This window comes from Lathyrus oleraceus, chromosome 1 (genome assembly GCF_024323335.1).
Source record: "Lathyrus oleraceus cultivar Zhongwan6 chromosome 1, CAAS_Psat_ZW6_1.0, whole genome shotgun sequence".
NCBI lineage: Eukaryota > Viridiplantae > Streptophyta > Magnoliopsida > Fabales > Fabaceae > Lathyrus > Lathyrus oleraceus.
This window is the reverse complement of record NC_066579.1, coordinates 454,300,521-454,372,609: the sequence shown is the minus strand read 5'-3', so window position 1 is coordinate 454,372,609 and position 72,089 is coordinate 454,300,521.

The window sequence follows — 72,089 nt, the reverse complement described above, 5'->3', positions numbered from 1 at the left end:
TCTCCCTCTTATGTATGGAGTCACATGTTCAACAAATGGCATCATAGACTAACTCTTGTAAAAGGACTAATAGTCTCATAAACAAGATCATTTCCAACACTATTTTTAACAAGAGGAATATCCTAAACACACCTTCATTGTTTAATGGTGATAGGTTTGAATTATGGAAAGTTAGATTTAAAATATTTATTCAAAGTTCTGATATTGAATTGTGGGGAAAATAATCAATTATTAGTTTGTCCCTACTCACCAATTTAGCGGTAAAGTAGTAGATAAACCAGATTCTCTTTGGACGTAGAAGAAAATAGAAAGTTTAAAACTGAATTTAAAACAGAAAATTTCTTAGTTAGGTCTCTAGAAGAAAATCAATTTTTCTATGTCTATACATGTAATTCTGCCAAGAAAATGTGAGATAGTCATGAATTGATATATTGAGTTTCTCCAAGTATCAAACAAGAGATAATGAACAAATGAGAAAAAGAAGATGAATATTTCCTTTATAAATGTTAATCTTGAATGCTTCCTTTATAAATGCTTCAGAAATTTCAGAAATAATGTTATAACCTTTGTCGCTAAAAAAATCTAAGAATCAAGAATTAGAACCAGAAACTTGATTCAATCCGAGAGATGGAAAATTTACGATTTTAAAAAAAATCCAAAAGGATGAATGTGTGAGTTCAAATCTAGAAGTATTTATAGCAACTTCATCAACAAACTCATGTGAAGACAAATCAACTCTAGTTATCTCGTTCGAAAGAACAATCTCGGTGGTTAAACGATCCTCATAGAATTCAACATCAAATGAAAATGTCTTGTCAAGTGGAATATTCTAGAGAAGAAATGAGAAGGAGGTCTCAATGAGAAATATAGTTAGCGACTCAACTTCAAGGATAAACCTCGAAGTGTCAACCTCTAGTATAACTTTCAAAGAATACTCTTCCACCAAAGAAGATGAAGTTTGTTTGAAAACATCTCACAAAGAAGATGGCTATTAGGTAACAAACTTTTCATACACACAGTTGTTTAAATTAAGCATTAAGTTAATATATGAAAATGATAAGATTAAGAATCATAATTTAGACCTTAAAGATTATCTTGAATTTCTAGAAAAGAGTAATGAAATACTTTAGTTTGAAATATCAAATATTAGAAACCTAGCTTGAACTTGTGTGACTTGTGTCTCGATGAAAAAAGAACTAAAATATTTGCATGAAACCCTTGGTAAATTAAATAAGGGTAAATAAAACCATTACTTGATTATATCAAGTCAAAGGCCTTCCTGAAATGAAATTGGATTAAGGTTAAATCTGGTAGAACACATAGTAAAAGGTTTAATTGGAAAAAGTGAATCGTCTTGTCTATAAATGCTCTCACTACAACATATTTGGCCATCTAGATCCATTTTGTAGTGATAAATTGATAAGGTCTAAAGGTAATAACCTTATACCTCTTATAACTACTAACCATCCAGGACCCAAAAAAATATGGGTACCAAATGGGAAAAACTAGTGCGTTTTGCAAGGATGCTTTGCAACTTTAATGAAGTTGTAATGCTTATTAAATGAAGTTGTGCAAAGAAAGGTGCATACCTTCAAGTATATAGTAGGGTTTGATTGTATTGATGTTGATGGTCCAAGGATGTTCGCTGATGGTTTATATCAATGACTGTAATTGATGGAACTCTGTCATTTCTTAATACTTACGAGTATTTTCGACCGAATTGGTGGAATTATGAGCAAAACCCAAGAAAATATGAAGAAGAATTAAGAAAAAATTAAAAAGTGGTAGAAATTTGGTACTCAGAAAATTTCAGAAGAAAAAAGAGCATTTCCCCTTAATTTCTCGCGACCGCGACGACTTCATCCTGGGTGCAATGATAAAGTATCACGCTCGAGATACTGAGCAGCGCAGTCGTGATGATGCTTTTCTATGACACGTTTTTTTCACTTTAAATAGAAAGCTTAAATACACTTTTGGTCCTCTTAGTTTGCGCGTTTTAAACAATTGATCCCCCTATTACAAAACTGTAACACCTCAAAATTTGCCCTCCTCTTCTTGAGACTGGTTTACACATTGCATTTCATGCTTAGAGCATTAGGCATTGCATTTTTTGCATATCATATGGGAATAAGAAGGTCATCCTCCAAAGTCTTTCAAAAGATGGAGAAGTTACATGATTCAAGCCTGAGGGTCTCTATGAATTGATGATTAACCATCTGAGGGTTTGCACTTCAATTAGGGTTTCTTGGTTCTTCAAAAGTTTTGAGAATTATCTTGTTTTCAAGGATATATTACCATCATCATGGTTCTATCATCATCAAGGGTTGCAGAGTTTATCCTCAAGTTCCTCTGAATTAGGGTTATGACCTCTAGTCAACCCTAATCAATGTCATTCTTCCAACTAGGGTTGCTCAAAGGGATGAGGTATTTTCTTGGGATGAGGATCACACGATTGTTATGAGGAGCTTACATGAGCTAGGGTTTCATTTTTGAGCAATTTCCCCAAGTGGTAGAGGCTCAAGCTGATCAGGCATTTCAAGGTCATCTAAGGACCAAAAAGTCAACTGTGCAGTCAACTGAGGGCTATGAGGTGGGGAAATGAGTTGAGACACCTCAATCATGTTCAAAAGAGGTCCATTCATCATTTTAAACATCCATCTTGAAGATGCAAAGGTCATGGCAAAAGTTACCAAAAGTGGAAAGTGACCTATAATTCAAGGTTTCCTAATTTGGCAAGTTTTTAGTCCACCTTCAACTTGACTTTTCAATATCAAATATGTTTCAAATGGATTTTTGGTGAACATTAAAGTTGTAGATCTTTGTCTCCCCTTTCCAAAAAGCCCTAATGCATGTCCATATGATGAATGGTTGAGGAGTTATGGTCATTTGATCACAAGGTGTGCATGGAAATTCAAAGTGGCATAACTTTTGATACAAAACTCCAATTTGGTCCATTCTTTTTGCAAAATACTCCTCATGACAAATACTTATCAAAACAAGCCTTTCCGTGCATAGGGAAAGTGTGTATGATCATCATTCCTCAAGTGATCATTTTGGAGGGAATTTCCATAATTCAAATTTGGCTTATGATACAAGCAAAACAACAATTCCATGTTGATCCTTGGCTGATTTTAAGTGAATTCCAAGCTTAACATGAGCATGTGCACGTGTGTTTTGGCCATGCAAGTTCAATGTGCAATTTTGCAAGACACTTCAATTTTCACTAATCATGATTAACCAAGGCCTAATTGGATTTTCAGTGTGATTAGCATGCCATATAAAAGCCAAACCCTAATCCATAACCACCATAACAGAATTTCAGATCTAGAATTTCAAGGTTCCCTCCAATTTTTCTGTCACTTCGAATTTCATTTTTCTCCACACAAACACCAAATATTTTTGTAGATTCTTAATCCTCATGCAATTCTGAGCAAGAATCAACCATTGTTTGTTGGAATTGAGCAAGAATTGGAGCAGTTCGTGTACAATCTCATGTTAATGGAAGTTTGAAATTGAGCTAGATCCAAGTGTGTTCAACCATTCATTTTTGCTCAAAGCTTCAAGGCAAGGAAAGTAGAGTAGATCTGGAGCATATGAGCACCTGAGGATCGAATTCAGAAGCTTCAAGTTCAAGGTGACTCAAAATTGATCCTCTCTTTTTGTTGTTTTATGTACATAAACGTGTAGATCTTGCTTTGTGGAGTGTGTACATATGCTTAGAATTGAAAATGGTTAGGTATTGAGCTTGTATGGTTGAATATAAGTTTTGATCCACAATATGTTTTGCTTCGATCCGTGCAACCTAGAAAGAATCAGTTGAAATTAATATGATATTTGGAATGTATGTGAGAAGAGGATTCGATCGATGTATGATTTGTGCATTTCTGCAAATTTCCACGGCGGCGCCACCGCCTGGTTGGTCGGAGAAGACGACCGGAGCCTGTAGCTCCGGCGTCTGGTTTTGCTAGGGTTTTGTCCTGCGTGGCTCCCATGTGGCGCTTGCTTGTATGAATGATTGGTTGACGTTGCCTTGACCAAGCCACGCGTTTTCCTTGAATGCTGATGTGTGATGATGAATCATTTAATGAAACGCCTCGTTTCATTTAATCCAAGTGTGTTCCATGTATGAGCTGATGTGTGCCTTGCGTGTACGAGCGATTGGCTCTATTTCCTTTGACCTTGGCCATGTGTATGTTGAATGCTGATGTGTGCATGCCAACTCATTTAATGAAGTGCTGCGTTTTGCCTGTTTAAACCTGGTCCGTTGATCATGATTTCGCGCTTCATCGTGTGGCTATGGATATTTCTAAATTGATTTAAATGTTTTCTTTTTCCCTCCATTTCTTTTATTGTTGCATTTATTTTGTTCATCTTTGAAAATTCATTAAAAATTGAAAAATAGTCCAAATTAACTCCAATTTTTTTTCATATTTCTGTTTTGATGTCTAGTTTTTTTATATATTATTTTCATGATTTGTTGTTTGCTGGATTTTTATTTGTGAATTTTTGATTGAACCTTGTGCTAAATTGATATGTTGCATTCATTGCTTTGTGAAATCTTCATCTTTGATCCAATTGATCCAATTTTTTGTGTGCATGATATTCACATGTGATATGATTTTTTGAGCAATGGTTTGGATTTTTTCTCATATGCTATCATTGTTTTTGACACATGAAGATGTATGTGACAATTTGTGTCATATTTTTGGCATCAATTTGTGCATTTTTGTTCATCTATCATTTGAACTCTTCTGGATTTTAGTTTTTGCAAATTGCTTATTCATGACATGAGAAACTTGCATAAAAAATTTCAAAGCCTTTGCATACATTTCTGATTTGATTTGGATTTTCTAATTTGGATGTCCATTTTGTACTCATTTGTTTGTCATTTCATAACACAAGCCATTTGATGCCTTTGCTTTTTGAATTGATGTTGGTCCTTTTGAGGACATTGAATGACATGTTTGAATGTGCATTATGTAAAAGATTGGGTTCTGTTTTGCTCATTTGGTTTGGTTTTGAACTTGGTCTTTGTACTAGTGTTTTGTACATGAACTAACCTTGACTTGTGTTTCAGGTTTGGACATTTAGCATTAATGGTTGAGTTGCTCACCTTTTGAGATGCAAATTGGATTGTGTTCTGACATCTTTGTGTTTTGTAGGAATTTAAGTTGATGTGTTGAGCTCATTGCTTCATTTGAATGCTTGAGCATTGCTCATTGAATTGTGTAACAGTTGGATGGTTTCACTGTTTGTTTTCTGATTGGTTGTCTGAGATACTAACTGGTTAGCTTTTGTATAGGTACCTTAGTTGCTTGCTTTTAGCTCTTGCTTGAGCTTTGGATTGTGGTTGATACACCACTTAGGTAGCTACCTTCTTACTTCATGTAGTCTGGAAGTCCTGTCACCGTTTTGGCAGGCATTTTGCTGGCAAGTCCTCCTTCAGAGGCTCTGTTTGTGCTTGTTTATAATTGTGCCAAAGACCTCCAGATGAGGCATGTGACACCTGATAAGACCTCCAAGTTGAGGCAATTAACGGATAAAAGGGATTAGTAGCCAATCCCCCGTTATTCAGTGAGTCGTTCTTTATGCTCGCATTACGTGCTGATGCTTTTGAACATGTACCCAAGATCTTTGTCCAGTGTCTGTCAAGTGGAATAGGATCCCACTTTCTGGATCCCCACGCTTTCTTCATCTTTAGGTCTTATCCTCATTACCATTTTGATCAGCTTCACCCTAACTCTCAATGTTAGTGGTTAAGAGCTACAGATTACCCATTTCAGTTTGGCTTGTTTGTCGAGGTTGATATGACTCCTCTTGACTAAAGCCTACCCATTGTTTGGGCCTCTTGTATGGATATAGTGTGTGATGCTTGTTCACTTGTGCCGGTGTGTTTATCTGCTTTCCTCTTCTCATCTCTATTTCTGTAGGAGTTGTATGTTTGATTTCTGAGGAAGTAGGATGCATGTTAGAGACCTCAACTTAGGGATTGTTGATTGCATGACAACTATTAGGCTCGAGTATTAGTCTCCCTAATATCTTGTTGTTTCCCTGGTCTCTGGTTAGGAGAGTGTTGTACCCTTGTTAAGGGGAACTACGTCGCCCTGATTCTCATACCAGATGAGATACATAGGCAGGAGGTTGTAAGCAATCTCTCCAGGCAACCTTTTCTTTTTTTTGTTTTGTGTGTGTATACCCTTTGTTTGTCTTCTTTGGTGTGAGTACCCGTTTGCTCAACGTGTGCATGTGTTGTATGTTCATTACCTTGAGGTTTTTCTTCTGTCATCACTTGGGGTTCAGATTGGGGTTCACCTATACTGATTTGGGGTTCACATTTGGGGGTTTAACTGTATCATTTGGGGTTCATTTATGACGATGGTCATTCACATTGGGGTTCATCTTTGGGGTTCATTTGTGGTGACTGGCTGGATAGTTAGTTACTTTGTTGGGGTTCATTCTGATAACCTTTTCCTTTGGTGTTCGCTGGTTAGTGATTGCTATTGTTTGGAGTTGGATGTAAGTCCATGTATTGGCATTCTGTTTCCTTTTGTTTGTTGTTGTTAGGAGTCGGATATAAGTCCATATATTGGCATTCTGTTTCCTGTTTGTTTGTTATTGTTAGGAGTCGGATATAAGTCCATGTATTGGCATTCTGTTTCCTTTTGAGTGTTTCTTTTGACGTCTCAGCGTCTCTTTTTGGTGTTTTGTTTCGGCGTGCGTTAGCCGAGCTACGAGTGCTCTGATTCTCCTCTGGATAGAGAAGATACGTAGGCATAGGATGTGATATCCTAGCGAGCATGTCTCCCTTTCCCCAAACTACGTTGACTCTGATGTTTGTTTCTGACAAACTACGTAGGCCCAGGATGCGACATCCTGCCGAGTCCTTTTCCTCCATCTTTTTCCCACCTGTTTTCTTATTCCAGTTTGTGCAATTTCTTTGAGCAGTTTTATTAGCAACCTTTTCCTATTCTTTGAGCTATCTTTTGAGCGTGGATCCCGTCGAGTACGACGGACGTGAGGGGTGCTAACACCTTCCCCTTGCGTAACCGACTCCCGTACCTTATAATCTCTGGTCGTAAGACCGTTCCTTTCCCTTTCTTAGGTTAGTCCTGCGCTCCCTTTCCGTCATATGATGAATAGCGTCGGTGGCGGCTCTGTAAACTGTATTTTTTCCGCCGGTTGTTTTTCGCGTTGCGACAAAAACCAACGATTCTAGTCCCTTAATTTTGATGACCTTTGGATTGTTGTGGTCCCCCTCCACTTTTGCATATGTGGCAATGATGATTAGGATAAAAAATATTTTTAATTACTTATAATTGATGACTAGGATATTTTAATATTTAATAATATTTTTAACAAATTTAATATTTTAAATATTTTTTAGAGAATTAATAATTTTTATTTTTATTTAATTAATTAAAATTTTGGAAAGACATTCAAAACCTAAAGCCGATTTTGTTGCAAGATTTGTTCAATTCTCAAAGGCCCACTTCTATTCCAACCCACTTATGCAAATTCTTATACTTGATAAAGATTTATAAATCCTTCCATAATATTAGGGGAAAACGATGTGGAACTCTACGAAAAGGCACGAGGAGTTCATTCACTATTATAAGCGCTTATGTTAATGGAAATTCAAATGCTGGAACTTTTGCTACAAAATTGATAACAAGTGCAACTACAATCACTGTTAATTGAAATTGAATTAATTTTTGGATGTTGTTGTAAACACATCTTCTCCATTTTAAAACTATTACTATAAATGCAAAATTGTCATCTAATATAACAATACTTGAACTCTCTTTTGTAACTTTTGTACCTTGAATTCCTATTGAAAGTCTAGTTCTTTTGGCTTTTAATTTTCCATTCTGACTCGAATTTCTAAAACATGTTAGGTTTTAATCATCACCTTTGCAGGATCTCAAGTCATCACTCAACAATGGGAGTCATTCAACTAACTGTTATTGTATGTCAATGATGGGATATTGATGCAATATTCAACACACATCCACGTATCTTGATTCCTATTAAAGGTAGATAAACCTAATTTATGTGTTTTAATTGTCAATTATATGGACAAATTTTTCCATTCTATTCACATATTTTTTTAACATGAATAAAGTCAAATTAAGGTATTGTGATAGAGATTTTTTCCTCATATATACAAATTTTCTTAACATGAATAGATTCTCTTGATGGATTTTTATATCTAGGATGATGGGTTCTGATTACTATCAAATAGCTGGCAAAAGGAAATGTCCTAGTTGAGGTTGGAGAAAATACTGAAATCAAGTACGATTATTGAAGGTAGAGAAAAACAAGAAAGGGGGGGGGGGGTTGATTTGTTTTCATAGGAATTAAATTTTTTTTGCAACAACACACACACAGACAGAATAAATAATAACAACACAAGCAATTTATCCTAGTTCACTTGAAATTCAAAGCTACTCCAGTCCACCCGGCCAAGGTGATTTCTCCTTCAATAAGGACTTAATCCACTAATCTCAACAAATTACAAAATTTCTAAACTATAATTTAATAATCAACATAGTAATACCAGGTACTGGGCCCACTTGTGTCTACTCATTCTTTCAATAGAAGTTATATCCATTGCTAGATGAGAGATAAGCCATTTATAGAGTAAGGGATCATATCGCAACATCATACCTCCCTTTTTTATGCCTTTGATGGAGAGTATGGTAGACAACTGCAAGGAGCAGGTACAAGATCTTCATCCCCAACTTTTACAGGTAAAAATAGATTAATTGCTGTACAGTCCATAAAGTCTTCTTCAGTAGGAAAGAGTACTAATCCAAAGATAAGGAGGATCATGATACTAACCAAAGCATCCCGCTTCAGGGAAGTTGCAAAGTTAGCAGCTTTTTCCTCTAGATATTCCCTTGGGAAGCCTTTGAAGTTCCCACAGACCCTTAGGTTGACTTGCAAATCAGTGTCATGGATGTTAAGGTGATAAGCCATTTCCTCCACTGAAGGATAACACCCTATCATTTTGAAGGAACCTTTTGTTGGTTTAAGGGACTCTAGGATTTTTTCAAATTCTTCAAGAGTTAGAACCAATTGGAAATATTGAAATTGAAAGCACCTTAGTTTAGGGTCAAAGAATTATGCTAGAGCAGCCAAGGCTTCCTTTTGGACAGGGAAACTCAAAAGGTCTAAGATTCCTCCATATTTGAAGTTCAGAGAGTTCATCATGTTTTTGCTTAACCCTAGAGCATAGGTCTTCAGGTTATCTATTTGGGATTCCCTTACCTTAATCTGGAAGGTTTTATTTTTATGGAAGTCCATCTTACTCACAGTACAATAGCAATAGATGATTAAGATTCCTACGATGATTGAATGCAAAAAAAATAATTTTAATGAGAATGATGATATCAATTTTTGGTCTTAAGGACATGTAAGGGTAATATACAACCATGACCTAGTCAAAGGAGTCTTCTTATGATAGGCTAACTCTAGGTTTAGACTACCCAATCTCCTTTCTTGTAGGATCTAGAATTTAGGATAATAGCCATAGATCCATGGACCATACCCTTGTTTTACCATGAGAATGAGCAAGCCTTCCTACGGTAATACTTCGAGATAAGTCTCATCTAGGTAGGACCTTAGTAACAACCATTGATGGTTGATAACATAAGGTCACCATGAGCAGAATGAGTTCTAGATAATGGTTCCCAGAGTCATTGACCATATCCAAATCATCAGCATAGTGAGGGGCTAGCTCTACTATGAAGATATCTTTGAGGGGTTTATTCTGAGTGTAGCTTTTATGCCCCTTTGAGATGTGGCATCTCACTGGTTAACACTAGTTCTATACCTTAGCTTATGTTTTTCCTCCAAGCTTGGGTTTTAGCTTCACACATATGAAAATCCTAACCAATGATATGCAAGCATATATATAAAATTAAAATAAAACAGGAAGAATAAAGTGGAAAAAGAAAAAGAAACAAGAATAAATAAAAGCAAACAAACAAATAAACATACAAAAAACCCTAAAACTAAGGGTTAGGATTGACTCTCTTTAGGGAAAGTTAGAGAATTTCCTGGCAGAGTCGCCAACTGTCGCAACTGGAAGAATCACATAGTCGCCGCCATCCTTTATTTGTTCCTATGGAACAGGAAAATAATGACAAAACTTAAGAGGTAAGGATAAGATGTTAGGGTTCAGGAGTCGATTAAGTGAGGGAGAGGTGTTAGGCACCCCTCACTTTCATTGTACTTAATGGGATCCTTCGTTAGTTCTAGGGTTACTATGTTTGTCTAATGGATGTTTGCTTAATTATTTGTTTTTCCTTAATGCTTTATTTTATATATTTATAAGGGAATATGTTATTATTAAGGGAAAATGCTTGATTAAAAAGAAGGACAAAGAAAAAGTTTTTTGTTATTGTACTCTTTAGAGTGTTACAACTCTATGCCTACATACCCTCAAGTTTATTGAAGGAACAGAGCACCGTAGTTCTTATAGAATAAGTTTATTTGTTTGTTGTTTTAGATTGTGAAACTTCTCAACGTATCGAGGGCGGAGAAACGTTTAATTTGAAAATGCTTCAATGCACAAGGGCATATGGCTTGATGTTTGAATGGGTTGATACTGGTTTTAAGTTGATTTGTTGCAAAAATGTTATAATTAGTTTGAATTAGAAAAACAATACATGTATGTGTAATTATTTAGTAAAAAAAATAGAAAATAGAACAATTTTATATTTTTGATATTTTTGTTTATTCAACCTTAATTATTAAATGTTTTAAATATTTAATTAACACTAATTACTATCCTAAAATTAGTCCTAATATTAATCATAAAAATGATCCTAACAAAAAAACCTTAATTAGATTATATATTTATTTCCTAATTCTCATTTTTTTTTGTTTATATTAAGGTAAAAAGCTTTAACTAATTTTTAATTTTTTTAATCAACTTAATTAAATCAATTACTAATATTAATCGTATATTAATTAACCTAATAGTAATTATCATGAAGAAACAAAAATAAATAAAATAAATAAAAACGCAGGGGGTATGAATTGAACTACACTAGTAAAGCGCTTCTAGCTGGGGTGTGCTAATAGTAAGGGAAAAAAGCTCAATTGAGTATGAAGCCCAATACGTAGAAGAGTCCACCGATGGAGAGAGTCGGTAGTTGAATCTGTCTAGACCTCTTCATCCAGATATGATGGATCTGATAGGATGAGATCGTGGCATTTGTTTTGAATTACTGGTCAAGGTATGTGGAATGTGTGCTTAGGATGCAAAGTCAACAGAAACTCATGGTGTAGAGGCGTGCATAATGGATAGGTTGAGTTATCCAATTGGTCGGTTGAAGGAGTGCCACTTCAGCGTGATGCGTTTGTGCCCTAGGGGGTACATAAGCGTGAGGGCCTCAGAAGCTATTCATTTCATACTCTTATTTCTCTCTCTTTACTCACTATTCTCTCTCTTACTCTCACTCTCACTGACCCCATGAACTCCGGCCACCCTTCTTCGTGATCACCAACACCCTAAACCACCATCCCTTTCCAGTTCCCATTTGAAGTTCAACCGGGAACTTCAAACATTCAACCTTAACTCCCAGTTTATCAATCTTACCCAGAAACCCTCCCAAGAACCATAACCCTTAGATGAACCATAGACATGGGTTCCTTATGAACCATAGCAATCCATAAACCCAGAAGTGATGAACCCTAGGGTTCTCTATATGAACCCTAGGAATCTTGACCCTAATCGCAATGAACCATAACCCTAAGACCACCAAGAAACCCCTAATGTTACTTAAATCAAAGCGTAAACTAACAATTAATTCTTCCTCAAACACATAAATCTATCCTAAACATAAATCAAACACAAACAACTTATAGATCCTCAAATAAAATTAGACAAATCAAAAATTAATGTCAAGCATGCAATCAAAGACAAACAAAAGGCGCATGTGACCAGCCTACGAAGATGAGAGATTCTCCGGTAAATACAAAGGTAATGACTTTCCTTTTTTCCTTAATGCTTTTCTGATTTTCTTTCCCTCTTCTTCCCTTCTTCTTCTAACTTCTGATCCTTCTTTACGTACGAGGTGTTATGACCTGTGATGCAGGACTTGAGCTCAAGTGTGTTAGGGGTTCAATGTAAAACCATAACCACTTTATATTGGAGCTTTGGATTGAGGGTTTTGGGAGTTGCATAAGCAATAGTGTGCTTAGGGTTCTAAGTTCTCCGTCTTTAATTTTGTTTTAGATTTAGGTATTTATAGAGTTAGGATTAGGCTTATAATTAAGTTAGAATGATTGTTTTAGGAAGTTTTTTGAATTTGATAGATTGTGAATTGATTTGATTAGGTTTAGAAATTTTTGGTATTGAGACCTGATTGTATCTGGTCTGAATTTCCTTGTAATTTGTATTATGTAATAAATCTTATGAATGAATTTGGAAGGTTTTGATTGAATTTTTAAAATTGCAAGCTTTGATCCGTTTGATTCCATTGATTCCGCGGGTTTATGGTTTCTGACGATTGGGGGAATAAGGGATATACTTGGGTCATGAATTTGGCCCAGTTTGGTGATGGGCATGGGTCATGCGTTTGACCCAGTTGGGTGATGGGTCGGGACAGACCTAATCTGGTCAACATCTTGACCCACAAAAAACATCATTACGGCTAAATAATCAATAACACCATTAAACTATGACTAATAAAACATTAATCTAATTAATTTAATTAATCTAATCTAATTATTTTAATAACGTAAATTAATAATATAAATTTATCAATATCCAATTAAGTTAATATAAATTAATTAATATCTAATTAATTTAATAATATAAATTAATAATATTAATATACCATTAGTGAAGACCTCTAAACTATAATCTCTTAATTACTTGAAAATATCACTATTTCTTAATAATTAAACTTTTAAGAACTAATAACCAAAGGTTTTCAGAAATAATATAAATTGCTATGTTAGGTTAAATCCTAAAATGTCCTAAAATAACAGTTAACCATGATGGGATCAAAGACTCTCAAAAAGTCAAAATGGTTTCCCTTTGACTTTTTTAGGTCATTTGGGTTGACCAGATAACTTATGTGGGCTATGCACATGTTAGTAATCTGAATCCTAAGTGTTGATTCTAAGTGTTGGCAACAATTTTGGTAAAACAAAGAGTGTTCACAAGATGTCATGTGTGATATCTTAACATAAGATATCCTGTGTACCTGCTGGAATTCAAGAACATGTGCAAGCAGGATTGTTTCAGAATGCCACATACAATGACAAGGCTTCTGATATTGGTTGTACCTGCTGGAGCTTAAATGGAAGACATGTTCATGCAGGATTGTTTCAGATGACATACACAATGTCATGGCATCTGATATGGCTGTACCTGCTAAAATCTATAAAAGGAATTACTGGATTATGCAGGATTTTTCCAGGATGTCAGACCCGATGTCATGACATCCTGTACACAGAACATTCAGTATGAATGTCTGGTGTTTTGTGATTGCACAATTAATGGCAATCTTTGGATGATTGAAGATATGGCTAGCTGGCGCATTCAATCATGGATTACAACCTGATTTACATATTTTCCAAAGAGATCTAACCAGCTGTTACAAAAAGATTTGATTGGAAAATAGATTTAGGGTTTTCAAGATGTCCAAGCCCAGCTGGATGCTTCTATAAAAAGGGACTTAGAAAACCTGTTTGAATACACAACCAAGACTGAGCGAAATATAGAGAGAGAGCTAGGGTTTGTGTCTGTTTAGTCGTAAGACTTGTAGGTCATTCAAGTCATCCATTGATGATTGAATTGGACTGATTTGTGGTTGTAACTTGTCACTCTAAAGCTGTTAAGCAAGAGTGTGTGTCTACTTGATCAAAGCTGTGAAGCAAGATCAAGTGTGTGTCTTCTTGATCAAAGCTTTGAAGTAAGATCAAGAGTGTGTCTTCTTGATTGAAACTGTGAAGTAAAATCAAGAGTGTGTAATTGAAAAGTATTTTCTTTTCACAAGGGATTGTTGTTTAAAATCACTGGTGTGTGATTGTAAGGGAAGTGAGTGGGTTCTCATATCTAAGAGTGCTTAGGTAGAAGTTACACGGGTAGAGATTAGGTGAGAAAGACTGTAACTTGTTGAAGTGTACGGATAGTCTTTGAACTAATTCTATTTTAGTGAATTTCCTTCCTGGCTTGGTAGCCCCCAGACGTAGGTGAGTTGCACCGAACTGGGTTAACAATTGCTTGTGTTATTTGCTTTACCATTCTGTTTATTTATCCATTGTGTGTTGACAGATATCAGTGTCGTAACATTACCTTCGACATCTTATATCTGATACTAGAATTTCAATTGGTATCAGAGCAGGCATCCTGCTCTGGTTCTGGGTGAGATCTAGGGGCAATACTTTCTGGTATAATGGAGAGAGATGGAGGATCTGTTCATAGGCCACCAATCTTGGATGGTTCTAACTATGACTATTGGAAACCTAAAATGGTAGCGTTTCTGAAATCCCTTGATAACAAGGCTTGGAAAGTTGTGCTAACAGGTTGGGTGCATCCTGTCATTACTAAAGAAGGAGAAGCCACCACTGAGAAGAAGCCTGGAGAACAATGGTCCAAGGAGGAGGATGATCTTGCTCTTGGAAACTCTAAGGCCTTGAATGCAATATTCAATGGGGTAGACAAGAATATTTTTGGGCTGGTAAATAACTGTGAAGTGGCCAAAGATGCTTGGAACATTCTCAAGATCACTCATGAAGGCACCACTAGGGTAAAAATGTCTAGACTTCAGCTGCTCACCTCCAAGTTTGAAAACTTAAGGATGAAAGAAGATGAAAACATTCATGAATTTCACATGAGTATCCTTGAGATTGCTAATGCTTCAGGATCCCTGGGAGAGAAGATGACATATGAAAAGTTGGTGAGAAAAATACTCAGGTCACTCCCTAAGAGATTTGCAATGAAGCTGACTGCCATAGAAGAGTCTCAAGACATCTCCAACATGAGGGTAGATGAGCTAATTGGTTCCCTCCAAACCTTTGAGTTAGGATTAAATGATGGTGTTGAAAGGAAAATAAAGAGCATTGCCTTCATGTCAAACACAGAAGAGGATAAGAGTCAGGAGGGTGATGAAGATCTGGTCAATGAAGTAGCAATGTTGGGAAGGCAGTTCAATAAACTGTTGAAAAAGATGGATGTAAGGTCAAAGGCAAATGTCAAGAACATCTCATCTGACATCAGTAAATCCAACAATGCAGGAAGAAAAGCAAGATCAGATGAGAATCTCAAAGAAGGAAAAGAGGTTCAGTGCTATGAATGTGATGGGTATGGACACATCAGGACTGAATGTGGAACCTTCCTCAAGAAACAGAAGATGAGTCTTGCTGCCACGTGGTCTGATGAGAGTGATACAGAAGAGGCTGCAAATCTTGTGACTTCTTTGACGGGAAGATGGGAGTCTGATGAAGACTCAAGTGATGGTGAAGTAACCTTTGAGGAATTGGCCGCTACCTACAGAGAGCTGTGTCAGAAAAGTGTAGAACTGAACAAGCAGGTTTTAAACCAGAGGAAAGAAATAACTCAACTTGAGAATGAGAAGGTAGAATACTTGGAGACCATCTCCAAATTGAAAACAGAAATTGTGGCTCTGAAGGTCAAGCTAGATGAAAGTCAACAAGTTGAGAGCCAGAAGATAGTAAAACTGGAGAATGAAAAGGCAGAACATGTGGAAACCATCTTCAAGCTAAAAACTGAAGTTATGCTCTTAAACTCAAAACTAGAAGAGACAACCAAATATGTAAGGATGCTAAACAATGGATCTAACTCCTTAGATAAGATTCTCCAAACTGGACTAATCATAGGAGCCAAATCTGGAATAGGGTACCATAAATCTAAGGCTGAAAGTAGTTACACTGGTTGCAAGCCTCAAGCTAAACCTAAATGCAGCAATAGTAAGAGCAGCCCTAAGATGTCACAGCATATGTCACATCATCAGAAGAGAAAACAACAGAAGAGCAGACACCAAAGATGGAGATGTCATTACTGTGGGAAATTTGGACACTCAAGGCCCTTCTGCTATAAGCTGTATGGTTACCCTGCCCCTGTTCATCAACAGAGTCACTATCAACCCAGACCCAAACAGCACAGGCCTATCAACAAGAAGCAATGGGTTCCTAAGACTAATGTTACAAGTCTAATAGCTCACCAAGAAGAGTGGTATTTTGATAGTGGATGCTTGTCATACCCCGATTTTGATCCTGAAATTTTTTCCATTTTTTCTTTTATTTTTGCATTTGCATACATTCATCAGTATAAAATGGATTTTAATATCTTGACTCTTTTTTATTTTTTAATTTGATTCTAATTTCAAATTAAGTTTAATTCCAATTGTCAATTTAATCTTAATTGTTTATTTTTACTAATGATTAAAACTCTAATCGATTTTTATTTCCAAATGAATGTTAGAGTTGATATCCAAGTAATTTTAAATGGATTATAGATTATTTTGTTTTTAATTTGGTTTTTTGCTGATTTGTTATTAGTAATTAAATTGATATTCAAACTAATATTGGATTATTCCTAAAAAAAAACCACATCCATTTTTATAATCAAAATTCAAAATCCAAAATCCAAAATCCATTTTGTATCCATAATGCATTTCAAATCAAATAATACATACACCAGATTTCATAACATTTAGTTTTCAAACATTTCCAAACTCATTTTCATACATACATTGCATATCCATTTCCGTTTCCGAACTCATTTCTAAAATCCATACCCATTTCCATAAACTAAAAAGTCCCGCTCCAAATTACACTTCACAACATTTTCTCACAAGTTCATCATGTTATATGAATCCTACAAGCACAATCCTAATGAACAATCAAAGCCATTAACAAGCCATGCGCTCAAAGCTTCATCAGGAATCTAAATCTAAACGTTCATTACATAATCCCAAGTCACAATTACATGTGGGATCCTATTACATAAACCATTTCAATCACACCATCCAAATTTTCATTTAACCCGATTACATCCATACACAAGGTTTCCAATCAAAAAATACATAAAGCCCACAAGTTACAATTTCTAGTCAACTCCAAAGAAAATTACGGTACATCATTGGAGCTTTTCAATCTTCTTCGGTAGAAAACCAACACCTTCTTCCATCCAACACTACAATGGAGGCGTCATCACCTTCAACTGTATGGTCGGACAAGCGGGACTAACAACTCTTGATTCTCTCAAAGTACTTCGATCTCTCAGACCCATTTCTCTACGGAGCCAGAAGGTTACGGCAAATCATGATGCGTTCGAGGTGTTCGATGAAATGCAGCATGGGGTGTACGCCCAGGTTTTCAGCAGCAACAAGGAATGCCAGGTGCTCGGCCAGTGGCATCAGCAGCTGGTTTGAAGCCACCTGTGCAAGGAATGCCAGATAATAGTAAGCAAAATGTCGATACTGCAGAGAAAAAGCCTGAAGAAATGCAGAATGTGATATGGGATTCAAAGAGAGGATGGAGTTGTACCGCAGCAAAACACAGGAATTGGCCCTGTACAAAAGCAGATGCGATAACCGCCTAAATGAGATTACAGAAAGGGCATCTGCAGATAAGCGTGAAGCAGAATCATTAGGCAAGAAATATGAAGAGAAATACACACATGTTGCCAACTCAGTGTTAGCATGACAGCCTAACCAAGTCCAACTTAACCTGTATCACGTGAGAAAAATTAAATCACAGTTGGAACTAGTTGTACACAACATATATTGATGTAACATGACCATCATAAGAACCAGCAGTTGACAAATCCCTTGACCCTGCAGCAATACCAGATTAATGCCACGGTTTAACCTTGCCAACAAAACCAATGCAAGGCATAACATAAACCAAGGCAATGCCTTCTGCAGCATCACTAGCAACCATGTCCTACAACATACAACAACATCCCAAGCGACAATACAGTCCAGACCTACCGCTCATGTGCATCCTAAGCCTTCCAATATTTCAAAACTCACAAAAAAGAGCAAGTTTGCAGCATATAATATAATTATTGTTCGCATACCTTTGTCGACTCAAAAATGCCGTCTTGCAACATTACCTTGTACAATTCTTCACAAGTTTGTGACCGGCATTAAGTGGCAAACAAAACCCAAAGAGATCTGGTATTGAAGACCCCTAAAGTGATTAAGCAAAATCAAATGGAAGATCAATGTCTAGAATTCCTCGGTCATAGTTTTGATGTTGTCATGGCATTTGCAGCAAGCAATCCATTAGCTGCCAATGCACCTGTTAACCACAAGAAGCTGCTTCTTTGAATCAAAATGCAAAAATTGAAACATCAACCTTGGGGGAAACCTTGAGAAGGGATGGAGTAAATCATGGGACAAATTCCAGAATTGAAGCCCATACAAATGCGGCAGCGTTCTCATGAATCACCAAACCGGTTCCTGTTGTCACGTCTGCTATATCATCATTTCCTGCAAGTATCAACAATAATCACGGATTAATACAATCCTGTTCCAACAATTCAGAAGCGCCACATTCCATTTGTTTCAGGTGTGTCAAGAAATTTATGAGTAGTGGCTTACCTGTTACTCACAGTAAAGAATGAAGAATCTTTGACAGGCTTGAGACCAACAAAGGGTAACATTGATTCACCCACCTCCAAAGAACTCAACACGTCGTATAACATTCTCCTGCAAAAAAAAACATGGTTTATCTCAAGTCAGCGAAAGTAACACAAGACACAAATCGTAAAAAGAAGTTCAAAGAGAAAAGGTAAGGAGAGCGTGGTAATGAGTCGTTCTCGTTTCAAATCCGTTACTGCAGTAAGAAAAAGCAAACCAATAAGGTCATATCCAAGCAAATTCTACAGTGGTGAGTCGCCCGCGAGTATGGTTGTGGACCTACAGAACAAATTACGCAATGGCAAGGAGTTACCAATGTAATTATTAAAAATGGTGAAAGAAAGGAACATAAACCAAGCGAGGATTTTCATGACTTCCAATCTGTATGGCTAAGACTCAGTATTCTTTCTCCGACAACGCAGCAGCTAAAGGAGCTCCAACAAGGTTGTGAGAAAAGCCAAACCGAATTCACTGCAGTAACAAAAAGATTAACAGCAGTAAGAATAAAAAGAAGAATTCCCAAATTGGAATTGAGACAAAAACGTAGAAGAAATCATATACCCAGTTTACCTGTTCCAATCCAAGCATCAATTTGGGTGACTGAAACCTGACCATCCAGAAGGAGGTTTTGGCAGAAACCTCTTTTGATCCCCGGGTACCAAATCAAAACCCTATCTGCGGAAGATAAATAGGGAGCAGAAATCAGTAAGAGGGGGGATTCGAAAACGAGAGGGAGGCGGATTCGAAAAAAAACGGAGAACAAAAAAACCCTAGTCATAGATAGAGAGCGGCGAGAACTTTGAAAGGAAGAAATCCAAAAATCGGTACATACCTGGAAGAGAGAGGCGAAATAGTGAAGCTTAGGATCCATCATCACCGTCGCCGCCACCGAAGGTGAGTTTCCTTTGGCTTGAATCTTTCTGGAGTAATTGTTAGAGAGCAAGAGGGCGAGGATGGGTGAAAGTGAGACGGAGAGAAGAAGGATTAGGCTAGTGTGAGCTTTTGAGTGAGAGAGTTTTAACGAGAGAGAGCGATGGAGGGACGCGCTCGTGAGAGGTTGAGGATGTAAGGGTTTTAGGTGTGAGATTGAGAAGAGCTTTGTGAGATTGAGAGAGATTGAGTTCGTGAACGCGAGAACCAGAGAGGAAGACGAATGAGTTCGTCTGCGTCCTCGTACCCTTTTTCTTTTCTTTTTTTCATTGCTTTATTCTTTTTTTTATATATAAAAAGAACAGACTGTTAAATCCCCTTAAATGAATGTTTAGAATTTTCTAAGTAGTCATTTAGTTGTGGTTTACTATGATTTATTGGTTTAGGTTTTAGATTAAATGTTTTTTTAATATTCCCAATTCCCAACCTCAAGAATCCAACAGCCAGGCGGCTGGATTGTTCTTTGGTAATCCAACAGACCTTTACTATTTATTATTTTAGTTTCTTCTTTCTTTTTTCAATCTAGTATGGTTTATATATTTATGTTGTTACTTAAATAATAATTAATTGTAAATAGCCTAGTGGAGAGAGGGTAGTTCCATAGTCTCAAGAGGAGTGGGCTCGATACTCGTATGTAGCACCTTTTTAGTATTTCATTTTCTTTCAGCATTTTATTTTTTAGTGTTTTATTGTCTTTTAGCATTTTGTTTCTTTTAATATTTCTTATGTCCATGTTTTTTTATTAAATCCATCATGCATTCGAAACCACTTGAAAACTAAAAAATCATAATTTTCTCGATTTAATATCGAGCCCTTTTTCACACCCTCGTAAGTCGATTGCTTTTTTAAGCATCGCCGTCAACCTCACATAGCTTACTCTTGGGCTTTCTTACAATGAGCCGGTTCTCTTGCACTTACACGCATACTTTTGCATTATCTGTTGTTTGGGCCCGATTTAATTATTTCATTATTTTGAATCCCCATTTGACAAAATGTACCCCACTCCCCCGATGTGTAATAATCTTGTACTGTTTTATTTCTTTATTGCTTGACTGTGTAGTTAGCTACTAACACAAGAATAAAATTAACAATTTCAAAAATGCAAAAAATATGACTCGATCCAACGTCGAGTATTTTCTCAATAAACAAATCAATTCATTTCTCTCTCCATTCTATCCCATGTCTTTCAAACTTTCACCAAACGCTTGATTCAACGTCAAGCCATTTTTTCTAATAAAAACTCAAAAAAAATATTAATTCATATCCAAGACTTTTTTCAATAAAGATGGAAATGGAACGTGGTGTATACCGCGCACTCCTGAGACTAGGATTCGAGATGTATATCTCGCCAATCCTAGCTCTCGCCATCATCCAGGTTTATCCACTTTGTTTTTCCTCAAACACTCATTCAAATTTCTCAAACGTCCATCAATACTTGATCTAGGTCAAGTCATTTTCACAACAAAACTCAAAACACCTAATTCTTACTTAACACTTTTCCAGTAAAGGTGGAAATGGAACATGGTGTATACCATGCACTCCTGAGGTTAAGATTCGAGATGTATGCCTCGCAAATCTTAACTCTCGCCATCGTCTAAAATTGTCAATGTGGTTTCGTCAAACCCTTTCTCAATCAAATCTAAGATACCTAAATCTTATTTAACACTTTTTCAATAAAGGTGGAAATGGAACATGGTGTATACCATGCACTCCTGAGACTAGGATTCGAGATGTATATCTCGCCAATCTTAGCCCTCGCCATCGCCTAAAATTGTCAATGCGGTTTCTTCAAACCCTTTCACAATCAAATTCCAAAATACTTAATTCCTATCTTAATCTCTTTCAATAAAGATGGAAATGGAACATGGTGTATACCATGCACTCCTGAGGCTAGGATTCGAGATGTATATCTCGCTCATCCAAGTTCTCGCCATCACTCAAAATACGTCAACCAATCAAACTCTTTTCTCGCCGCCGTGCGATTAATCAAAAACCTTTTTCATAAACGAAAGATATATTGTCTTAAGTGATACAAAACAATGTTTCGGCCACGATTGTTGAGTAGAGATAATGACGTTTTTCCGAATGTAGATTTATGAATCCGTTCGATGTGTGGTACGCGTCCACTCCTCATCTGTTTTGGGTAAAACGATGTTTTCGTCGATTAATACAATATAACTTTCGCTAAAATCGACCAACAAACAAACATTTTTCTACCCAGAACTACGTAAGCCTTGATTTCTCTGTTGAGATACGTAGGAGCAGGATTTGTAAATCTTGTCAGGCCCACTAATAAAAAACTTAGGTTTAGTCCTTCGTTAAAAAATCCAAAAACATTTCTTCTCTCTTTTATTCTTTCTTTCCCACCTAATAATTTGAAAAGCCTAACATTTCAAACTAACATTAATGCACACAACTGACCTAATGGTTCCCGTTGAGTACAACGGACGTGAGGGGTGCTAATACCTTCCCCTTGCGTAATCGACTCCCGAACCCTGATATTGGTTGCGATGACCATATCTTATCCTTTCTTTTGTCTTGGGTTTTATCGATATTTCCCCTTTCCTTTTTAGGAATAAATAAAGTTCGGTGGCGACTCTGTTCAGTCCATCATTGCGAGCGTGCGATCGCGCTTCGCTTTGAAGTCGTATCCCCATTTTTTTCGAGGTGCGACAGATGGCGACTCTGCTGGGGATTACCAATCCTTAAGCGAGTCAAGCCTAGTTAGGACGTCTGTGTGCCTTTGTTTGTTTAATTGTGTGGCTTTTTCTTATTTATTGCTTTCTATTATCTTTATTATTATATTGATATATTTGTTGTATATTGGTTCCAATGTGTTGGTATTTGGGTTTTTGATTGCAAACCATGTGGGAAAGACTCTACACCTGAGTCTAGAGTGAAAAAACATAAGATAGGACGATGGTTGAGTAGTACGGACTCCCGAGGTGTATACTTCGTAAGAGTCGGTACGAGAACCTCACTTAGAGTAGATTCTTTTGCAAATATTGTCGCCCGAGGTGTATACCTCGTAAGCGCCGATGTTTCAAAGGGGTCCATGACTCTAAGGACCTTTTAGAACATTAAACCTTTGGCCAACTAGAAATGATGGTTGCGTAGTATGGATTCCCGAGGTGTATACTTCGTAAGAATCGATACGAGAACCTCGCTCAGAATAGATTCCCTAGATGGAGCTGACGACCGGAAAGTATTTTCCGTAAGCGTCAAACAGTCTTTTGAATCCATGACTCTGAGTACCCTGTCTAGAACCCAGTCGATGGTTGCGTAGTACGGACTCCCGAGGTGAATACTTCGTAAGGGTCGGTACGAGAACCTCACCCAGAATAGATTCCCTTGATGGAGTTGACGATCGGAAAGTATTTCCCGTAAGCGTCAAACATTCTTGTGAATCAATGACTATGGGGATCCTTTGTAACAAAGCCCTAGATCATACCCGGTGAGAACCTATTCTTGGAGAACAATCAGATTCATCAGTACCTCAGACTTTTGAACCCGTGTATTGAAGAAAAAAAACAAATGTGCATGGCTTGCATTTCATTCATTTGCATTCCATTGCATTTGCATCGCATCATAATGCATGTCATTCTCCAAACAAAATACCAAAAAAAAACTCATCCATCTTTTGTCCGTGAAGCAAAGTGATTCTCAACACGCGAAGAGCAAAGAACCATGTCTCAGGGGATGATGGACGAGCTAAGGAAAAGCCAAGAAGCATTGAAGGGGGAACTTAATCTTTTGAAGAGCCAGATGAGATGGGGCTTGGAAACCCTGCAAGTCTTGTTGAGAAAAGAGGGTCACCCAATATACACTGCTGCAACAAAGGGAACTGCTACCCCACATTCATCTGATGTTACCCCAAGTCAAGGGAAATTCTATATGGCAACTCCTCGTCTACCGGCTTATGGCCCTCCCTCAAGACGTCATCATCAACATCCTCAGGCTATTCCTCCTCAAAATCACCGAAGTCAGGTTCAGAACAAAGATCAGAATCAGAACAAGAGGAACAAAAATCACAATGACCCAATTCCGGTGCCATATAGCAGGCTCTACCCACAGCTGATCCAGAATGCGTTGGTGATCCCTCGAGCTCTCACACATGTGTCACCATACCTGCCATGGTACAACCCAAATGCAACATGCGAATTCCATAAAGGGGAAGTGGGACATGACCTAGATTCTTGCTTAGCGCTGAAAGCCTTTGTACGAGAGTTGATTAACAAAAAGAGCTTAATCTTTGAAGAAGATCACCCGAAGGTCAAGTGCGAATACCATACTGGAACAATGGGGCACTCCATCGAGGAATGCAATAGTTTTAAGCTAAAGCTGCAAAGATTGATTGACATAAGGTCACCAACACTCAAGGAGGAAGGCTCAGGTACATATACCTTGATTTCTGGGCCAGGTAATGAGAAAGGGAAAGGACCCTTGAAACCCCTCAAGGTGTTGTTCCACAAGGAAGATGTCAGGGATATGGCTAATGAGCTATCATTGTTTCCTGGTAAGAGCATTGAGATACCGTCTTGGATTTCTAATGTCGCGACCCATACCAATGAAAGAAAAGGATAAGTGAGTAGTGGATCCAAGAGGGTTGCATTCAACGATGAGACTGAAGGAAAAGAATTTGAAGATCATCCTGCCAATGTCAAAAGGCTTGTTGATCCCAACCTTCAAGTGGCTGAAATGAGCAGTTAGCAATGCCCAAAGTGTTGTATCAGCAACCACCACCTTCAGGTCTTCATTGCCAACAATCCTGGTTTGCTCCTCATCCAAATCAACAAGCCCAAGGCCCGAGATATCAAAATCAGCATAGGTTTCAAAATGGATTGGAAAGAAGAAATGATCCTCGACATCCAGTCCTCATGACATATAGCCAACTCCCACAACCTCTGATTCAAAACTCGTTGGTGGTTCCCAAGTCTCTTAAGCCGGTTCCACAACCTTACCCACCCGGGTATAACCCAAATGAGAAATGTGGATATTATGCCGGATCAGAAGGGCACTCAACTGAAGACTGTGACACTTTCAAAGCCAAAGTACAGCAGCTGATTGACAACAGGTACATAGCCTTTCAAGAAGGAAGCTTGTTGGTAAATGTTAACCCATCGACCGGACCAGTGCGAAGATCTCAAGGGGTGTCCCCCTAAGTTAATGGATCAAGATTGAAGAAGTCATTCCCTAAAGCTGGCAATCATTTGGCTGTTTCAGCATTTCTTTTGTAGTTTCTTTGCATGTTGACTGTTATTTGCTTTTAAGCATTGTTGTTTTCTTTGAATTGGTAGGATTAATGAAATGTTTATGCATCTTTTGAATTAATCCATTCGTATTCACTCGTTTTTCATTTATGTTAAAAAACAAAAATACTCCTCTCATTCACTTTTGTTTATCAAACTGTTGTGTTAACAAAGATTGGAAGGAGGATGATGAAAATAAAACACCTGAAATTGTTGTGGTATGCTTTTGAGTAAAACCTTGTCGATGATGTAAGGCATTGTTTCAAATCCCTAAACACTGAAGAAATAAGGAGTTAATCCCTAGTCAACCACTTTGAGCCTAGAAGTTGGTGTTTATTTCAGATCTAAAACCCTTAATCTTAACCTGGGGCAGGGTAGTTATGTTCAGATAGTTTGATCGTGCATTCGATCTTTCAAAAAAATCGTCCATATGTACACCCTCCAATTAGGTCAACCACATGTTATCCTTCTCGCACATGTTGAAATGTCGAAGAAGTTGAGAAAAGCTAAAATTAGTGTTGATTGATCCTTATCCACCAATAATGTGGCAGTCAATACCTTTAAAAAATAAAATAAAAAAGCCCGCTAAGTCAAAAACCACAAAATGACTTAGGCAAAAGTTAGGGCATCCCGATGGACCGAAAGCTTCAAAAAAAACGGTCCAGGCAAAATTAGGGATAAAATAAATCAATCAAAAGAGGTCATTGAATCCTCGACAAAAACAAAATAAGGTGACTGTCATTTCAAGAAAATTCGTCTTGAATCCTCATCACACCTTCGAACCCTCTTGGAAGTCGAATGCGTGTATTGAATTAACTGAACATAGGAACTGGAGATCATCAAGAAGAAGGGGTGGGTAAAACTAAATTTTGAGCCTTATATCCTTTTGTTTCAAAAAAACCGTGAACCAGACCACGTTATAACCCTTAAAAGACCTAATTGAGACCGGGTTTATTTTGAAAGCATACTACAACAAGGTTGTGTTAACCTGACTCCAAACGATTTTTGTTAATCATTTGATGGTACCAACTCGCATACTGTGAATGACTTGATCACCATTGTGTTCTTATCAACAATTCTTTCACTGTATTTCGCCCATTCATATCAATAAACTTTGATTTCAAATTTTTGCATAAGCATGGAATTAAAATTACCATTTTTGAATGCACAATCTTATTTGCGAGTCAACGCTTAGCATCAAGAAATTCCAACAATATGCAGTTGAGGAAGTTGATAAAGTGAAAGAAGTTTAGTCAGGGGAAAATCACTTTGAGCATCCGTTAATTCGAGCCAATCACCCTAAGGGTCATCTAGCCTAGAGTAATCTGCTTCAAGAATCAGACCGGGGCAAGTCACCTCAGAGCTCAGTAAGTCCAATCACCCTAAGGGTCATCTCGCCAAGAGTAATTTTCTTCAAGACTTAGACCGGGGCAAGCCACCTCAGAGCTCAATGAGTCCAACTATCCAAGGAAAGTCAGTCAAGAGTCTACCATTCCAGCATTTAGTTAGTCAAGTTCGGACCATTGCAAGTTTCAAACACTTGGGGCAAGCCATCTCGAGGTAGTCTCATGGAAAGTTGTTTCCAAACTCACTTTCATAGTGAACATCTCCAAAGTCCCAACAAACTGGGGCAAGATGAGCCACAGAGGGGCAGAACTTCTTTCTTCGTGCTTTCAAACTGCTCAAACAAATTCTGCCATACGTCAACAACTATTGAGTTTAAGACGAGTGCCCGAAAACTATGCTAGCACGATTCGTTGATCCTTGAAAAGGATCTCATTGGCTAAGTTGTGGCTATCAAGCTGGATAGAATTCTCCTTTGACAACATCTATCATAAAATATTTGGTTGAGTTCTCGGTGTTGAGGAATCATGAGCTTCCATAAAAAGCCTTTACAAACTCCCAGTCTGCCTAGTGTCAACATTCTCATAATCATGATCATTCATATATCATGCATAAAAGGAAATTCATATCATGCATAGCCGAAATGTACTTCGTGCTCATTTTGCATTGACTCAGGTCTTGTTGTCGATCCTATGATCCTTTGACCTTTGATTCCAGTTTGTATTTGGTGCCCTTAAACCAACATCCGGTTTTCGCAGTCATTTTCAAGTCCAATTGTTGTTGGCAAAATCCGTTAAAAGCTGGTTGTAGTCCATCGCTTACAGTCAGAGTTCAATTGTTGTTATTCCGGTGTCAGGTCATACATGAACCTGTACTGAAGATTTTTTCTCTATTTGTTCAATACTATTCAGGTCATGTATGAACCTGTTGTTGAACCTTTTATTTCGGGATCAGGTCATACTTGAACTTGCTCTGAAGAGTTTTTCCAATTTTTGTTCAATACCATTCAGGTCATATATGAACCTGTCGTTGAACCCTTATTCCGGGGTCAGGTCATACTTGAACCTGCTCTGAAGAGTTTTTCCAATTTCTGTTCAATACTATTCAGGTCATGTATGAACCTGTTGTTGAGCTTTTATTCCGGGGTCAGGTCATACTTGAACCTGCTCTGAAGAGTTTTTCCAATTTTTGTTCAATACCATTCAGGTCATGTTTGAACCTGTTGTTGAGCTTTTATTCCGGGGTCAGGTCATACTTGAACTTGCTCTGAAGAGTTTTTCCAATTTTGTTCAATACTATTCAGGTCATGTATGAACCTGTTGTTGAGCTTTTATTCCGGGGTCAGGTCATACTTGAACCTGCTCTGAAGAGTTTTTCCATTTTTGTCAATACCATTCAGGTCATATATGAACCTGTTGTTGAACTTTTATTCCGGGGTCAGGTCATACTTGAACCTGCTCTGAAGATTTTTCTCTGTTTGTTCAATACCATTCAGGTCATGTATGAACCTGTTGTTGAACCCTTATTCCGGTGTCAGGTCATACATGAACCTGTTCTGAAGAGTTTTTCTCCATGATTATTCCCCAGCGTTGTCAGGTCATGTGTGAACTGGTTGTAGCATCTTTTCCTTGATTCGGGTTAGTAAGTCGTATGTGAACTTACTACCGAAACCTCTTGTATCCCAAGTATCGATTAATCAAACCTCATTTTGATTACTCCCCAGTGTGTGCCTGATTCTCCAGCAGGACTGTCTCCCCAGCAAGTTGTTCCTTACCATTTGTCTGTCTTCCTGTGGACCATCAGCATTCCCCACAGTTTGGTCTGTCTAGTAGCGTCTCCTGTCAAGGGTCCACCATATCCCTAGCAGGGAAGAAAATTAAAAAAAAAAAGAATCATGCATCCGTGCATATCATATCATATCATATCATATCATATCATATCATATCATATCATATCATATCATATCATATCACATCATGTCATGGGGATTCAGGATCAAAATCCGGGTCTTCTTAGTATTTAACCATCTCCCACTATGATCATATGAAGAGTGTCCTGCTTCATATGATCTAGTAGAAGATACTTAAATAGGGGCAACTGTCATACCCCGATTTTGATCCTGAAATTTTTTCCATTTTTTCTTTTATTTTTGCATTTGCATACATTCATCAGTATAAAATGGATTTTAATATCTTGACTCTTTTTTATTTTTTAATTTGATTCTAATTTCAAATTAAGTTTAATTCCAATTGTCAATTTAATCTTAATTGTTTATTTTTACTAATGATTAAAACTCTAATCGATTTTTATTTCCAAATGAATGTTAGAGTTGATATCCAAGTAATTTTAAATGGATTATAGATTATTTTGTTTTTAATTTGGTTTTTTGCTGATTTGTTATTAGTAATTAAATTGATATTCAAACTAATATTGGATTATTCCTAAAAAAAAACCACATCCATTTTTATAATCAAAATTCAAAATCCAAAATCCAAAATCCATTTTGTATCCATAATGCATTTCAAATCAAATAATACATACACCAGATTTCATAACATTTAGTTTTCAAACATTTCCAAACTCATTTTCATACATACATTGCATATCCATTTCCGTTTCCGAACTCATTTCTAAAATCCATACCCATTTCCATAAACTAAAAAGTCCCGCTCCAAATTACACTTCACAACATTTTCTCACAAGTTCATCATGTTATATGAATCCTACAAGCACAATCCTAATGAACAATCAAAGCCATTAACAAGCCATGCGCTCAAAGCTTCATCAGGAATCTAAATCTAAACGTTCATTACATAATCCTAAGTCACAATTACATGTGGGATCCTATTACATAAACCATTTCAATCACACCATCCAAATTTTCATTTAACCCGATTACATCCATACACAAGGTTTCCAATCAAAAAATACATAAAGCCCACAAGTTACAATTTCTAGTCAACTCCAAAGAAAATTACGGTACATCATTGGAGCTTTTCAATCTTCTTCGGTAGAAAACCAACACCTTCTTCCATCCAACACTACAATGGAGGCGTCATCACCTTCAACTGTATGGTGGGACAAGCGGGACTAACAACTCTTGATTCTCTCAAAGTACTTCGATCTCTCAGACCCATTTCTCTACGGAGCCAGAAGGTTACGGCAAATCATGATGCGTTCGAGGTGTTCGATGAAATGCAGCATGGGGTGTACGCCCAGGTTTTCAGCAGCAACAAGGAATGCCAGGTACTCGGCCAGTGGCATCAGCAGCTGGTTTGAAGCCACCTGTGCAAGGAATGCCAGATAATAGTAAGCAAAATGTCGACACTGCAGAGAAAAAGCCTGAAGAAATGCAGAATGTGTTATGGGATTCAAAGAGAGGATGGAGTTGTACCGCAGCAAAACACAGGAATTGGCCCTGTACAAAAGCAGATGCGATAACCGCCTAAATGAGATTACAGAAAGGGCATCTGCAGATAAGCGTGAAGCAGAATCATTAGGCAAGAAATATGAAGAGAAATACACACATGTTGCCAACTCAGTGTTAGCATGACAGCCTAACCAAGTCCAACTTAACCTGTATCACGTGAGAAAAATCAAATCACAGTTGGAACTAGTTGTACACAACATATATTGATGTAACATGACCATCATAAGAACCAGCAGTTGACAAATCCCTTGACCCTGCAGCAATACCAGATTAATGCCACGGTTTAACCTTGCCAACAAAACCAATGCAAGGCATAACATAAACCAAGGCAATGCCTTCTGCAGCATCACTAGCAACCATGTCCTACAACATACAACAACATCCCAAGCGACAATACAGTCCAGACCTACCGCTCATGTGCATCCTAAGCCTTCCAATATTTCAAAACTCACAAAAAAGAGCAAGTTTGCAGCATATAATATAATTATTGTTCGCATACCTTTGTCGACTCAAAAATGCCGTCTTGCAACATTACCTTGTACAATTCTTCACAAGTTTGTGACCGGCATTAAGTGGCAAACAAAACCCAAAGAGATCTGGTATTGAAGACCCCTAAAGTGATTAAGCAAAATCAAATGGAAGATCAATGTCTAGAATTCCTCGGTCATAGTTTTGATGTTGTCATGGCATTTGCAGCAAGCAATCCATTAGCTGCCAATGCACCTGTTAACCACAAGAAGCTGCTTCTTTGAATCAAAATGCAAAAATTGAAACATCAACCTTGGGGGAAACCTTGAGAAGGGATGGAGCAAATCATGGGACAAATTCCAGAATTGAAGCCCATACAAATGCGGCAGCGTTCTCATGAATCACCAAACCGGTTCCTGTTGTCACGTCTGCTATATCATCATTTCCTGCAAGTATCAACAATAATCACGGATTAATACAATCCTGTTCCAACAATTCAGAAGCGCCACATTCCATTTGTTTCAGGTGTGTCAAGAAATTTATGAGTAGTGGCTTACCTGTTACTCACAGTAAAGAATGAAGAATCTTTGACAGGCTTGAGACCAACAAAGGGTAACATTGATTCACCCACCTCCAAAGAACTCAACACGTCGTATAACATTCTCCTGCAAAAAAAAACATGGTTTATCTCAAGTCAGCGAAAGTAACACAAGACACAAATCGTAAAAAGAAGTTCAAAGAGAAAAGGTAAGGAGAGCGTGGTAATGAGTCGTTCTCGTTTCAAATCCGTTACTGCAGTAAGAAAAAGCAAACCAATAAGGTCATATCCAAGCAAATTCTACAGTGGTGAGTCGCCCGCGAGTATGGTTGTGGACCTACAGAACAAATTACGCAATGGCAAGGAGTTACCAATGTAATTATTAAAAATGGTGAAAGAAAGGAACATAAACCAAGCGAGGATTTTCATGACTTCCAATCTGTATGGCTAAGACTCAGTATTCTTTCTCCGACAACGCAGCAGCTAAAGGAGCTCCAACAAGGTTGTGAGAAAAGCCAAACCGAATTCACTGCAGTAACAAAAAGATTAACAGCAGTAAGAATAAAAAGAAGAATTCCCAAATTGGAATTGAGACAAAAACGTAGAAGAAATCATATACCCAGTTTACCTGTTCCAATCCAAGCATCAATTTGGGTGACTGAAACCTGACCATCCAGAAGGAGGTTTTGGCATAAACCTCTTTTGATCCCCGGGTACCAAATCAAAACCCTATCTGCGGAAGATAAATAGGGAGCAGAAATCAGTAAGAGGGGGGATTCGAAAACGAGAGGGAGGCGGATTCGAAAAAAAACGGAGAACAAAAAAACCCTAGTCATAGATAGAGAGCGGCGAGAACTTTGAAAGGAAGAAATCCAAAAATCGGTACATACCTGGAAGAGAGAGGCGAAATAGTGAAGCTTAGGATCCATCATCACCGTCGCCGCCACCGAAGGTGAGTTTCCTTTGGCTTGAATCTTTCTGGAGTAATTGTTAGAGAGCAAGAGGGCGAGGATGGGTGAAAGTGAGACGGAGAGAAGAAGGATTAGGCTAGTGTGAGCTTTTGAGTGAGAGAGTTTTAACGAGAGAGAGCGATGGAGGGACGCGCTCGTGAGAGGTTGAGGATGTAAGGGTTTTAGGTGTGAGATTGAGAAGAGCTTTGTGAGATTGAGAGAGATTGAGTTCGTGAACGCGAGAACCAGAGAGGAAGACGAATGAGTTCGTCTGCGTCCTCGTACCCTTTTTCTTTTCTTTTTTTCATTGCTTTATTCTTTTTTTTATATATAAAAAGAACAGACTGTTAAATCCCCTTAAATGAATGTTTAGAATTTTCTAAGTAGTCATTTAGTTGTGGTTTACTATGATTTATTGGTTTAGGTTTTAGATTAAATGTTTTTTTAATATTCCCAATTCCCAACCTCAAGAATCCAACAGCCAGGCGGCTGGATTGTTCTTTGGTAATCCAACAGACCTTTACTATTTATTATTTTAGTTTCTTCTTTCTTTTTTCAATCTAGTATGGTTTATATATTTATGTTGTTACTTAAATAATAATTAATTGTAAATAGCCTAGTGGAGAGAGGGTAGTTCCATAGTCTCAAGAGGAGTGGGCTCGATACTCGTATGTAGCACCTTTTTAGTATTTCATTTTCTTTCAGCATTTTATTTTTTAGTGTTTTATTGTCTTTTAGCATTTTGTTTCTTTTAATATTTCTTATGTCCATGGTTTTTTATTAAATCCATCATGCATTCGAAACCACTTGAAAACTAAAAAATCATAATTTTCTCGATTTAATATCGAGCCCTTTTTCACACCCTCGTAAGTCGATTGCTTTTTTAAGCATCGCCGTCAACCTCACATAGCTTACTCTTGGGCTTTCTTACAATGAGCCGGTTCTCTTGCACTTACACGCATACTTTTGCATTATCTGTTGTTTGGGCCCGATTTAATTATTTCATTATTTTGAATCCCCATTTGACAAAATGTACCCCACTCCCCCGATGTGTAATAATCTTGTACTGTTTTATTTCTTTATTGCTTGACTGTGTAGTTAGCTACTAACACAAGAATAAAATTAACAATTTCAAAAATGCAAAAAATATGACTCGATCCAACGTCGAGTATTTTCTCAATAAACAAATCAATTCATTTCTCTCTCCATTCTATCCCATGTCTTTCAAACTTTCACCAAACGCTTGATTCAACGTCAAGCCATTTTTTCTAATAAAAACTCAAAAAAAATATTAATTCATATCCAAGACTTTTTTCAATAAAGATGGAAATGGAACGTGGTGTATACCGCGCACTCCTGAGACTAGGATTCGAGATGTATATCTCGCCAATCCTAGCTCTCGCCATCATCCAGGTTTATCCACTTTGTTTTTCCTCAAACACTCATTCAAATTTCTCAAACGTCCATCAATACTTGATCTAGGTCAAGTCATTTTCACAACAAAACTCAAAACACCTAATTCTTACTTAACACTTTTCCAGTAAAGGTGGAAATGGAACATGGTGTATACCATGCACTCCTGAGGTTAAGATTCGAGATGTATGCCTCGCAAATCTTAACTCTCGCCATCGTCTAAAATTGTCAATGTGGTTTCGTCAAACCCTTTCTCAATCAAATCTAAGATACCTAAATCTTATTTAACACTTTTTCAATAAAGGTGGAAATGGAACATGGTGTATACCATGCACTCCTGAGACTAGGATTCGAGATGTATATCTCGCCAATCTTAGCCCTCGCCATCGCCTAAAATTGTCAATGCGGTTTCTTCAAACCCTTTCACAATCAAATTCCAAAATACTTAATTCCTATCTTAATCTCTTTTAATAAAGATGGAAATGGAACATGGTGTATACCATGCACTCCTGAGGCTAGGATTCGAGATGTATATCTCGCTCATCCAAGTTCTCGCCATCACTCAAAATACGTCAACCAATCAAACTCTTTTCTCGCCGCCGTGCGATTAATCAAAAACCTTTTTCATAAACGAAAGATATATTGTCTTAAGTGATACAAAACAATGTTTCGGCCACGATTGTTGAGTAGAGATAATGACGCTTTTCCGAATGTAGATTTATGAATCCGTTCGATGTGTGGTACGCGTCCACTCCTCATCTGTTTTGGGTAAAACGATGTTTTCGTCGATTAATACAATATAGCTTTCGCTAAAATCGACCAACAAACAAACATTTTTCTACCCAGAACTACGTAAGCCTTGATTTCTCTGTTGAGATACGTAGGAGCAGGATTTGTAAATCTTGTCAGGCCCACTAATAAAAAACTTAGGTTTAGTCCTTCGTTAAAAAATCCAAAAACATTTCTTCTCTCTTTTATTCTTTCTTTCCCACCTAATAATTTGAAAAGCCTAACATTTCAAACTAACATTAATGCACACAACTGACCTAATGGTTCCCGTTGAGTACAACGGACGTGAGGGGTGCTAATACCTTCCCCTTGCGTAATCGACTCCCGAACCCTGATATTGGTTGCGATGACCATATCTTATCCTTTCTTTTGTCTTGGGTTTTATCGGTATTTCCCCTTTCCTTTTTAGGAATAAATAAAGTTCGGTGGCGACTCTGTTCAGTCCATCATTGCGAGCGTGCGATCGCGCTTCGCTTTGAAGTCGTATCTCCATTTTTTTCGAGGTGCGACAATGCTCTAGACACATGACTGGAAACTCAGACTTGATAACTGATCTTCACTCTCATGACTTAAGCTATGTAACCTTTGGTGATGGAGCAAAAGGTGAAATAAAGGGGATAGGCAAGCTTGAGTGTCCTGGAGCTCCTGAACTTGACAATATTCTACTGGTCAAGGGCTTGACTTCAAATCTGATAAGCATCAGTCAGCTAGGGGATCAAGGTCTGAATATCATCTTCACTAAAACTGAATGTCTGATTGTTAACAAAAACAGTGAAGTGATTATGAAAGGAATCAGGACCAAAAACAACTACTACATGTGGAGCTCTCAAATGGATGACCCCTCTAAGATGAGTGCAGTTGCGAGAAGAACCTACAAGGGAAAGGAAAAATGTCAGACAAGGATGTTACACATAAACCTAAGACCTAACCTCAAAGAAGAGAAGGTCATGATGGCCCAAACACCTGAACATATGACTGGTGGTATGAAGTCTGAAGGTAGTGAGAGCTTTGCTGGAACTGAGACACAAGGGTCTATGTGTGCAAAGAAAATTGAGATAAATAAGATATCAGTTGAAACCAACAATGCTCAACCAGGGTGGATGAAATTACTGATAATTATCTACAGTGTCACACTCGATGCTATGACATTGTATTATGACAACCTGTATGGTACACCTATGTCCAAAGACCATATTCAGCACAGCTGGACCAAGTACATTATTTGCTTTCATCACTCATGTAGAAAATATATGGAAAACAAACTCATAGTTCTACAACATGAAATGCAACTAACCAACAGGACTGCAAAGGATTTGTATGATGTCCAACTGAAATATGAAAAGGGAAAATTAGGGGCTTGGTTTCTTGAGAAAATATGGCAATTAATGTGGAGTGGAAAAGGTAACAAAAATATTGTCTGCCCAATGAAAAGAAAAAGCCACATTAATAATGAATCATCTCCTAGTATTAGAAATAGCATCTATTTCATTTGCACGCTCTGCCTGAACACAATTCTTTCCATCTTCATCAAACTACTCAGAGAACCTCTGCTAGGGCAAAGAAAGTTTTCCCAAAAGTTCAACAACATGTCTCAACATCCATCAACATCTAGCTCAAAACCCTTTCATACTAGAACTTCCTCCATGGAATTTTTAGATGAAGATTTGATGGACGTAACTCCTCTGCGCATGATACCAGGTGATGTTCCAGGCTCCCATTCCATGGCCGAAGCTAAGCAAGGTAACACTCCTGAAAAATCTCCTGATAAAGAGGACATGCACTCTACTGATCGCATCATAAGAAACCTAGTTATTAGGATACTGAATGAAGAGCATGGAGTCAAGGACATTTTTACCCCTCTGACCAGAAGGGATCCCTCTCCTGAGGTGGAAACCCAAGCTGAGAAAGATGATGACTCATCTAAAACAGAAAAGGAAATAGCTGCTGAGGGACTATGTTCTCTTGGAAAAAACTTACCTAGTATGTCCCATAATACTGCTCAGGACATTGAGGAAGAAAGGTTTGAGGAAGAAGATGACACGTTGGTCAATCTTGTGAAAACAAGTGTAGCAAATAGATTGAGAAAAAGGAAGAGTATGGCTGAGATAAGGACAGGTAGGAAAGAGAAAAGGGTTGCTGGTATAGGTCCCTCCAAATCTTGGAGTAAAGTAGAGGTCAGGAAGAAGAAAGATAGTGAGAGTTCTGAATCTAATGAGAATGTCGAAGACGATGTCCCAGACATCTCCTCTGACAAAAGAAAGGCTGTAAAGAAGTCTTCCAACAAAGTAGTTGTTGAGCACCTAGAAAAATGGAGGTTTGTCACTCAAAGAAGGGTAGCGGTTGAAAGAGAATTGGGGAAAGAGACTGTTGAAGTGAAGGAAGTAATGGAGTTAATCAAGGCAGCTGGTCTTATGAAAACTGTGACTGCTCTGCCTCAATGCTATGAAGGGCTAGTCAAAGAATTCGTTGTAAACATTCCTGAGGAGAGTTATGGAAAAAGCAGCAGGGAGGTCTGCAAAGTGGTTGTTAGGGGTAAGTGTGTGAAACTTTCACCAACCATCATCAACAGGTTCCTAGGGAGAGGAACTGATGGAGGGGTAGATCTAGAGACCACAGATAATGAGATCTGTAGGATGATTACAGCTGGGCAAGTTAAGGAATGGCCTAGTAGGAAACACCTATCTACTAGTAAACTAACTGTCAAGTATGCCATCTTGCACAAGATTGGTTCAGCAAATTGGGTACCCACTAATCACATATCTACCATCTCCATTGCTCTTGGAGGATCATTCATGCCATTGGAACTAAGATAAACTATGATTTTGGAAAGTTTGTGTTTGATTAAACCATCAGACATGCCTCCACCAATGCTGTAAAGTTGCCCATTGCATTCCCATCTATCATCTGTGGCATCATCCTGAGTCAACAACCAGGAATCCTAAGTGCTGGTGATATTCTAAGCAGGAGAAAGACCCCTCTATCAATTCACTATAAGCTTTTTGAGGGTAGTCATGTCAATGATATTGTTATAACATCTGTCCTGACATTCTCTGACAGACTAATTGACATTTATTTTGTCTAATTGGTCACCTTTGGTCAGTTTTGACTAAAAAGGGGAGAAGTGTTGATATGGAAGTTGATATGGAAGCAGTTGCGGAGAGATGTGTGTGGCTGGACTGGAGGACAACCATTATTGAAAGAAGTGCATAGGTGCTACAACAGTATGTTTGTCTGTTTACAGATGTCAAACAGGATGTCTGATATGGCGCACAGGTGTTGATGTTGAAGCAGATGTCAGTATGACATTCTGGCTGGTACAAGTGTTGGAGTTACAATAGCTGTTATTTGATGAATGCACAGATTGAGGGGGAGAAGAAGTACCCTTGTGCTTTGTGCATTTGTGTGTCTTACTAGTTGCATCCATAACTAGTAATTCTGTTATTTGTTGCACAGATTTAGGGGGAGGAGAAGTATCCTTGTGCATGTGTGTATTACTAGTAGTCATAGCTAGTAATTGTTTTGCTTCTGCTGCTGATTAAACTTTTGTTATGTTGTTTAAACTGCTGATAGTTTGTCTTGTGAACAAAAAGACAGATATATGTTTTAGCCAAAATTTGCCAAAGGGGGAGTTTGTTGATTCTAAGTGTTGGCAGCAATTTTGGTAAAACAAAGAGTGTTCACAAGATGTCATGTGTGATGTCTTAACATAAGATATCATGTGTACCTGCTGGAATTCAAGAACATGTGCAAGCAGGATTGTTTCAGAATGCCACATACAATGACAAGGCTTCTGATATTGGTTGTACCTGTTGGAGCTTAAATAGAAGACATGTTCATGCAGGATTGTTTCAGATGACATACATAATGTCATGGCATCTGATATGGATGTACCTGCTAAAATCTATAAAAGGAATTACTGGATTATGCAGGATTTTTCCAGGAGGTCAGACCCGATGTCATGACATCCTGTACACAGAACATTCAGTATGAATGTCTGGTGTTTTGTGATTGCACAATTAATGGCAATCTTTGGATGATTGAAGATATGGCTAGCTGGCGCATTCAATCATGGATTACAACCTGATTTACATATTTTCCAAAGAGATCTAACCAGCTGTTACAAAAAGATTTGATTGGAAAATAGATTTAGGGTTTCCAAGATGTCCAAGCCCAGCTGGATGCTTCTATAAAAAGGGACTTAGAAAACCTGTTTGAATACACAACCAAGACTGAGCGAAATATAGAGAGAGAGCTAGGATTTGTGTCTGGTTAGTCGTAAGACTTGTAGGTCATTCAAGTCATCCATTGATGATTGAATTGGACTGATTTGTGGTTGTAATTTGTCACTCTAAAGCTGTTAAGCAAGAGTGTGTGTCTACTTGATCAAAGCTGTGAAGCAAGATCAAGTGTGTGTCTTCTTGATCAAAGCTTTGAAGCAAGATCAAGAGTGTGTCTTCTTGATTGAAACTGTGAAGTAAAATCAAGAGTGTGTAATTGAAAAGCATTTTCTTTTCACAAGGGATTGTTGTTTAAAATCACTGGTGTGTGATTGTAAGGGAAGTGAGTGGGTTATCATATCTAAGAGTGCTTAGGTAGAAGTTGCACGGGTAGAGATTAGGTGAGAAAGACTGTAACTTGTTGAAGTGTACGGATAGTCTTTGAACTAATTCTATTTTAGTGAATTTCCTTCCTGGCTTGGTAGCCCCCAGACGTAGGTGAGTTGCATCGAACTGGGTTAACAATTGCTTGTGTTATTTGCTTTACCATTCTGTTTATTTATCCATTGTGTGTTGACAGATATCAGTGTCGTAACATTACCTTCGACATCTTATATCTGATACCAGAATTTCCCTAAGTTAGCAAAAAATGAAAAGAAAGTATGATCAAAATTTGGGGTACGACAGCTGCCCTTATTTAATCAGCTTCAAACTGGAAGGACGATGATAATTAATCTTTATCCTCTCGGGGAGGAGATGATTAAATATAGAAATGGGCCTTTATTTTAATCACAAAGTTAGTAGGCTCTAGGGGTGCGCAAGGATTGAACAATCCTTGATGCTTTGTTGGTATCTAAACCAACATTTGATGGAACCACGATGATACTCCGTTTATTATTTCAGCCCATTTAGGTGAAACTTGCATATTATTCCCATTATCATCTGATCATTTTCCCAAAATTGGGTAGGGCTTCGATGATCCTCCGGTCGTTGCAATTACTATAATCATCCAATCATTTTGGAATTTTTGTAGGACTCTGACGACCCTTCGGTCGTTGCAACTCCTATGATCATCCGATCATTTTGGAATTTTGGTAGGACTCTGGCGATTCTCTAGTCGTTGCAATTCCTATGATCATCATATCATTTTGGAATTTTGTAGGACTCTGATCATCCTCCAGTCATTAAAATTCCTATGATTGTCCGATCATTTAGAATCTTGGTAGGATTCTGACGATCCTCCGGTCGTTGCAATTCCTATGATCATACGAGCATTTGGAATATTGTAGGACTCTGACGATCCTTCGGTCATTGTAATTCCTATGATCATCAAATCATTTGGAATTTTGGTAGGACTCTGACGATCCTTCAGCTGTTGTAATTCCTATGATCAACTAATCATTTGGAATCTTGGTAGGACTCTGACGATTGTCCAGTCGTTGTTTGATGAAACCATATCTATTTGATGTAACTTATTTTGTGTGCGAGATATGTTGCTAAGTTAGGGATGTGAGAGATGTCCACCTGCTCACTGGTTGATAACAATTATTCGGGGTGACTGATTTACTGGATATGTTCTCTTTGGAAGACTCACGATGAGTGAGCTTGTTGGGGAAATCCTTTATTGAAAAGGCATTTGTGGAAGTGTTACTTACTAGGGAAGGCCAATAAGTATTCCTACTTGAGGAATTGTACATGTATAGTTGGGGATTCGACCTCTAAGAGTGGTCATAAATCCTTTGATTATGTTATGTATGCATGTTCGTAAGGATGCATTTGACCCAATTGGGTGATGGTCCTAGACAGACCTAATCTGGTCAACATCTTGACCCGCAAAAAACATCATTACGACTAAATAATCAATATCACCAATAAATTATGACTAATAAAACATTAATATAATTAATATAATTTAATTATCTTAATAATATAAATTAATAATATAAATTAGTCAATATCCAATTAATTTAATATAAATTAATCAATATCTAATTAATTTAATAATATAAAATTAATAATATTAATCTACCATTAGTGAAGACCCCTAAACTATAATCTCCTAATTACTTAAAAATATCACTATTTATTACTAATTAAACTTTTAATAACTAATAACCAAAGGTTCTAAAGAAATAATACAAATTGTTATGTTAGGTTAAATCCTAAAATGTCCTAAAATAGCAGTTAACCATGATGGGATCAGAGACACTCAAAAAGTCAAAATAGTCCCCCTTTGACCTTTTTAGGTCATTGGGGTTGATCAGATAACTTATGTGGGCTTTGGACATGTTAGTAATCTGAATCCCAAATTAGCAAAAAATAAAAAGAAAGGATAGTCAAAATTTGGGGTACGACAGTTGGCAGTGCGTAATTCTTGCTGGACCAAAAATAGAAATCCTCTTCAGGAGGAAATTATAGTTGTAATAACTTGTTATGGGCTTATCATAATTTCCAATCCTTTTTACTGCTTAAGTGAGTTCTTTCCCCAGATCCTCGGTAATGAGTTTCATATCCTTAGTGTGCCTGAAACACTGACAAAATAGAGAAATTTTATAGCAAACCTAACAAAACGGAAAGAAAAGCTTAAGAAAACTATTAAAAATACCTAGTTAAAAAAGATGAAAATATTTTTTATCAACCAACATACTAGAATCCTCTCCACAATGCTCATCTTTTACATCACACATATTTTCTATTCCAATATGAAATAGTAGTAATATATCGATCTTTGATTTTGGGTAAAATATAAAGATGAATGTACCTCTTAGCTAGTGAAAATATTAAGAGAATAATTCCATATGAGAACAGAAACACATGAAAACAAAAGATCAATTAACAAAATAGAATTCAAATCCATTTTTTGTCTGATTCGATGCTTAGCATGCGACAAAAGAACCTCGAAACCAATGATCTTAATGTCGGTGCTCAATGGAAGCCTACTAAAGGCGCACAAGAAATAAAGAGGTCAAGAGATTGTTTTTTATTTTCCTATTTTTTTCATTGGAATTGAAATCTATAATATAAGAAAATTGGATGTTCTGAAAACTCATTTCTGTCTTTGCCTTATATTTTGCCACATTCCCAAACTATGGGCGATTTAGGTCAAAAATATTCTTTTTGCTACTAAACTAGCACTTGAAACGAATTTTTGATTTGGTTATGCAAATTTATACTGGTTTTTTGCTACCTAAACCAGTTTTGGTCTTATGTAGTTGAAGACCAACTAATTTAATTCAACTTTTTGTACTACTATTTACTTTCAACATGTCAGTTCAGTTGAAAACCGATTTTGGTTTTGTCTTCACTTCCCTCCAGCAATTTTATCATTTCTCTCTCTCTCTCTCTCTCTCTCTCTCTCTCTCTCTCTCTCTCTCTCTCTCTCTCTCTTTTTGCCTTTCTGCTTCTCTATCTACATCTCTATCTTCTTCCTCTCACTCTCTTAACCTTCCCTCTCATTTCTTACTCTCTTTCTCTCTGACTTTCAGCTCCGACTATGCGCCTCTCTCTCCTCTTCTTCTCACTCTCTCAACCTTCTGTCTCATTTCTTAAATCTATTATATGGTATTTCTAATCTTCTTCATCTTTCAAGCACGTTTTTGAAACAAATTTTCATTATGTCTATAGCTTGTTTTCGATCAGACTTTGAGTTGGTTTTGAAAATATGAAGTTATATTTTTTAAATAAAATATGAGATTGTAATTATTGAAAAATGGTTTATTGATTCATAGTTTTGTTTATTTAATTTTGCATAGGTTTTATGTTGGGCTAGCAAGTGATTGTTCATCTCTTTCATATAAGTGAAGGTATGTATATGTTCTTGGTTAAAAAATGACCATTTGTTACAAATGTATTATATTTACTGACTTTCGGTGAGGAATTTGTGTGATTTTGAAGACAACTGTTCATCTTCTTCATTCAACTGAAGGTACTTGTTTGTCTTCTTCTCTGTCTTCTTAAAAATCTAAAGTTGACAAAATCTTACTGCAAACTTTCAATTTTCTTCATTTTATGAATAACTTTATGTAAATCGGAACAAAAGACTCCAATCTTCATAATATTTATTCAAACAGAAATCTTTGTGGATTTGTTAATGAATAACTTTATGCAACCCAAAATATTTGTGATGGTTTATTGGTTTAACTTTTCCCCAAAATGGAAGAGGGAAATAAAAACTTTCATGTTTTGCAAGTTTAAACGACGATGATAGATCTGTGTTGGAGGTAACGCGTTTCCGGTGACGAGGGTGGTGGTGGTCGGGTTTTAAATGGTTGATGTGTTCTACTGACATTGTAGCTTCAAACTTGTGTCTTCATTAGATGAAGCATATTGGTCTCTAAAACCAAATGTTTTGTTGTTTTTTGTCTTTTGGTTTATTTGTTTCATCTCTTATTATTTAACAAAGATTTAACCAAATCTTGTTTTATGAGTATGGGTTTGTGAAAACTTCATTCTTTTTCAAAACTTACTCCAAATAAATAACTTTTTGATTCAAAACTTTTCCCCATATTTTGATTTCATTCCTTTCTGATTCAAATCTTTTTTCCCCATATTTTCATTTCTTACCTTTCTAATTTAAAAATCTTTCACGTTACTGCTTCTGATATGCATTTATACTCATTACATTTATTCATTTATTTTTTCACTTCCCTTTCATTCTCTTGCTATCCACCAATTTGAAATTCAAATTTAGCATCTTTCAAAACTTTTCATTTTTCTTTAATATAGACTACAGTCTCAAAGCTTGGTTAAAATATTTAGAAAAATTGGTTAAAATATTTAGAAAAGTTTTGTAATTAATAGAAAAGTATGAAGAAAATATTTAGAAAAGTTGGTTAAAATAAAGTATTGTAATTAATAGAAAAGTATGAAGAAAATTAGATGGCGTAAATAAGTGCTTAACTAAGTTATACATTTATTTTTGTTTCCACTGCTAACACTAATGTAATTTGGTTATTAAAATGTGGAGGGTCTGGTTGCTTGTAAATACTATTGTTTTTATCTATGCTTTAATATTATGGTACTTATCGAATTGGATCTCTTTTCACACATGTTGTGTTGACGTTGTTGATATGTATCAGTTCTATTGGCGTCTATAACATTATCTACTTGAATTTGTATGTTTACCAAGCTCTCTCTCCATACTACATGTTCAAATTTCTGAAAAAGACTCAATCAGAGGTTGGATGTCCTTGGGAGGGATTCTATTGTGTATAACATGTATGGAGTATCAGATGTAAGTGTAACCATATTTATTTCACTAATTCATTGGTAATACTACACCTATTGAACTTTCTTTAAAAAGCTTAAGATGTTTTTCTTTTCCTTCCCTTTTGAATTTATTGTTGATTTAGTCAAGTTTCAAGCATGTCTACCAAGTGTTTGTTAAAATTATGCAATAGATTCTAAAATATGGATGATGAATATTATTGAAAATTTTATACATTTACTTTTGTTTCCATGGCTAACACTTGTTGAATTGTAATTCCTTGTGTCGAAGCAGGTTGCTCGACAGAGTAAGGAAGTGTAAAACTACCTATGCCTATTTTAGTAATGTTAGGTATTTTGGGTTTTTAGAGTTTTGGGCTTTTATATTTTTGGGCTTTGGCTTGAGGTCCAAGTTAACCTAAATTTATAAATAGAGGGAGTAAATCTTATTTTCATATAGAAGTGAATAGAGTATTCATAACATTGTAATCACAGTATTTTGCAGTTGCAAAGTGAATAAGAAGTTTTCCACGGTTTGTGGACAGAGAGAAACTCTACAGAATTATATTACTCTTCTCCTTCGTCGTTCTATACACTCTCTTTTTCTCCATTGTTCCTTCCTTTTCATTTCCATTGTGTGGGTAATAACAATCTTGTTCATCAAGATTGATTGAAATTCGCCATAGGTTTTGTGGGATTTCCAACATTTGGTATCAAGAGCTCTGGTTTAATCGATTCGTGGGAAAAAAATCACCATGGCAACGAATCATCCAAACGGGCATTTTCCAGCAAATCTTCCAATTCTCAAGAACAACAATTATGAGAATTGGTGCAAGCAGATAAAGATTGTGTTCTGTTATCAAGATCTTTGGGATCTTGTGAAGGAAAGAGTAGCAACGCTTGCAGAAGCTGCGGTGGATCAAGAAAAGGCTGCACATAAAGAATTGAAGAAGAAATATTATAAAGCTCTCTTTATAATCCATCAATGTGTTGATGCATATAACTTTGAAAAGGTTAGTGATGCAGAGTCAGCGAAAGAAGCATGGGAAATTCTGGAGAAATCGTTTTGAAGCGCGGAGAAGGTGAAAGAGGTGAGGTTACAAAGTCACAAAAGAACGTATGAATTGCTTCATATGGAAGAAAATGAAAGCATAATTGATTTATTCACCAAGGTTACAAAAATTGGTGAATCAAATCAAGGTATGTGGAGAAGTGTTGACATCAAGATCTGTTGTTGGGAAGATCTTGAGGTCGTTGGCTCCAAAGTTCGACCACATGGTAGTAGCCATAGAAGAGTCAAAAGATTTGTCAAAATTGACAAAGGAAGAACTTCAAGGGACGCTTGAATCTCATGAAAAAAGAATGGTTGAAAGAGCTATAGGAAAGTTGAAGAGTGATATGGTTTTGCAGGCTCAATCAACAAAAGAAAGAAAAGGCAAAGGAAGCTGGAATGATAACAAAGGCAAAGGAGGCTACAACAATTCGACTGGTCGAAATCAGCAAGAAGGAAACTGGTCGAATCAGAGAAAACCCTGGAACCAAGGCAACCAAAGAGGTGGTGTTGCGGGTAGAGGAAGAGGTGGTGGTCAAAAGCCAGATAAAAGTCACATTCAGTGTTACAATTGTCAAAGATATGGTTACTATTCTAGTGATTGTCCAGAAAAGCAGAAGAATCAAGAAACTTATGCAAAGTTGGTGAAACATGAAGAAGAAGAGACGTTGCTGATGGTTACAACAAGAGAAGAAGAGAGATTCAAGGACCAGTGGTACTTGGACTCAGGATGCTCATCACACATGTCTGGAAGAAAAGATTGGTTTGTCAACATAAAACCCTCAATGAAGAACATGGGGAAATTTGTAAATGACAACACTCTAGCAGCTGAAGGTGTTGGTGATGTTCTGATTATGAGGAAAGATGGTAAGAGGTCAGTAATTTCAAATGTGTTGTACATACCAGGCATGAAGAGTAATTTCCTCAGCATAAGGCAGTTGGTTGAAAAGAACTACAAGGTGTCAATCGAAGATAAGATGATAAGAGTTCTCGACTCAAATGGAAGGTTGATCTTGAAGGCTCCAATGTCTCGGAATAGAACCTTTAAGATTGAACTAAATGTGATGGAGCATAAGTGCCTTGCAACAACAGCCAACAGAGATGAATGGATAAGGCATTACAAACTAGGCCATCTCAATTTCAAAGACACCAGAGATTTGAAGAGAAGAAATATGGTTTCAGGATTACCAGATATCTACATTCCAAACGAAGTGTGTGAAGAATGTGTGCAGGAAAAGCAGCATAAGAACAACTTCATTAAGGATGCATGAAGCAGGTCGAAGGCAATTCTTGAAGTCATATACTCTTATGTATGTGTCCCTCTCCAGGTGGATTCGATTGGAGGTAACAAATACTTTGTTACATTCATAGATGATTTCAGTCGAAAATTATGGTCTTACCTGATCCAGAAGAAAAGTGAAGTGATCGAGGTATTTGCCAAGTCTAAATCAATGGTCGAAATATAGAGCGGTCGAAAGATCAAGATTTTGAGAACTGATGGTGGTGGAGAATATGTGTCGAAAGACTTCGATGCATTATGTATGAAAGAAGGGATTGTGCATGAGATGGTGCCACCCTACACTCCACAGCAGAATGGAGTCGCAGAAAGGAAGAATAGAACCATTATGAATATGGTTAGAAGTATGTTGAAAGGCAAGCATCTACCCAAAGAATTATGAGGAGAAGTTGTGTCGACTACAACATATATCCTGAAAAGATGTCCGATAAAGAAGTTAGAAGGAATCACGCCAGAAGAATGTTGGTTTGGTGTCAAGCCTAGCTTGAGTCATCTGAGGGTGTTTGGATCTATAACACATAGACATGTGCCAAATCAGTTGAGAAGAAAACTTGATGACAAGTCCAGTCAAATGATCCTGATAGGATATCATTCGACTGGAGGATACAAGTTGTTTGACCCGGTGAATAAGCAAGTAGTGATCAGTCGGGACGTGATCATATATGAGCTTAAGGAGTGGGATTGGACTGAGAATGTCAAGAAAGATTCAGTGAGAATCTTGTATGATGAACCAGCTAGTGAAGTCGAAAGAGAAGTTCGACAGGAAGAAGACAGAGGTGAAGCAGGCCCAAGCAGACCTCAAAGAACAAGACACATGTCTGCAAGATTGCAAGAATGTGTCACATTAGATGATGTGGTCAATGAAGAAGGTGAGCTGGTACATTATGCTTTCTACGCAGATGTCGAACCTGTCAATGCAGCTGAGGCATTGAAAGATTCGAAGTGGATGAAAGTAATGGACGAAGAAATAAAGTCAATCGAAGTCAACAACACTTGATCACTTGTCGAATTGCCCCAAAATAAGAAGGCAATCAATGTGAATTGGATATACAAGGTAAAGTTGAATCCCAAAGGAGAAGTGACTCGACACAAGGTGAGACTTGTGGCGAAAGGATTTCTTCAGAAAGAAGGAATTGACTTCGATGAAGTTTTTGCACCTGTTGCTAGAATCGAAACAATAAGGTTGGTTGTTGGTCTAGCAAACATGAACAACTGGCAGATGTGCCAGATGGACGTGAAATGTGCATTTCTTAGTAGTCCTTTAGAAGAAGAAGTTTATGTTGCACAACCAGTTGGGTTTGTGAAACATGGTCGAAGAAAGCACATCGAGATGAGGTTCCATTATCTTCGAGAGCAGGTAGCCGATGAGAAGATGAATGTGAAACACTACAGAACTGAAAATCAAATTGCAGACATCATGACGAAGGGAGTGCAGGTCAAAGTGTTCAGAAGACTAAGCGCTATGATGAATGTAGATAGCTTAGACAAAATGAATTAGGTGGTGTGTTGAATTGTAATTCCTTGTGTCGAAGCAGGTTGCTCGACAGAGTAAGGAAGTGTCAAACCACCTATGCCTATTTCAGTAGTGTTAGCTATTTTGGGCTTTTATAGTTTTGGGCTTTGCCTTGAGGTCCAAGTTAACCTAAATCTATAAATAGAGGGAGTAAACCTTATTTTCATATAGAAGTGAATAGAGTATTCATAACATTGTATTCACAGTATTTGTAGTTGCAAAATGAATAAGAAGTTTTTCACAGTTTGTGGACAGAGAGAAACTCTGCAGAATTATATTACTCTTCTCCTTCATCGTTCTATACACTCTCTTTTCTCCATTGTTCCTTTCTTTTCATTGTCATTGTATGGGTAATAACAATCTTGTTCATCAAGATTGATTGAAATTCTTCATATATTTTGGAGGATTTCCAACAATACTGATGTAGTCGTTTTTGTAGATGCTTTTGAGAATTTGAAACTGGCTCCTGATATCATCTCGGTTGCATCATGGATATTGAATGTTGCCCCCAATGAAGGGGATAGGATTCTCTCCAATGAAATAACTCACCGGAGACAATCTTTTCCCCCAATGAAGTATATGATACTAGATTAAACACGTGATTAGATGCCTAAGTTATATTTTTGGGTGATTTATTTTTTAGAATAACTATATTTTATTGTTGTTAGTTAATAGGATTAACATGAATATTTATATGATAATTAATACACATGTACTCCACTTTTAGATGATGATTTTATTTGAATGTTTGCTACTTCTCTTTTGGTTAAACTACTTCTACAATTGTTATTAGTTGCTTCTATAATTGTTATCATGTTAGAGTTTACGACTCTCAATTTTCGACCAGTATCTGAAGTGATTATTTTTGTGTTTGATTTTTTTATTTGGATTCGACTGTGGTAGTTTTTTCTTAAATATTATTTGGCTTTGTTCTGTTATGATTTCTAGCACTATTTTTGCTTGTGTAGGTAGGTATGGATATTTGTTATTATATGATTTTTAGTTCTGTTTTTGAAATTTTGAGTTTTTTATTTTTTCTTCACTAAATTTTACTGCCTTTTGATATACTAGTTTTGCTATTATCTCTGCTCTTGTCTACTTTTTGATGCAGTCTCTACTCTTCATATGATTTTTAATTTATTATAATAGTATATCTTGATGATATAATCTATCATTTTTTATTATTGCAAAAGAACATAATAGGGTAAACAACAATAATCGCCATAAGCGCAAACTAGACTATTATTTACGTTACTTTTTAGAAAAGAGTTCGTTTAAAATATTTAGAAAAGTTGTTGAAGAAATTGAAAGATGAGGTAGTGGATGTGACAAAGTAGCAAAGTATGAGTTGTTTTCCTTATAATGAGCCGTGTAATTAGCAAAATAGTTGACTCTATGTGATATGGTAGCGGTAGTCATAATAGGATGACAATTAATTTTGGTTGGAATCCAAAATTTTCAATTTTAAAGCTTGGACAAATTAACAAAAATGAAAGGTTTGAAAAGTGTGTTACTATAAAATTTAAATAATAATGATATATAAATAAGAAAATGATTATGAAATATGTATTATATGTTGGAAAAAATCAGAAATGGAGTGGTGAAAAACAGTGTGTTTGGGAAAGATGAAGATGATAATGTGAATAGAGAGAGATAGAGAAATAGAGAAAGATTGAGAGAATTGAATCATATGGCATTAACCTTTCAACTATGACATACATTGTCTATTTATAGGGTACAAATTGGAACCACAAACAGGCCCAAGAATAACAGAAAAAAACAGAATTGTAAAAACAGCTTATTTCCAAAACAACTTATCCAATAAGCTGTTTTCACTGCAGTGCTTTTTAAAGCTTCTATCAAGCATTTGAATTATTAAGGACTTCCAATACACCACCTTAATTCAAATGTTCCACACTCATCATGCTCAACTTCTTCACAAGTCTCTTGAACACATCACTTGTCACGCCTTTCGTTAACAAGTCCGCGACTTGTTCTTCGCTTCTGCAGTACCCTAAACGCAACTGTCCGGAGCTCACCAATTCTCTCAAATAGTGGAATTGCATTTCAATATGCTTGCTCCTCCCATGTGCTATGGGATTCTTAGCAAGGTTTATCGCTAAAATGTTGTCCACAAGTAGCAAAACAGCCCCATTTTCTACTGTTGTCCAACTCCTTACATAGATTCACCAGCCACACAGCTTGGCATGCACACATCGACGCTGCTATATACTCGGCCTCGCAAGAAGAGAGGGCTACAACCGGTTCCTTTTTCGAACACCAAGAGATTGATGCCTTACCGAACATAAAGAGATACCCCGCCGTAGACTTTCGATCATCCTTATCTCCGCACCAATTGGAATCGGTGTATCCGAGTAACTCACAACTTCTGCCCATGTCGCTTGCAGGAAACAAAATTCCACAACCAAGAGTACCTTTCACATATCTAAGGATCCTCTTAACTGCTGCCAAGTGTGATACCTTCAGCCTTTCCATGAATCTACTCGCAATACCGAGACTAAACGCCAAATCTGGCCGCGTATTGCACAAGTAACGCAATGATCCTATCAATCTCCGGTATTGAGTAGGATCCACATCTTGTTCTTCTTCACTCTTGGACAGATGTAATCGTGTCTCGGCTGGTGTTGTGGCAGCATTACAATGCTCCATATCACACCTCTTCAAAATTTCCATGGCATACCTTCTTTGGTGCATGAGCAGTCCCAATTTTGTCCTTTGAAACTCTATGCCTAAGAAGTATTTCATGATACCAAGATCACTCATTTCAAATTCCTTCATAAGCTTTCCTTTGAACTTTGAAATGTTCTTTTCACAGTTGCCGGTAATCAACAAATCGTCCACATAAAGACGAAGAATGATTACTCCCTCACTTGCATCCGGTTTCACATAAACTCCATGTTCGGATACGCATTTCTTGAAACCAACATCGCTAAGAAATCCATCTATGCGTTTGTTCCAAGCTCTTGGAGCTTGTTTCAAACCATAGAGTGCCTTCCTCAACTTATAGACATTTGCCTCTTGATTTTTGATCATAAAACCAGGTGGCTGTCTCACATATACCTCCTCATCAAGTGGACCATTCAAAAACGCAGATTTGACGTCCATTTGATACAACGGCCAACTGTTGTTATTTGCCATCGCAATAACTAACCGAATGGTTTCATGCCTTGCAACTGGAGCAAACACTTCATCGAAGTCTATCCCTTCCTTTTGCAAAAATCCCTTCGCTACTAATCGAGCTTTATGCTTGATTATCTTGCCTTTCGGATTCGCTTTCACTTTGTAGACCCACTTCACACCTATCGCCTTTTTACCTTTCGGTAAATCAACCAACATCCAAGTACTGTTCTTCTCAATCGAATTCAGTTCTTCTTTCATCGCACACATCCTCTTTGGATAGCTTAATGCCTCCTCTGTATTCACCGGTTCGGATTCGGCCATTAGAGCGAAGTGAATAAGATCACCCTCATTGTTGATCTCGCTATCTCGGAATAATTCACAATCACGGAGTCTTTGAGGCAATCCTCTTTGCCTTATTGGTCGTCTACTTGATTCACCTGTTTCGGTTACAAAAGGTTGTTGTACAGTACCTTCAGCAGGCTGAGAATTCAAATTTTCCTGCATGAAATCGATTTCACCTTGAGGCAAATCGATTTCAACCTCACCAGAACCAGTTCCAGTAGCTCCAGAATGCTGATTTTCCTGCATGAAATCGATTTCATCTTGAGGCAAATCGATTTCCTGAACTGATATGGCAGATTTTCTACTGTCAAACTGCCGAAACTCGTCCACGATCACATCTCGACTTATCACAATCTTCTTGTTACTCATATCAAACAGCTTGTAGCCTCCGGTAGGATGATAACCAACCAGCAACATCATTTCACCCTTGTCATCTAATTTCTTTCGAATCTGACCCGGAATATGTTGAAACGCTACCGAACCGAAAACACGCAAGTGACTCAAACTTGGCTTGTGTCCACACCATACCTCTTCTGGAGTAACCTTGTCCAACTTCTTTGTAGGACACCTGTTTATCAAATAGGCAGCTGTAGAAATAGCTTCTCCCCACAACTCTTTCGGGAGATTTTTCGCTTTCAACATGCTACGCACCATGTTCATAATCGTCCGATTTTTTCTCTCGGCAACACCATTTTGCTGAGGCGTATAGGGTGGTACAACCTCACGCACAATACCCTCATCGTCACAATAACTCCCAAATTCCCTCGAAGTAAATTCTCCTCCTCCATCGGTTTTGAGAATTTTGAGTTTGTGACTACTTTGTCGCTCAACCATGGATTTAAATCGTTTGAACATATCAAACACCTCATCCTTCCTCTTGATTAGATAAATCCACAGCTTCCTACTGAAATCATCAATAAACGTGACAAAGTATCGGTTACCTCCATACGAATTGACTTGCATCGGCCCACACACGTCCGAATACACCACCTCAAGAAGATGCTTAGTTCTATGACCTGTATCCTTGCTGAAAACACTCTTGTGTTGTTTCCCTTGAACACATTCAACACACAACTCAGCTGGAACCACGATTCTTGGCAGCCCGGTCACCATACCATGTCTATGCAACGCGTCGAGGTCTCGAAAATTGAGATGACCAAGACGGTAATGTCACAACCACTCCTCACGACTTGCCGCTGTAGCTAAACATCGATGCTCCATTACTTTCAATGCTATCTTGAAAGTTCGATTGCCAGCCATCGGTGCTTTAAGTACCAAAACTCCATTTCGGTCCAAAACGCGCAATACCTTATTTTCTATGCGAATAATGTAATCTTTCTCGAGTAGTTGGCCAATGCTCAAAAGATTACATTTGATTCCTGGAATGTACAACACATCCTTGATCAATGAACGACCACCATCTTTCTTCACGATCAAGACATCTCCAACGCCATCGGCGGATAACGTCGTATCATCGGCAAATCTCACTTTATTCTTCGTGGCTTGATTGATCTTGACAAACCAATCCTTTCTTCCCGTCATATGAGTCGAACAACCAGAATCCAAGTACCACTCATCGCTACTTTGAATTCCATCTCGAACCGTTACCATTGCGTTTTTCTCCGAACGCGTTTCTGCAGAATTGTCTGCACTGCTGCCACTGCTGTCCAGCCCTTCTCTCATGCCATAATTATCTTCCGTGATCATCACAAGAAGCATATTATCATCATTCGTTTCTTCCATAGCAAACTTCGCCTCATCCGCGCGATTTTCTCTTCGTTTCGCGTGGCAATACTTTGCGAAATGCCCAAGCTTTTGACAATTGTAACACTTCACGTTACTTTTGTCGAATGGCTTGTGGGTTCCTTGATCACCCTCCTTGGAGCTTCCTTCACCTTTTTGCCCCTTTGAATTTTGTGAATCTCTACCACCAAAATTCTGGAAATTGGACTTCCCTCTCAGATGCCCTTTCCTCTCCGATCGTTTACTCTTCTCATGAAGTCGCGCTTGCAATGTTATTTCCGACTTCGCTTTATCGTTTCCCCTCTCATCTATTCGTTGTTCATGAGCTTCTAGTGAGCTTTGAAGCTCCTCCTTCGACAATGACGATAAATCCTTCGATTCTTCAAGCGCAACGACAATGTTGTCGAATCTTGGCGTTAAAGAACGCAAGATCTTCGACATAACATTTTGCTCTACCGTAGTTTCCCCGCACGAATTGATTTGATTCACCACACGCGTAATACGCGTCACATAATCGTTTATCGACTCCTTGTCCTCCATTTGCATTAACTCGAACTGTCGCTTGTGAGTTTATAACCTCACCACTTTGGCTTTGGCAGCCCCTGCATAAGCCTTCTCAAGAATCTCCCACGCTTGCTTTACGGAATCGCAATCGCCTACTTTTTCAAAGTTGTCACCATGACACAAGAATGGATCAAGAACATCGCTTTATAATCATTCTTCTTCTCTTCTTTGAACGTAGCCTTTTGAGCATCCGTAGCTCTTTCGACGAGAGACGTAACACCATCTTTGATCACCTCAAGAACGTCTTGATAGCCGAACAAAACCTTCATTTGCTTCGCCCATTTGTCGTAGTTTTTCGAGTCAAGAATTGGAAGATTGGTAGGGATTTTATCGTTTGAAACGGACATGATTGCAGCGAAATTGGATCAGAACCAAAGCTCTTGATGTCAAATGTTGGAAAAAACCAAAAATGGAGTGGTGAAAAACAGTGTGTTTGGGAAAGATGAAGATGATAATGTGAATAGAGAGAGAGATAGAGAAATATAGAAAGATTGAGAGAATTGAATCATATGGCATTAACCTTTCAACTATGACATACATTGTCTATTTATAGGGTACAAATTGGAACCACAAACAGGCCCAAGAATAACAGAAAAAAACAGAATTGCAAAAACAGCTTATTTTCAAAACAACTTATCCAATAAACTGTTTTCACTGCAGTGTTTTTTAAAGCTTCTATCAAGCATTTGAATTATTAAGGACTTCCAATATTATATGGATATAAAAATTAATTTATCAAATCTTCATCTTAATTAAGTAGATTAGATAATAATTAATTACAAATACTTTTCAATTAAGTAGATTAATTAATCAGATTAATTTATCAAATATCCATCCTAACTAACCAGGTTATTCAATTGTATTATAGCTAAAAATATTTTTTGTTAAAGATATTTAATTTAATTTATTTCTATTTAAGTTTCATTTACCAATAAATATCAAAATGTTTTTAAAATAATGATTTATGAAATCCGAATATTTTAATTAATTAAATTTAAATATTCCAAATTTTTATTGTGTTCTTTTTAATTGAATAAACGCTTTTTAGCTAATAATTTTGATTTATAGTAATTTTTTGTTACATTTTATGAATATTTGTACATTGTTACATTTTATGTAAATGCTTTTACATTTCTCAAGAATAAAAAAAAACACGAGCTAATAATTTCATTTATTTATTTTTATCAAATAAACAATTAACAATGTTATTTTTAAAATAATAATTTATACTATGTTAAACCTTTAAAATGTCTTTCAAAATCATAATCGATAGTATTAAATTTAAAATTATGTTATTGTATCATTTATACCATAGAGTCACTATTACAATATTAATAAATGTTATTACTATTTTTATGGAATTAATTATCTATTTATTTTAATATCAATGACTATTTATGAAATTTTTAAGTACCCCAATTTAAAAAAGAAAATCCTAAAATAATCTAGTTTTCAAAAAAAAAATTAATTACCCAGTTTCAAAAAAATATATACGTAAGGCATAAGCGTCAGATCAATTGACGCTTACCCTTAAACTTTAAGTGGAGGTGCCAATTGGATTGGCTACAACACTTGGTGCTACCAGTCCAATTGACGCTCATGTGTTATTTGGAAGAGGAGGCGCCAATTGGTCTGGCGCCTCAGTGTAATGTGCAATTTTTTGGTTATAAATAGATGTGTTGTGTGATTCGTTTTTCCACATCTCATTTCGTCATATTGCAAACATGTTTGGTGTTCGTCGTCGCTATGGAAAAGTGATTTATTCGAGAGACAAGCCTTCGATGTTGATGCTCTTCTAGAACATCTGTAGTTTCGATCAACTGAAGAGGGAGCTGGTTCGTTGGTTAGATGGAAAAATACCATAAGGTGAAAAAATTAGAAGTATTGAGATACTCGATAGTATATTTGGTTGGGTGCGAGTCAAAACTGATAAGGATGTGAGGGAAATGATGTTTGGACGAGATGACATCAATTTGATTGTTGTAATCAGTTAGAAATATTTTGTTTTAAGTTTGCTTTATGTTGTAGTGATGTTTGTTGTTAACCTTGTTGTAACAAAAAGATAATGATATATAAAAATCTAAGGTTACAAAAAGATTACGATGCAGATGTTGCTTCTAGATTGGGACATTTGTTCTTATTGTGTCCTGGTTGACGACATATACTACATAATCTTATCATTTTATCAGTCGTATCCATTTCTGTTCTAATACGTGTGTTGTTTGGTCGTCCTTTTTTCTTTCTTCGCATCTCATCGTTGTGCCAAACTATTCACCTTCATATGAAGGTCAATATTCCTCCATTGGTAGCACTGAGAAGTTTTTGTTATACATATTTATGACGGTAATGGCCTTGTAAACATCAGATAGATGGCTGTAAGTGTCCTAGCGAGTATGTGTGCATGCCGCAATGACATGGGAGAAATGAATACGGAAGGTATGTGTTTACCGTGAAAATTGGTAAACAACCGCTGATCTTTCAAATTGCTAAATTTGGTTACTTACAGGATCGATCAGATTGATCCTAGGACATGTGCTAATTATTTAAAGTGAATTTCAGGGAACATGAACACTTCGACAGTGTTTGTAATGATAGTGATTAGTGAAAATAGTTAAACAGTTAAAGACCAACACAAAATGAAAAGACCGTTGTGAGAACTAAAGTAAAAGGCAAGAAAAATAAATCCTTAAGATAAATAAGTATTTCTGGAAAATAAAGATAAATTGAATTACTTCAAAGTAAATGACAATGGTGTAAATCGAACGTACATTTCTCAATTTACTACTTCTCTACACGCGGATACTTGGTAAATTTTTACAGATTTTGTACACACTTTGACACAACGATCCTAGCACTAAGACCCTCTAGTTATACTAATTGAAATAACCTCTTCCAACGGCCTTTCAATCACATCGAGACAAATGGCGCTTTGCATGGATACAACTGTCCACTATGCTTCACGTGTACTTTCAACAATTTCAGATAAGAACAAAGTTTCCTCCTTTATTTGAATTTTGAATTTCTATTCGAAAACGTCTTCAAACACTAAAGAATGTTTTTAAGTCCATACTGCACACTGACCCTTCTCATCCAATAACTTTCGACTAGAGCTGCCAATATCAGATTCAATCGAAAGCATCTTCACAGGAAATTTCACTCTTTAACTCTTAAAATGGGCGTCGAGATTAGGAGCCAACAAATTACCCCCCCCCCCAAAATGTTATTTTTGACACATAAAAGAAAAAGGCATTTTTTGAGAACATGTTTCGACGCCTTGGATAACTCTGGCATGTTGCCAAATATTCCAATGTTACAAAACTTTTCAGTTTCTTCTAGCTGTCTGGTGACATCATAGTCATCATTACCCTTTTTCCTAACCACGTCTTTTCAGCCCACAACCGAATCTTCTTAATCATCATGTTTCCTAAATCCTACGAGATTGTGGGTTTAGGCATTAATTACCACCTCTCCATCACACCATCTAAGAAAGACATGTGTCCCACTAACTTGTCAACCATTAATGTTGATTTGAAACGTTTTTTCTTCCAAACACGCTTATAAAAGCCACAAACTCACCAATTCCACTATTTACGCTTTCTGAACTCTCAAACACTCTAACTATTCATCCTCAAACAATCTTCAATCAAAAACCCAGATTATCTCCTATTCTTCCAACTTTCAACAATGATGGAAACCTTCAACAAAACCTCAAAAGAAGTAAGCAAAGCTACCAAGACATCTGTCAAATCAAAAACTCCTAAGAAGATTTCGGAACTCCCTCCTTTCACCACATTACCTGGTCCAGTAATGGTGGGTAATCAACAATACATCCCAGAACCCAAAACTGAGGAACAACACAGGATTTACGCCTTCTAGGTACTTATCCCTATTTCTGTTTTTGGTAAAACTCATGCATTATCTGGACCTTTGGCTGATTTAGACACTGATTTTAGCAAACTTAAGGAATACTTCCCCTCTTACCATAAATGTAAACTCATAGGGCAAGCGAAGAAACCTAGGGTTGAACTAACCGTTGCTGAAAACCCAAAAACAAATGAAACCATAGATTTGAGATTCATGAACAACGACTTTAGGGTTTTTCGTGTTACTCCCTCATTCAAAGACCCAACAGATTATTTGGAATGGCTAAACAAAATAGAAAAAATCAAAGCCCAAAACTGGAAAGACATGAGAATTTATGACCTGATAATGTTGTCGAAAGTAGGCTTGGAGTATAACGCATCTATGTTGGTTTCTTCACTGTATTTTTGGGATAACACACATTACACCTTGCACCTTCCATGTGGCATGATCGCACCAACACTTTTTGACCTAGCCGTTATCACAGGGCTAAAACCCATTGAACACACATATGACCCTGATATTGATTCTGAGGATACTATAGCTTTTTCGACCTCTAGAGCAGCGTATTTGACCCACATTACGCACTATCATGATAAAGACACTGACACCATCTCTGATGTGAAACACATAGCTTTCTTAGCTTTGTAGCTATCCCATTCCGTTTTCTGCTCGAAGTCTCTACAAGTCGCCAAGAAGTACCTTACCCTGGCGAACCAATTGCATGCTGGACATGATGTTTGCTTAAGCGAAATGATACTAGTAAGACTTTATGAATCACTGAATGACGGAGTCACTCAACTGAAGAACTTGGGGGGAAAAGGAAACCTCATTCTCTCTGGTCCCTTTTGGCTATTACAACTCTGGCTCAATGCCATGTTCGAGGCAAGTTTACCCAATAAAGGCCTCGTCGATGAAGAAGTTGAGGAAGTAAAAAATAGAGGAATCGAAGGAACTCGATTGGCCCAGCTAACCCCTAACAGCGAAGGACAAGCTTTTCGACCAACTTTCATGAGCTATATCATGATGTTCTCCAAGCACCATGTATTTACTTCGAGCATGGCCCCCTTCACTGCCAGGAAGTGTGGTCCAAAATGGTTTACAAGGCCTTTCCCATCTCCTTCTAAAAACGAGAGACAAAATCTCTACTGATTTCCTATCAACCCAACCTTGTAGCTCGACAGTTTGGGTTAATTCAGGCTCTCCCAAAGTGCCTGTATGACAGAAAGGGCAGCCTCCTCCTCTACAACGCAGTTCAAAATAAAGCCACCACTCTTAAAGAAATAGCTAGATACACTGGCAAGACCCAACTTACCCCTATCAACTTCAAGGCTAACTTCCTTTATAATCGAGATTTTGGGAGATGGTGGAACGCATGCTATACTGAAGAGTTCTATGATGCCCCCTCACTTATCCAACATATTGATAAAGTTTTTCTTCTTGTGTAGAAAAGAACCAAAAAAGGTACTTACACGCTCATTAAAGAAATTCAAGCGTTCCAAAATTACTTTGAAACTACCTATAGACCTGATGATCTTAGTCGAACCATCCGCGAAGCAGCTGTCACACTAAAGGAAAAATTTTCAAAGAAAATGGAAACTCTAAAAATCCCTTCATACGTTCTTCATGAGAAACGCTAAGAAGTGGCTTTCGAATTGTTTCCTCCAAAATCTCTTTAACTACTAAATGCTGACTTTGGAGTGGCACTTGCCTCTCCATTTCCAAACTGATTTATCTATGGGGACTCCATTAAAATCCTTCGATAGCAGTCACAGAAAAAATCCCAGCGGGTGGTTGTGGCTAAGCATACTCTAGACAGTTTCAAAAGGCATCTTCATATAGGGATCGAAGATGTTCGCATCGAATCGGACATATATGAAGGTGTGACATGGGAGGTTGTTTAGAATCATACCCCTCTATTAGGATATTCACCCTTAGCCTTCACTAACTGCTTTGTGTTGCTTTTTTTAGCCACCAGGGTCTCACCCAAGAAGCCACCAATTAGAAGGTCAGTCAAATCAAAGACTGAGGGAGGCAGCAAGACCACAAAGGTATATCCCTGTCTTTCCTTTTTACTCTTTGTTATGTCTAATAGTACTAATATTTCGGTATCAAATTCAGGTTGCTCGAAAACCTCCTCTAACCCCATTAAAATTCCAAAACAAAACAACAAAAATCCATGTCATAATAGACTCTGACGAAGAAGACCTTTCACCTGTTCTCGACCTTACATCCAAGAAAAGAAAACAGCAACCAAAAATCACTGAAGCTTTGAGCCAGCCTCCTACAAAAATTTCCAAGAAAAGGCCTACTGCATTAACTATCCAAGAGCCTGCCCCTGAGGCCATGGCGAAGATAGTAGCGACTCAGAGCGAAAGTGATAACTCCAGCCCTAGGGTCGAAGGAGACAAGGTAAAACATACCCCGCTCTATCTTGATTAGTTGATTTATTATCTTCCACCACTTATCTTTCGATTTTTCTGGTTTCAGGATGGTGCAAGTACCACAGCTCGAACAATAGCTACAACTTCCTCCGCGCCAGTTTCCATAGCAGATGTCCTCATTAGCGTTGGCAAACCTACCTATCGAACGTCATCTGAGAAAAGCTCCATGAGTGAAATCAATGAACCCACTGTTAGTGAGCTTGATACTTCACCACCAAAGACCACTACCCAACATTCACATACTAGTGGTTCCGATCACGAAGCTAATTCAAGCGAAGAGGACCAAGATAGAGTGAACCAAGATACCATGGTGGTGGAGGAATAAGTTCAAGCTGGAGACAATCCTGGAGACGGTTCACCCAACACCGAAGGCATAGTCGATCCCCAGCAAAAGAGTAACAATGGCGAAGATATGCTAACGAAGGAGGAAGATGAAGGTAACTGACCCCACTCAACATTGGTGATGATGATGGAGGCTTCGAAGAATAGGACAACAATGATGAGGGGAACCAGAACATATGCGAAGGACAGACTCAAAGTCAAACTCTTGTCGCTCCAACCATTGCAGCTATTCCAGAAGGTAGAGTTTCGACAGGAAGCACAGAGGTTTCTCTACAGAAGAACTAGTTATTCTGAAACGAAACCAACCCCTTGAATATCTGAAAGCTATGCTAAGCTATAGGGAAAACTCTTCTGAGAAAAGCATTAGCACTACTATGACATCTGATGATCAGCCCTCGAGTACACCTACATATGAAGTGCTATCAAAAATCAAGGAAAAAGTCTTCAAGGGTGACTTGTTCTTGCTCCTACTGGATGACCTTCTCCCCCCTTAAAATTGAAGGATCTTCTTAACCAAGTCAATCTACTAGAAGCTTCCCTTGAAGTTGCCAACATCTTCCTGGAGATAGGCACTGTGATCGACCAAGTTGTCGAAGATCATAAGCTATTACCCCAGATAACCAGGGAGATCGAAAAAAAGGCTGGTTCTGAAGTAGCTTCTTGGGGTGCCGCCACTGAGTCTACCAACAAGGCAGTGGAACTGGAGCAGACGAAATAAAAGAATAAAGAGGAGATCGAAGGCCATGATCGTGACATAACTTCATAGAGAAAACAAATAGAGGAACTGCAAGCTAAAATATCTGAAGCCAAAAAACGTAAAAGTGAACATCTGGAGTTCGATGATGCCTTGATGTCTAAAGACTAGAGTTTGGCATGGAGTTCGTGGAAAAAGCGCGAAAACTTGAATTGGAAATCATACTTCTCCGGTCGAAACGGCCTTTATGTGAGAAACGCCTGGGACTTCTCAAAACAAAGTACCTCCACATAAAGACCAATCTCCCTTTTTAGTTCTAGTCTCCTTTTCCATTTTTTTCCTATTTGATGTAATGAATATAAGTATTGGTTGTAATGAATATTATCCCTTTGGGCCTTTAAAGCAAATTTATACCATTTTGGCACCCTTTACCATATTGGCTCTATTTAACTTATACACAATTACTCATTTCTTATTTTTATTTCTTGGAGTGATGGCCTATATCTTTTCAAATATTTTCCATTCACTCTCAAGATTCTTTTGTCTTCGCTAAGTTCCGAAATCTCATAGGCACCATTAGAGAATACATGCAAAATTTGAAAAGGGCCTTCCCACTTGAGAGACCACTTCCCTAAGGTCATATCCTTTCGATCCATTGGAAGGACAACTTTCCAGACCAAGTCTTCAGGAGAAAATGTTTTACTTCTTACTTTCTTATTCTAAGAGTTATCTACTCTCTTCTTTTTCCATTTTAATAACTCCAATGCATTTAGTCTCTGTTCAACTAGATCGACTAATTCATCCAACATCATGTTCTAATATGATTCTGATGGAATTTCATGATGCCTCTGAGTTCTTGTGGATTGTAGATAAATGTCTACTGTAGAACTGCATCATGACCAAAAGTCAGTCGAAAGGGGGTTGAATTAGTGGCTTCCTTGGGAGAGGTACGACATGCCCACAAATATGATCTAAAGTTTTGTGCCAATTTCTAGGTTTCTTCTCCACACGCTTCTTAATCAAACCAATAACACCTTATTAGATGCTTCGACCTGACCATTATCCTTAGCATAATATGGCATTGAAGTTAATAATTTGAAACTCATTTCCTTAGCAAATTATTGCATCTTTCGACCAGTAAATACTGATCCTTGATCTGTTGTGACAGTCTCTAGGATTCCAAATCTGTAAATAATATATTTTTGGATAAAATCGATCACATCTTCTTGGCTTACATTTGGTAAAGGTATAGCTTCGATCCATTTCATAAAATAATCAATGCCAACCAAGATATACCTCTGATTCTTAGATGATGACAGTCAAATTTCCCCAATCAAATCCAAATCCCAACCTCTAAAAGGCCAAGGTTTGACTATAGAGTGCAATTCCCTCGCATGGACATGTTGTATGCCTGCATGTGCCTGACATTCTTGGCATCCTGTGGCAAATTCGATGCAATCTTTCAGCATGGTAGGCCAATATATCCCCTGGCAAAATAAAATCCATTTCATCTTATGGCCAACTTGGTGTACCCCACATGCCCCACTATGGACAATCGAAAGGGCTAAATATGCCTCTGACTCACTAAGGCACTTAAGCAAAACTCCCTTAGGAGTCTTTTTGAACAACTCCATCCCCAAAAGAAAATAACTTAAAGCTCGATACCTAGTTTTTCGACCAGCATACACCATTGGATTCTGTAGATATTCCACTATTGGTTTCCTCCAATCTCCGTCTGTCAGATTGTCTATTGCCAATATTTCGAAGTTTTCTTTATCAGCGTATCCCAACTTTGTCTTTTCTAAGTCTGACTTCGATGACTTTTTGTAGTTTTTCTTTTGAAATTGTATACCATATGCAATTTAAGCCAAGTCATTAGCTACTTGATTTTCCAATAGAGGTATGTGTCGAATATTAGCCATCTCAGATATTTTTAGTAATCGACTGACTATTATGAAGTACATAATGAGATTCTCTTTTATACATTTGTACTCTTTTGTGATCTATTTTATAACTAACTCTGAGTCACCCATTATTTCGACTCGAGTTGCCCCCAATTCCAACAATATCTCAAGTCCGGCTATGAGGGCTTCATATGCAGCCTCATTGTTCGAGCAGAGGCCCTCCAATTTATATTTGAGTTTTGTTGGAATTTTATTAGGAAAAATGATTAGAACTCATATGCATGTTCCATCTTTGTGACTAGACCCATCGAAATACAACTTCCAGGGTTCTAATTCGAGATGTCCCGTGCAGTCTCAACTATGAAGTGGTCGACTATAAAATATGCTACCACTTGTCCCTTAACAGCTTTTAATGGCATATACGTTAAGGAATATAAAATTAAAGTTGGCGCCCATTTTCCAATTCGACTATGCAAAATTGGTTTGGACTACATATGTTTAATGATATCAAAGTGAGTTGAAACATAGACATCAACCGGTTTTATATAATGCTTCAACTTTGTACAAGAGAAATACAAGCATAAACACAATTTTCAACTATGTTATACCTAGTTTCTGCATCATTTAAGACCCTACTGAGGTAGTAAATGGCTCTTTCGACACCACTATCATCCTCTTGAGCCAACATGCTCCCTAAAGTCTTGTCAGATGCAGATATGTATAATCTCATACTTCTATTCCTGCAAGGCGGTGTCAGAATTGGTGGATGACTCGAGTATTCTTTAATTCTGTTGAACGCTTCTTGCTGAGCCTGCCCCCATTTGAATCCTTCCTTGTTGAGTCAAAGTAAAGGCGAAAAGGCTTGCATTTTTCCACTAAGGTTTGAGATGAATCTCCTCAGGAAATTGATCTTGCCCAGTAGTGATTGCAATTCCTTCTTTATTGATGGCGCTTTCGCCTCCATTATGGCCTTGATCTTATTTTGGTTTATTTCAGTTCCCTTTTTGTGGACCACAAAGCCTAAGAAATCCCCGGCCTACACACAAAAAGCGTATTTGAGAGGGTTCATTTTCAGACCATGTCTTCTCGTCCTTTCGAATGACCGTCGATGGTGGTCTATATGGCTCTTCCCTGAAACATACTTAATGACAATATCATCTATGTAAATTTGCATAAAGTCTCTATGAAATCATGGAAGATCGAATTCATTGCTCTCTGGTATGTTGCCATAGCATTCTTCAAACCAAAAGGCAACACCATCCATTCATAGGTGCCTAAGGCTCCAAGACATCGAAATATCATTTTTGGGACATCCTCTTCCGTAATGAATATCTGATTATATCCAGAATATCAATCGAGCATGCTAAGATACTTATGGCCTGCGGCAGAATCGACTAGCATTTCCTCCATCGACATTGAATATTCATCCTTTGGGGTTGCAGTGTTTAAGTCCCTAAAATCTATGCAAACCCTCAAAGTACCATTCTTTTTAATAGCAGGCACAATATTAGCTAACCATTCTACATATCTCGTTGTACAGATGAAGTTATAGCGAAGAAGCCTTTCGACCTCCTCTTTGATCTTAGAGATAATTGAAGGTGCAAATAGCCTTGGGTTCTGCTTGATAGGTTTTTTTCCAGGCTTTATTAGCAGCTTCAGTTTGACCAGATCTCTACTCAAACCAGGCATTTCATTGTAATCCCACACGAAACAGTCTTTGAATTCCTTTAACAACTGGATTACTTCGACTTTGAGTTAGGGGTTAATATTGGCGCTAATGTAAGTCAGACTTTTTATCAATCCTCCTCCCAAGTCTATTTCTTCAAGTGGATCCTGAGCCAGCATCTTAACATTTGTTGCTAACGGATCCTTCTCGAAGTCTTAACATAGATAACGTCGAGCCTATGGCCTTGATCTTTGTTCTGAACCTTATCAGGTGACTCTGGATCGAAGTCCTTTCCAGGACCTATTTGATGGAACACTTTGCTGGCTTTGACAACCATGTTTTTTACTTCATCCTCCAAGGCTGACTGCTGCTTATTTTCAGCTATGTAAGCCGAAATCTTTTTTAGCGCTTCGAACTCAGTCATCATCACTGAATTCGCTTCCCCAACCTGTGGGTTTAACTCCTGACACTCCTAGATATCCAAAGTCGTCTTCGCCCATCACTTCTCTGTCCCGGTGAAAGCCATTATTGGGGTGCAAATATAAGGAGTTGTAGGAATTATCGTCTGGAGTACATGAAAAATCGGTTGGGTCACACGGAGCGATATTGGCCAAATGTTTGTTGAACTGGGATCTGTCATATGGTTGAGAGGATCTTGACGTAACCTTGGCCTGCTTCTATATTATCCATGGTACCATCTGGACGTTATATGATGATTCGTTGGTGCATTGAGGATGGCACACCCCCGACCCCATGTATTCATTCTCTTCCAAGTAACAGATTATAGTTGACCTTCATCTCCACAATCATAAACATTGTGGATCTGGTGATTGTTCCTACAATTAACTTGACATGGATTACACCAATGGTGGAACCCACCTTTCCCTCATAATTGGAAAGCACCATATTATGGGGTTTGACATTTGTATCGTACTTGCCAATTTTCTCAACTTATGGTGCGGTATCAAATTCATTGTTGCGCCGCAATCCACTAAGATTTTATTAATGGGGACGTCTTCGATCTTCCCAATAATAAAGAGAGGCTTAAGATGACTCTTCATAGCCTCGTCGGGTCTCTCAAAGAAGGCATTTTTCTCCTTCATGCAACCATTGTTCATCACATAGTACCATATTGGCTTATGAGCAACCATTTCTCTTTCTGTATTGTTGTCGGTGTCTTCGACCTCTGTGATTTGGTCGAACTCCCTGGGCATCATAGATACCACACCGACTAAGATATCCACAGAAGCTTCTGACCCCGAGTCGAAATTATCTGTCAGCATTTCGTCTTCTGCAGCCATTTGATCATATTTCTCTCTAGCCTCCTATGTTGGAGTATTAAACTTTCTTTTGTCAAGACTTAAGTCCTTTTTTTGCTTGTAGGCACATTGGTGTTGGACTCAACTTTTTCCTTTTCACCAACATCCCTTTATGCTTTCCTCCTTCTCTGTTCCCTTCTCCATTGAGACCTTGTCATGGGTTTTTTTTTCCTTTATAGTTTTCAGAGATATGAGAGGTTTTTTTGTCAGCCTGAAACTACCTATGGTATGTTAATAACGAACCTCTATCTACCTTGAAGTTCTGCCATTTTCCCTGGCCGCGTTTCCTGCCATCGATTGGCTTCACCCATTTTCCATTTGAAGCTTCAGCGTTGGGTTTGAAAGAGATGGGTTTAGCAGTAGGACCCTTTCGTTTTGCTTCACCAAGCTTCACCATAGGCCTTCTTGGATCATAGTACCTTCTTGGGTCGAAAGCCCTTATGGGCTGGACAACCTGTTAATTTTGAAGGGCTTTCTGACACTCTTGGTGTCTTACCCTCCTTACTCCTTCGAGGTTTTGGGCCGCTTTCTTGTCGAACACAGAGCTATATGGGGCCCACAACATCACCTCTGATTGCTTCTTCTGGCACCTCCGAAGGAAATTAGTCAGAGTTTCGTCTTCTTTGGGGAAGGCTATTTTATTATACTCTTCTTGTTGACACTCATTGTCAACTTCCATGGAGGTTTCTTGGGATATTTTGACCATATTAACCTCCATGTCGACATCTTCAGTGATGTCCATCTTGTGGAATTGCAATTGAAGGCCCTCAGTAGCCTTGTCTATTTGTACGAAACCATCAGTAATTTCTTTGGTTATTATTATCAGGTTGAAATCTTTAGTGATTCCAGTGTCAAAAACATCAGTGTTTCAATTGGTGGCATTTCCCACAGCTTCCTGAATGAAGTCATTAAAGAATTCCTGATCAAGATGCTCAGAAACCCTAACCATGATAGGTTCATTGACATAGTCCTCAGTGACTTCATCATGTCGAAATCATCAGTGACTTCGACCATGTTTACTTCCTCTGGCTCCGTGTAGTGGGCATCAGCCATTTGCAGAGGATTGGAATCGATCTTCATTTGGCTCTTAGGTTTGTCTCCAAACTTGATTCTCCCTTCTTGGATAGCATTCTGAACAAGATCCCTGGAAAAAAAACATTGAGATGTTTTATGACCCAGAAAACTATGGTACTTGCAAACCCCTCTTTTCTTTCTTTGTTCTAAAGGAGGCACTTTAACACCCGGAGACACTATCATTTGACCATCCTTAACTAACAAATCGAAGATTTCAGCACATTTTGTAACGTCGAAAGTGTAAGTTTTCTTAGGAAATTTATCATTCTTTTTTGGTTCAACAGGGTTTTTCCATTCGATGGGGCCAAGACTTTACACGCATAAGGTGGCCCTTGCTTTAACTCAGCAAGGTCGATTTCATTTTCGTCGAAGTCTAAAGGCCCATTATAGGATCCTTCGTCATCATTGCTGAAATTGACGTAGGCTACTCTTTTATTCTTATTTTCTCTAGCCTTTTCTTCCTTCAAGCGTTCTAACTGCCGAACCCTATCAGCCAGTTGGGCCATATCTCTCAAATACTGGGTATCTAACTTCTTCCTAATAGAATAGTCAAGGCCCTCAGCGGCCATTTTGACCAGTTCATGCTCTGGTACTTGTGTAAAACGCCTAGCTCTGAGTAATCAAAACCTATTTAGATAATCATCAATTGGCTCAGTAAACTTTCGTTTAATACTAGCCAATTCCTTCAGACGTATCTTTGTTTTCCCCATGTAAAACTGATCATGGAACATTCTTTCCAACTGATTCCAAGTATGAATCGTATTTTGTGGCAAGGTGGTGAACCACGTGAAGGCATTCTTTGTGAGAGAGCTTGGGAAAAAATTTATCCTAAGGCTTTCGTTGTTCAAAATGTCTCCTGCCTCTATTAAATATCTAGCCACATGTTCGATAGTGGGTTCAGTAGTATCCCCATAAAACTTAGTGAATTTGGGGACTTTTGTTACAAGGGGGTGTTTCTTCCTATAGGATATATTCCGACAAAGGTGATTTTTAGCTTGGCCTTCAAAGGCCGAAGTTTACCCCATTTCGAACCATAATCCTTTCGACCATGGCTGTTAGATTATTATTTGCTGCCATATCATCATGTCAAATATGTCGTATGACATTATCGGCGTTTTGGTTCTATTTACCATTACTATCCTTGGCTCTCTTTCCTTGGGGATTTATGGTTCAATCCTAAGGGGTTCGAATCCTACTCCCTGATTTACCATCTCTGGTTGCGGTTGATTTTGTAGAATTTGGTTAATAGTAGGATCTTCTCCGAAGGTTACCCCTAGGTTTTCCCTTACCCAATCCCTCGGAGGGTGTCGATGAGGTTGTGGTACACCCAAGAAATCAGACATTCGTGCCATCTGTGCTGTCATCTGTTGATTCGATTGTGTCGTATTTTGAATCAAAGGATTCAATATAGTGGTCAATGTTTGGGTAAGCTCTTGGATCATCTCATGTTTGCTTTCGTCCATCTATTGTCTCCACACTGCTGCAGAATTATTGGTAAGGTTGGGTATTTGTGTTTGGTATCCCAAACCCGAAGATTGGTTATTTCGACCGGCATCGAAGGCATGTTTAGAACATTTCCAATCGGTGGGGGGGGGGGGGAGGCCCCCTAGGCCCAATGTAAGTCAAAATAGGTTCAGTATGGGGAATCGAATGCGTAGGCATCAAACTTTCCATAGATGGAATCGGTTCAGACACGTGCATTGTGGCCGTGTTCGCCCCTATCGAAGAAGAAGGAAGTGGTACATTGCTAGTTGATGGATTTTGAGAACTTTGGTTATCTGACGCATGTAAATTCTCCATTCTCCAAATGTATCTTCTGCTTGGTCTATGTTCGTTGGTTGTGGCTACTTTACCACTCCTTAACATGCAATGAATTCTTTCGAAAGGGAGGAGATGAATGAATAACCAGAATAAAAAAAATAACAATTTCACTTTTCTAAAAACGTTAGCACTGTCCCAGTGGGTGTGCCAATTTGTTTACCGTGAAAATTGGTAAACAACCGCTGGTCTTCCAAATTTCTAAATTTGGTTACTTACAAGATCAATCAGATTGATCCTAGGACATGTGTTAATTATTTAAAGTGAATTTCAGGGAACATGAACACTTCAATAGTGTTTGCAATGATAGTGATTAGTGAAAATACTTAAACAGTAAAAGACCAACACAAAATGAAAAGACCGTTGTGAGAACTAAAGTAAAAGGCAAGAAAGATAAATCCTTAAGATAAAGAAGTATTTCTGGAAAATAAAGATAAATTGAAATACTTCAAAGTAAATGACAATGGTGTAAATCGAACGTATATTTCTCAATTTACTACTTCTCTACACGCGGATACTTGGTAAATTTTACAGATTTTGTACACACTTTGACACACACGGTCCTAGCACTAAGACCCTCTATTTATACTAATCGAAATAACCGCTTCCTGTTGCACCCCAAAATTTGCCCTCTATTTTTAACTCTAACCAATTTTTTATTTCACATTCATTTGCATCATCTTCATAGCATAACATTTTTTTCTGTCTTAATATTAGCCGGAATAATTTCTCGGAATTTACAAACAGACTGGTCAAATTAACTTTTTAACTGTGCCTAAAAATTAGTCAACGAAAAAATGTCAAGTTTAAGTTTGCAAATGTCGGTAACATTAATCTGCGGTTCACGTGGTTTAATTTGACATGCTAAAAATATTTTTACGACTATTTTTGGTCATATGTTGATCAATCTGAGCGGTTTAAACGGTCATAATTTTTATTTCAAAATCCGACCAAACGTTGTATTTTTCCGAGTCATTTATTTCGCGCTGATTATTTTGACGTGTTCATTTTATTTTTTCGAGCATTTTGGTGCCCGACTTTTATTTTTTTGAGTCTATTTATTTTTATATTGGGTCTAGAATAAATAAATAGGTTAATTAGTTTTTATTTTAATTTTAACTATTTTAATTATTTAACTTTATTCAGTTTTTAATTTAATATTGGGTTTCAAAATAAACTTAGGCCCATTATCATTAACCTAATTTGTTCCTATATATATTTACTAGCATGACTGATAGAGGGAGGCCAAAAGACAGAACAAAAAAGAGAAACTGAGAGTGGCTGATCTATACTATCGTACACACAATTTGGTAATAGTTTATATATGATATATACTTTATCTATTTTGTTGATATATTTGTTACTGTGTTTCAAATACATGTTCATATATGTAACTAGTGTGTTAAATATATATATTTCTATTTTATGTTATAATTTGATTATGTTTTCGGATCAGATCGTGTTAATACGCCGTTTTCACATATACGTGTATGAGGCGTGACATTTGTGTTATCCGATCCAGTTGCGATGATCGCAATTTTGCGCTAACAACGCCGTTGTTTTTTTTTTAAGTCATATTTTTTTTATATACATATATTTAGATCTGCACATTTTTTTCATAACTAACTACCCTGATTTTTCCCAAACCCTGACAATTTCGCCACAAACTCTAAATTTCAAACCTAAAACTTTAACCGTGTTATTTCCTTTAAACCATAAACCTTTTCTTAAACCTTAACAAACCTTATTATTATTTCCTATTTTCACTCTTATTTATGTTATTCATACACTGTAACTGCTTCGCCCTTGTAATATTTTAAGTTTTAACTTGTAATATTTCCAGTTTTACTTTTCGCCATCTTTATTATGTAACTGCACCAAAGCGTTGTAATAATTAGGATTTTATTTTCTGCCATTTATTTTCTGCCATTTTATTTTTCTGCCATTTATTTTTCTGCCATTTAAATTCCTGCCATTGATCCTATATTAACTGCGTGGTTTAGTAATGTAGGGCGTGAAAACCTACTAAATTAATTATTTAATATTTTTCTATAACCTTTATATTTTTTTTGTAAATAAATAATAAATACTAACTATTTTAATAACTTTTTTTTTATTACTCACTTATAATAATAAATCCTTATATATTTTGTAAATAAAATCTAATTGACCATTTTTCTAATTGAATAATAATAATAAACCTATTAGTCTAATAATTTGATATTTTCTATAATCTTTATTTATTTTGTAAATAACTAACTTAATATTTTTCATATAACTCTTTTATTTTATAATTTGTACATCAATATATTTTAAATTCTTTTATTATTACTAATTTATTTTAAACTCATATTTTTCTAATAACTTCTAAAAAAATCTAACTTGTTTAACCTAAAATAATTTCTTTTAAAATTCTAACCTTTTTATTATCACTTTATTATTATTGTTATTTTATTATTGCTTTATTACCATTGTTTATTTATTATTTTATTATTATTTGCTTTTATCTATTCTATTTTTGCTTCATTATTTTCCTTATTTTAATTTTGTTTTATTTATAATATTAGGAACAAATATATAGGTTGTAAATTTATTCTTTCTCGCCTGATTATTATGTATCTGTCCCATAGCCATGTAATAGTTTAGGAATTTATTTTTCTTGCTTTTATTTTTGTAAATATTTATTGCGTGGTTAGTAATTTAGGGAGTGCAAAAAACTAACTGTAAATAATTGAACTTAGAAAATTAAATTCAAGACAAATATCTGAAAAATAACACTCACACACGTAAGTCGATCTTTGATCGCCATCTGTACTTCCTAGGGTATTCCTCTTGGTTGCCTTCTTTAAATGGTCAAGTCCCTCGAAAATAGGGGTGTCTTAAGCAAAGTCCCTTCAAACAGAAAAATCATCAAGTCCCTATAAACTTAAAAGATCAAGTCCCTACGAGGTTGCCTACGATATAATGATCTTGTCCCTTCGGTAAATATGATGATAGTCCCTACGAGTTGCTAAAGACACCCCTTATGTTGCCTTCATTGACCATACGATGACCCTACGCCCGTCCCTTAAACACATCCAAGGTAATGACTACCTATTCCTTAATAATAGGGACAATCTTACCATTGAAAGAATATACGAGAACACGAAAGACTTAATCTAGGGTAGGTATCTCATAGTTACTTGCTCACACTTTTCGAAATTACTTTTACACCTCACAATTTCTAAACTAGGCTTTGTATACACCCATACGAGGGTCATTACAAAGTACTTAAAGAAATTTTTCTAATCACACACTACACTCTTGCAAACAAACAAAGTGAGCTAAGTAACTAAGAGCCCATGGATAACCATGGATATAAAGGATGCTAATACCTTCCCTTTGTATAACCTACCCCCCGAACTCAAAATCTTTTTAAGGTCTTTCCTGTTCTTTTATGTCCTTTCCTTTTGGATAAAATAAAAGTCGGCGGCGACTCTTGCTATCCGCAACATTTAACTAAAGTCAGTTCTCCCACCGTGTTACACTTCCAATGACATTTCAATCACTTCGAGACAAATGGAGCTTTGCATGGATGCAACTATCCACTATGCTCCACGTGTACTTTCAGCAATTTAAGATAAGAACAAAGTTCCCTCCTTTATTTGAATTTTGAATTTCTAGCCGAAAACGTCTTCAAACACTAAAGAGTGTTTCTAAGTCCCTACTGCACACTGACCCTTCTCATCCAGGAACTTTCAACTAGAGCTTCCAATATCAGATTCAGTCGAAAGCATCTTCACGGGAAATTCCACTTTTTAACTCTTAAAATGGGCGTCGAAATTAGGAGCCAACAACCTGGAACTTTCCATAATCGCACCAACTTATGTTTAGTTTGACATCATATGATAAATTTGGCATCCCTTCATTGTGGTCCATTGTTTCCTGTATACTAAACTTTTGCCTGTGACGGTCAAAGACTGTAATCGCGTGTGTGCTAGCTTTGATACTTTCCTCTTTCATCACTTTCATACAACATTCACTGAATATTTGACCCGAGATTAACACTGCACTCCATCTTTCACCTTTGGTTGTAAAGGTAGAAGCCAACCTAAAATAGGTTGTTCTGACCAAAGAGGTTATTGGTAGATTTCTAATTCCTGTGAATACGT